Source organism: Barbus barbus (assembly GCF_936440315.1).
Source record: "Barbus barbus genome assembly, chromosome: 1".
NCBI lineage: Eukaryota > Metazoa > Chordata > Actinopteri > Cypriniformes > Cyprinidae > Barbus > Barbus barbus.
The window spans coordinates 1,152,794-1,208,367 of record NC_136729.1 but is presented as its reverse complement, the minus strand read 5'-3'; the positions used below and the strand labels follow the sequence as shown (position 1 = coordinate 1,208,367).

General features: G+C 41.7%; 3 protein-coding genes across 3 annotated transcripts; all 3 read right to left on the bottom strand.

The window, feature by feature from the left end:
- Positions 1 to 10,090: 10,090 nt before the first annotated feature.
- On the bottom strand, positions 10,091 to 28,591 carry LOC306872523 (uncharacterized protein). Its single transcript, XM_079421127.1, has 10 exons — positions 26,762 to 28,591; positions 25,221 to 25,282; positions 22,594 to 22,709; positions 21,163 to 22,400; positions 20,828 to 20,895; positions 16,970 to 17,151; positions 16,740 to 16,852; positions 16,588 to 16,652; positions 16,321 to 16,499; positions 10,091 to 10,604 (listed from the first exon to the last, which is right to left on the bottom strand). The coding sequence occupies exons 1-10, from the start codon at positions 27,914 to 27,916 to the stop codon at positions 10,513 to 10,515; spliced, it is 3,270 nt and encodes a 1,089-aa protein (XP_079277253.1). The 5' UTR covers positions 27,917 to 28,591; the 3' UTR covers positions 10,091 to 10,512.
- Positions 28,592 to 30,062: 1,471 nt separating this feature from the next.
- LOC306875179 (uncharacterized protein) lies at positions 30,063 to 41,244 on the bottom strand (the record flags this gene model as incomplete). The annotated part of the gene is made up of 4 exons (XM_079425625.1): positions 41,170 to 41,244; positions 37,055 to 37,118; positions 35,740 to 36,951; positions 30,063 to 30,202 (listed from the first exon to the last, which is right to left on the bottom strand). Exons 1-4 carry the CDS (start codon positions 41,176 to 41,178, stop codon positions 30,063 to 30,065), a joined length of 1,425 nt encoding a protein of 474 aa, XP_079281751.1. The 5' UTR covers positions 41,179 to 41,244.
- A 6,104-nt stretch (positions 41,245 to 47,348) lies between these two features.
- On the bottom strand, positions 47,349 to 54,588 carry LOC306874475 (uncharacterized protein). The gene is made up of 10 exons (XM_079424555.1): positions 53,678 to 54,588; positions 52,286 to 52,344; positions 51,391 to 51,506; positions 50,802 to 51,226; positions 50,448 to 50,512; positions 49,754 to 49,935; positions 49,539 to 49,651; positions 49,386 to 49,450; positions 49,119 to 49,297; positions 47,349 to 48,639 (listed from the first exon to the last, which is right to left on the bottom strand). The coding sequence occupies exons 1-10, from the start codon at positions 54,287 to 54,289 to the stop codon at positions 48,548 to 48,550; spliced, it is 1,908 nt and encodes a 635-aa protein (XP_079280681.1). The 5' UTR covers positions 54,290 to 54,588; the 3' UTR covers positions 47,349 to 48,547.
- Positions 54,589 to 55,574: the final 986 nt, after the last annotated feature.

Genomic DNA, 55,574 nt, shown 5'->3' with positions numbered 1-55,574 from the left:
CTTTGCTTCTTTTTCTGTTCATTTGTTTAAATCAATTGGTTGCAACGTCTCAGTCTCTGTTGTATATTCTTGCTGCACTGCAAGCGCTGAATTAAAGTAACAACACATTGTTTGCGGTAAATATGAACATGGGTTGAAATGTAGATATTACAAAAATGTAGTAATTACCCCATAAATGCAAATAATTAAAGTCTAATGTGTTTCACAGTCAACACATAGGCTATGGCTTTGTGGCTAGTTTTAATGGAAAAGAGCACTTTTAGATCAACAAGGCAATAATAGATGGCACTCGTGGAGGTAAGAAAACAAAGTTCTTTATGAACTGCAGGATTGCTTGTAATAAAGATTTAAATGCTAAAGAAAAGACAATAGAGCTGACTTTCTGTCATAGTTGTAATTTAGAATGTATGTGATAATGTAATAAAAGTAGTTTAAATGTTTTGTCACTTGCTTGAGCAACGTAATATATAAATCTAGAAGTAAATGCAAAAGTAAAAAATTATTATATTTTATAAATATTTATTATATTTATTGCATTTAAACACATCTATGAAAGATTGTATTACTGTACTGTGTAAAAAAGAATCACAATGCTGAAAAAAAAAACATTTTAAGTAAGGCTGGGCGATATGGCCAAAAAAGTTATCATGATTTTTTTTTTTTTAATTAAGCAAATTATCACAATATTTTTTTTTTGTATCAGTTGATATCAATAATTATCACCATAAATCTCAAATCTTTATTTCTTTCAAGTTAAAGCCAGAATTTTGCTCCAAAGTGAAAGTCGTAGAAACCAGACCATTAATTTTCCTTAACAAAATAAATATCTAACTAGAAAAATGTATTTCTTAATTGCTGCATGTTCTAATGAGTGATATTGTTTCAAATCAAGATACAGGTTTGAGTTGCCTGATAATATTAATAATAATAATATAACTTTTTCTCTTAGAAATGCACATTTGATAGTAGCTTGAGTTAGGATGCAGAGGTAAATTTTAGTTCGTTATCAAAATAAGTAACATCTGTAAAAATTGTAGCAACCTCAGTTTCATATGGTTACATTTATTCTGACCAAGTTTTTTTTTCCTTTTAATTAAAGCATATGTCTCCTTGTAACAGCACGACCAGGCTCTCCACCCACTCAACTTCCACGATCAGCCTCACCTGTGTTCTAAACCACTCACACCTGCACCTCGTCACCACCATCATCAAGAGCACTATAAAGACACTCACCACTATCGCTTCAGCGTCCGATCTCGTTAATTCAACGTAGACTCCGCTACGACGCACAACAAGTCTAACTTCTACCTACTTACCTCTTAGACTAACCTTCTGTTCTTCATCCCGTTCTCTCCCCTGTCTGCAGACGCATCTCTGTTGGTAAATTCCCTCATCCGACGCCGGCTCTCTTCACCAGTCTCGCTCCGGCAACCTGAGAAGCATAAGGACACTTTCAGTGCAATTGCCTGACTCTCATTCTTCAAGCCTCAAGATCTCTTGCTCACCTCTCGTCACGATCACCTGCACCTTTGCTGTGGAAATAAATTCACTGTGTTATCACTTACCTTTGTGTCCGACTGCTTCCATAACAGAAGATCGGACCTCACCGCTTCCACCATGAGCACTCCCGATCCATTTCAAGAGTTAGTGGACACCCTGAAGAGACTCCTTACCCAATCTGCACCCCCAGCGTCACCTCCCGCTCCACCGAATCCACCAGCCATCAATTCTTCTACGCCTGTGTTGTTCGCCAGTCCCATGGCCACTCCAGCGCCCTACTCTGGTAAACCGGAGGAATGCAATGGCTTCATTATGCAATGTTCACTCATAATCGATCTTCACCCTCAGATGTTTATAACCGAACACTCCAAGATCGCCTTTGTCGTCACATCCCTCACCGGTCCAGCGCTGAAGTGGGCAGAGACGATTATGAGCCAAGCCGGTCCCGCAACCCATTCATTTACCCAGTTTATCTCTCATTTTCGTGAAGTTTTTGGTCTGTCTCCAGGAGACTCCACCGTGGGCGAACAGCTGTATCGGTTGCGACAGGGCTCCTCAACTGTCCACGAGTACTCCCTCAAGTTTCGCACCCTCGCGGCGGCGAGCGGATGGAACGAGCCCTCACTCCTGACCACATTCCGCCAAGGTTTGAACCCCTCAGTGCGCTTACATCTTGCGGCATATGACGACAACTGCGGCCTTGAGAAGTTCATTCAAGCAGCGATACGATGCTCTAACAGGATGCAAGCCTGCTCTGCTGAAACCCACGATTCCATTTTCCCCAGCTCTCCTTCCTTCTCACAATCACCCAACAGAGATTCACCTGAACCTATGCTCACGGACTCGTTCCACCTCACTCCTTCTGAAAGGCGAAGGCGTTTGCAGCATGGATTATGTTTGTATTGTGGAGACAACACCCATCGCATCCAGGAATGCAACATCCGCCCTTCACGGCTGATGGTGAGTGGCATTAGACCCAACTTCCCGAAGATGAAGCCCCTTACCACTCGTGTCCAACTAATCATAGGTGCATTTTCCCTATCAGTTACCGCCCTCCTGGACTCCGGCTCCGCGGGGAATTTCATCTTGGGACCCCTCTGCAAACAGCTCCAGCTCCAGACCACCGCCACCGAAACCTCTTACCAGATCCAGACCATAACAGGTAAATCCCTGTCACCTCGTCTTGTCAATCGCTGTGTTGGTCCCTTACAGCTGCGAGTGGGGTTACTTCACCTAGAAGAGATTCACCTCCTCATCCTCGAAGAATCCCGTATTGACGTCATCTTGGGCCTCCCTTGGTTCGTCCGACATAACCCAGTCTTGTCATGGCACACTGGTGAGATATTAAAATGGGGCAATTGCTGTTTCCCGCGATGTTTCCCTCAACTGCCTCAACCCACGCCTAAGACCCCAACGTCTGTACCCCTCTATGCCACCACCATCGAGAGCCCTGTCGCCCTGCAGTCTGTGGATATCCCTGTTGAATACAGGCACTTCAGTGACGTCTTCTGCCCAAAGAGAGCCTCCCAACTACCTCCGCACCGGCCATGGGACTGTGCTATTGATCTGCTACCGGGTGAGTCAGTACCGCGGGGCAGGATTTATCCGCTATCTCTCCCAGAACAGAAGGCCATGGAGGAGTACATTGAGGAGGCTTTACAACAAGGTTACATCACTCCATCTACCTCCCCTGCTGCTTCTAGTTTTTTCTTCGTGGCCAAGAAGGATGGTGGCCTACGTCCGTGTATAGACTACCGAAAACTCAACAACATTACCATCAAATATCGGTACCCCCCCTTCCTCTTGTCCCTGCTGCCTTGGAACAACTCCGCGGCGCCACCATTTTCACCAAACTGGACCTCCGCAGCGCCTATAATCTCATTCGAATCCGAGAGGGGGACGAATGGAAAACTGCTTTTGTCACGCCCACTGGGCATTATGAATATAGGGTTATGCCCTATGGGCTCGTCAACGCCCCCTCTGTCTTCCAAGGGTTCATGAATGAGGTGCTCCGGGAGTACCTTCACCGATTTGTCATCGTCTATATTGACGACATTTTGATTTACTCTCGGAGCCAGGCCGAACATCGCCAACACGTTGCGGAGTTCCTACAACAACTCCGGAATTACCAGCTCTACCTCAAGGTGGAGAAGTGCACCTTTCATCAACGCAGCATTCAGTTTCTTGGATACCTCATAGATAGTGGTGGCGTCCGCATGGACGAGAGGAAGGTGGAAGCCATCACCTCTTGGCCACAACCCTGCACGATCAAAGAACTCCAGCGATTTCTAGGATTCTCAAATTTCTATCGCCGCTTCATCGCCCATTACAGCACCATTACTAGCCCTCTCACCGACCTGGTCAAAGGAGGAACCAAGACCCTAGCGTGGAACGCCAACGCTACAACAGCCTTCCTGAATTTAAAAAGGGCCTTCACTACCGCACCTCTCCTGGTCCATCCTGATCCGAAGCTGCCCTTCGTTGTGGAAGTTGATGCATCCACCACAGGTGTAGGTGCGGTTTTGTCTCAGCAGCAGGGGACGCCTCCCAAGCTCCATCCATGTGCCTTCTTCTCACGAAAACTCAGCCCGGCGGAAAGAAATTATGATATCGGGAACAGGGAGTTACTAGCCATCAAACTCGCCCTGGAGGAGTGGAGGCATTGGTTGGAGGGGGCCTTACATCCCTTTCTTGTGCTTACCGACCACAAAAATCTTCAATATTTACGTGACGCCAAACGGCTGAATCCTCGCCAAGCCAGATGGGCTTTGTTCTTTACCCGTTTTAACTTCAAGATCTCATATCATCCTGGATCCCGAAACTTGAAAGCAGATGCCTTATCACGAATCCATAACCCAGAGGAAGATACAGAAGGACCCGAGAGCATCTTACCAACGGAGGTGATGGTGAATCCCATTCAGTGGTCCTCTCCACCAGCTGCCTCAGACACTCCTCCTGCTAATCCGCCGGACTGTCCACCAGGGCTCCAATATGTACCCAGAACTCAACGAACCCCACTCATCTTCTCCTCTCACACTTCCCTCGGTACTGGCCACCCAGGGGCCAACGCGACTCTCTCGCTGCTACGAGATCGCTTCTGGTGGCCCAACATGGCCAGGGACATACGAAGGTTCGTTCGGGGCTGTCCGGACTGTGCCATCTCTAAAAGCTCCCGTCATCTTCCAGCCGGTAAACTCTTTCCACTTCCCACACCCAACCGACCGTGGTCACATCTAGGAGTGGACTTCATCACAGATCTGCCTACCTCCGATAAATTCACCTGCATCTTAGTCATTGTGGATCGTTTCTCGAAATTCTGCCGCCTGATCCCTCTTCCCGGCCTGCCCACAGCACTACAGACTGCTGAGTTGCTGTTTAACCATGTCTTCAGGTACTATGGCATCCCGGAAGACATTGTGTCTGATAGAGGACCTCAATTCATTTCACGAGTTTGGAAGGCCTTCACACTCCTAGGTGTGACCGTCAGTTTAACTTCAGGATACCATCCACAGTCCAATGGACAGACCGAACGCAAGATCCAAGAGATCGGCCGGTTCCTGAGAACCTTCTGCCATAGCCGCCAGAACTCTTGGAACCAGTTTCTGGGCTGGGCCGAGTACGCACAGAACTCCTTGCGCCAAGGCTCCACTGGACTCACACCATTCCAATGCGTACTCTGTTACCAGCCCCCTCTCTTTCCGTGGTCAGGAGTTCCGTCCGACGTCCCTGCAGTAGATCACTGGTTCCGAGAGAGCGAGAGAGTCTGGGACGCTGCGCACCACCAGTTACAGCAGGCAGTGCGCAGACAGAAGATAGCCAGTGATGCTCGCCGTTCTGTCGCTCCTACCTATCATCCTGGGCAAAAGGTATGGCTGTCCACCCGAGACATCCGTCTGCGCCTGCCTTGCCGGAAACTAAGTCCCAGATTCGTTGGCCCCTTTACCATCCTCGAGCAGATCAATCCTGTCACTTACAAACTTCAGCTACCACCACAGTATAAAATCCATCCCACATTTCACGTCTCACTACTAAAACCCTTCTCTCCTTCTGTTTCCCCAGAGCCTGGTCCGGTCGAGGAGCCCCCTCTCCCACTCATCATTGACGAAGGCGCCATCTACAGGGTTCGAGAGATCTTGCATTCCCGGCGCCGTGGTGGTAAATTAGAATATCTAGTCGACTGGGAGGGCTACAGTCCCGAAGAACGATCTTGGGTACTGAGAGAGGATGTACTCGATCCGACACTCTTAGACGACTTCCATGCCTCTCACCCAGAACTCCACGACGCCAGGGTCGGCCCTCAGGAGCGGGCCGTGGAGAGGGGGGTACTGTAACAGCACGACCAGGCTCTCCACCCACTCAACTTCCACGATCAGCCTCACCTGTGTTCTAAACCACTCACACCTGCACCTCGTCACCACCATCATCAAGAGCACTATAAAGACACTCACCACTATAGTTTCAGCGTCCGATCTCGTTAATTCAACGTAGACTCCGCTACAACGCACAACAAGTCTATGAGTATACCTTCTACCTACTTACCTCTTAGACTAACCTTCTGTTCTTCGTCCCGTTCTCTCCCCTGTCTGCAGACGCATCTCTGTTGGGAAATTCCCTCATCCGACGCCGGCTCTCTTCACCAGTCTCGCTCCGGCAACCTGAGAAGCATAAGGACACTTTCAGTGCAATTGCCTGACTCTCATTCTTCAAGCCTCAAGATCTCTTGCTCACCTCTCGTCACGATCACCTGCACCTTTGCTGTGGAAATAAATTCACTGTGTTATCACTTACCTTTGTGTCCGACTGCTTCCATAACACTCCTATAGTATTTAAATCATGATAAACACAGGTAGCCTATTTGTATGAAAAACAGTGGTCTAAAAACATTCAGTATAAATGCACACATGCTATAGCTTAATCTCAAATACATACACTAATTGTTAAGGGTGGGACGGTACATGTATGCATGAGGCCTTACAACGAATACAGGCAATTCAAAGCCCTTGGAAACAAAGCCCACTAAACAGTGACTACGTGCTGATTCTGAACGCGTCTCTCACATAGACTGACAAAGGAGTATATTTTAAAGGCTTGTGCACTCAACTGTTTTCGAAATTGGGTTTTGTGTTTGTGTATCCTACATTAGTACATTATTTTTTTTCCATCCCATAAATTTCCCTCACTGTCCGTAAGCATTGCTCAAGTGTTCATGGCATTCTCTAAAGCCATTTAATTGGAATGTTCTTCATTGCTTCAACTAGGAGTTTTCGTAGGATGTACCTTCTCTTCTCTTTTTTTCATTAAATCTGTTTTAATTCCCAAGATAGCTAAAAGATATTAAAGGGTCTCTGTGCAAATTAACCTGAAAACTTTTATTAATGAAACCAAATACATTTGTCCAGTAAGGAACTAGAATAGGACAGTCCCAAAAGATGTGTGTATGCATGGCTAATGGTTCTCCACACTCCCTCCAACAGGCACCAGATCCACTTGAATTAAATTTGGCTTTGATTTGGGGCATCCGGAAATAACGATTAGTCACCTTCCAATGGTATTCGCTCTAGATTCTACTACATGTTATTCTAAGTGTTTCCACATGTATTTCATGTCCAGTTCTCATCTGATATCACTACCTTGAGTTCCTTCTCCCATTTTAACTTAATTGGATTGGATTGGATTGGATTCAATTTATTGTCATTGCACATGTAGGTACAAGGCAACGAAATGCAATAGAGAAGAAGAAATACAGCATAACATGAGGAAGGAGAGGAGAAAAAAAAGTGTCCTCGCACTGCGTTCTTGGAAGAGAACACAGCGCGAGAACAGACAAAAAACCTCAGCATAAAGCACAATCAACACAGGAACATAACTTGCATAGTAATCCTAGTTCAGACGAAACAGCCATCCGGCCAGCAGCCATTCAGCGCAAACACACGGACCCGTTATCACCTGACAGGATGAAGCGACGAAGGCGTGGGATGGGGGTAGGAAGGTGTATGAGTGTGTGTATGTGTAAGTTCGTGTGAGTTCGTATGCCTTGAAATCCGTTTCGCCAGCACTCCAAACCAGTCGACTCAGTTCGCAGGTTGTGATGCGACATAGCAATTGCCATGGAAACGTCCTTGGACAGAGCACAAGCGCCCGACAATAACAAGGTGTTTTTGGGAGGAGGGAATGGAAGAAAGAGCGTCTCCCTGCAGTATTCACTGGAGAGTTGATACCAGAGCGGCCTTGCCAAGCCGATCTGTTGTGGGAAGCCGGAAAGAGATAAGATTGTTTTGTCTTAGTGCGAACAGCTGTCTTCCAGTTTCACAGCTAATTCTCATTGTCCATTCTGATCTCCATTTCCGTCGATTTTTCTTTCCAAAGCCGAGAGCTTAGCCGTGATTAAATCCATATTGCGGTTAATCGCCTCAGTCTCCGAGGCGACCGCTCTGCCCACAGACTCCATCATGACGGGCAGCCGTGAGAGGTTTTGGACAGCCAGTCCCGTCTCCTTAATTTTCTGATAATTTAGGGCAACGCCTAATCCAAATAGCAGAAACCCAGTTATCATTGTTCCGAATAAGAAGATGTCTTCAATGTCCTCCACGGAGAGAGCCGCTAGGCACACGACCCGCCATCTCTCCCATGCGTCCATCGTGTAGCCAGCAGCAAACGTCCCAGCGGGACATTCCGGTTCTCCAGATCCCGCTTTCCTAGTCGAGAAGATGGTGTCAATTGCATTTAGAGACCAGTTGATCAGATCCATAATTTCGGTTTTGCAAATAGTGCAGCGAGAGTCTCTTAAGAGGACAGGACAATACAAGAGAGCAAGCAGGGAAGTTCAGGAGGGAGGGAGGGAAGAAAAATGCGACCGCCTTCGAACAGAGCCAAACGAGAAAATGTAATGTGTCTTTCTTCATGTCCTACAGATCCCTGTATATACAGCTAATTATTCTAAGGATCTTGTTACCATTAATCAACAAGGTCTCAACTGCTGATGGGGTAGTTTTTAACATTTTCCAATTCGGATGTTTAGATACCTATAAAATCAATCCTAGAGAGAGCGAATTCAGTAGCAAGTTGTTCAAACAGTTGAAGTGTTTCTCCTTCAAATAGTTGGTGAACATATTGCAATTGCTTCAGGGCCCACACTTTGAAACCAGAATCCATTTGCAAGGGAGTAAAATTCTTTATCGGTGTTATGTCTGTTAACAACCTTTTTAACCTTTAACAACCTTATGTCTGTTAACAACCTTTTTAACTCTGTTAACAACCTTATGTCTGTTAACAACCTTTTAACAACCCCCCCCATTTTCCCATTTTCACAGTTTACATACTTTAATAATCTTTTCTTTATTAAATGGAAAAGCTGCTAGTGAGTAAGTATTTGAATTCAATTTTTCAGTTTAATCCCCTCAACACACCATGTCCCCACACACTACTCAACTGTGATGTTATCCAGTAGTTCTTAAAGCTCGGTAATGCCCAGCCTCCTTTAGACTTATAAGTAACTGCAATGTTTTGTCCCTGACTCTGGGATGCATCCCTTGTCAAATGAATATAGAGATCAGCAAATCTAGACGAGAGAACATGGATACCGGAGGGGACAATGGAAGGGTTTGGAAAAGGAATAAGAGCCGTGGTGATATATTCATTCTAACAGATTCTATTCTTCCAGATAAAGAAAAAAGTAATAAATTCCATCTCCTTAAATCTGAATAACTTTGTGTAATTCCCGTCATATAAGTTATTCAAAAAAGTTATTAAAATCAGAGGATATAACCACACCTAGATACTCAATCCCCCCTTTAGGCCATCTGAAAGAGAAGGAGGACTTTACCTGTATTGTGATAAGAGTATTCATATCTAGAGGTTCAGTTTTCCCAAAATTGATTTTATAACATGAATGTTTACCATATTGGTTTATACATTCCATTAGTGTGGTGACAAAGTGTACTGGATCAGAAATGTATGCAATTATGTAATCTGCGTATAATGACACTTAATGTATCTCTCTTATTCCCTAAAAATCAAGGTTGCTCCTAATTATCTCAGCTAATGGCTCTATACAAAGGGCAAAAAGAAGAGGAAACAGTGGGCATCCCTGTCTCGTTCCCCTAGCTCTACCTCTAGCCCTCATCTAGTATTTCAGCCACCAAATCCACGCCCACTGTTGTGTCCTTTTCAGACACGCCAATGTTAGTTTCCTCCATTTTGTTGTGTTTACCTAGTTTCATCCTTTTAATTAACTCATTCTTTCATTACATTATTCATGTTTCAACCATTTTATTGGTTCAGCCTTTATATATAGAGTCTGCCATCAAATAGCTGCTTCATAACACGACCATTTCGGAGGTGGCAAAACCATATGTACGAGTGTCAAAACGGTTATTTTATAAATGCACGGTAGATATGGCACGGTAGTTATGGTTCTGTCTATGGTACTTTAATATGTTTAGTAATCTAAATGAAGTACTTGATCTGAGGATGCCTGATTATAAGTTCATCTTTTTAATAGAAATCGGCTGAAATGGTGCAATGGAGTTTTTTTTTTTTTTACTTGTTTGTTTATCCCTTTTCTGAAGAGTCAATAATAGCATAGCATTTCAGCATACTTTAGATTTTGAAAACTTGTGTACTTTATTTATGCATTTAATAAAATGTCCTTACAAAATAGAACAGTTCTGGGAATCAATAATCCATTAACCAATATTAAAAACAACATAAAATCCATGAAAACATACAGGTACATCTTTGCCTATATTTATATTGCACTTTATACAATACACATTGTTTACATATAGATACAGGTACATAGAAATCCAGATCTGATTTGAAATCCATTATAGCTTAGATCTAATTTAAAGTGCTCAGAAGAGGATTAATTAAAATTTTACTTTCATTACTACTCATTAAGTAGCATCAGTAGCTTCATTTATACTTCATTTTAGTCCTTCATTTGATCAGACGTGAAAGGCAAGATTAAGACCTGTCTGATTCTGTTATATTGGCATGAGTGGTCAGTTACGGTCAGTTAAACCATGGAACCAGAAGTGACACCGCAACCAGGAACGAAGCAGTCAACACACTGATCCTGCTGCTGACTTCCCCTGATGAATAGTCTGCAGTACAAAGAGAAGAAAACAGACACAAATGATCATTCGCTGACCTTTTGAAATTTAGCCTAAAGCAAAAACACTGCAAGTTTGAACTCAAAAAAATCATTTGCATGTTTATATTAGCATTCTATCTCTGCATGAAAAATTTCAATGTCATTATTGTGAATAACTGTTATTCCTGTCTGATGTTATTAGTGATAACTGATAATCTTCTGAAATTTGTTTGTGAAAATACTGGGTTAAAAAAATAAAAGCGTGTAAAACAAGCTTGTGTAATTTTGTTGTACAATAACCTACACAATGCAAGGCAGTTTGACTTTGTTATTCAATTTAAATTTTTAATTGAATACAATTTTGAATTGAATCTATTGAAACAAATATAGGGTTACCATTTGTTTTTGATAGTCCAGTTTTGTCATTCTACTAACTACTTTGCAACTACATGTCATCTACTAGAATAACTACATGTCAACTTGTTCTACTAACCGTAAAGGGTTAGTTCATCCAAAACATGAAAATTCTGTCCTTAATTACTCACCCTCATGTCATTCCAAACCCATAAGACCTTTGTTCATCTTCAGAACATAAATGAAGCTATTTTTTATGAAATCCGAGAGCTCTCTGACCCTCCATAGACAGTAAGGCTCCTACCACAGTCAAGGCACAGAAACGTAAACCAGTCCATTTGACATCAAGGGTTAACCCGCAATTTTACGAAGGGCTTTCTCGTTGGGCTCGTAGAAAAAAAGGCTGATCTGGCTGGCGGGCATATAGAAGAGAAGAGAAAAAAAAAAACTATCTTCTCCCGTATCCGCCAGATCTGGCGCCTCGTCTCGCGTTTCGGAAGCGGTCTCTCCCCCCCCCCCCCGAGACGAGGGCTCAACGCTTCGTCTCTCTTCCTCCGAGGAGGTTGAAGAGACGAGCAATGACGAGGTTTCGCCGCCTCTCTCGCCCCAGTGTGAGGAGCCACAAGAGCCTTCAGTTTCCCCGATCTCCACCGAGGTGTTGAGATCGCGGGTGAAATCTTTGAAGGCAGAGGGTATGCGCACTCTCGAAATTCAGGTGGCTGCTGGGCGGGCGCAGCCTCCTCCGCATACCAACTCCTCGCACAACAGGTCCTGACGGGCGAGCCCCAGGACCGCGGAGAGCGACCCCTACTGGGGTGGAGCGGCTTGCACCGCGGCACACGGTGACCGTCTCCCCTCGGTGCCCTTCGGGGATTTGTCTGTCAACCCTGCAGTTCCAGGGCACAGCAGGTCCCAGCGAGTGTTTTTCTCAGAATTCCCCGCCGGTAGTGACTGCGGGCCTGAGAAACTCGCCTCAGTTGCCAGAGACCGCGTCTCCCTCCGAAGCTCCGCAGCGAGACAGCGGTCTGGCCATTTCTCTGACACCAGAGGTCAGTTTCGAGAGCCTGATGCCCTTAGTAGATCATTGGGCAGTGAGCTGCCGAATGCGTCTCTTTGGGCCCTGCCTGGCAGGGTCTGGTTCGTTCAGAGGTCCTGACGGGCGAGCCCCAGGACTGCGGAGGACGACCCCTACTGGGGTGGAGCGGCTTACACCGTGGCACACGGTGACCGTCTCCCCTCGGTGTCCTCCGGGGATTTGTCTGTCAACCCTGCAGTTCCAGGGCACAGCAGGTTCCAGCGAGTGCTTTTCTCAGAATTCCCCGCCGGTAGTGACTGCGGGCCTGAGAAACTCGCCTCAGCCGCTAGATTACGCGTCTCGTCCCGGTACGCCGTGTCGAGACAGCGGTCTGGCCGCTTCTCTAACACCAGAGGTCAGTCTCGAGTGACTGATTCCCTTAGTAGATCATCTAGCAGCCTGGCAGCAACTGCCAGAGGTGTCTCTTTGGGTCCTGCAGACAGTAGAGCGTGGTTATTCCATCCAGTTCGATGGGCCACCGCCACTATTCAACGGGGTTTGCGTGACTACGGTCCGCCCCGAGCAGGCTCTGGTTCTGGAACAGGAAGTCGATATTTTGCTGAGGTAGGAAGCCATGGAGTGGTTCCTCCTCATGAGACTCATTCTGGCTGCTATAGCCGGTACTTCATTGTTCCAAGGAAGGATGGGGGGCTGAGGCCCATACTGGTTTTGAGTTTCGGAACCTCTCAGCCAGAAAGCTGAAGTTCAAGATGCTCACAGTTAGGCAGATCGTGTTCCAAATCAGGTCCAAGGACTGATTTGTCACGACAGACCTCTAGGACGTTTGTCCCATGTACCCATCTTTCCCTCTCACAGGGAGTTCCTGAGGTTCGCTTTTGGGGGCAAAGCGTGTCAGTATCGGGTTCTTCCCTTCGGCCTAGCACTCTCACCCCGCACTTTCACCAAGTGTGTGGATGCGGCACTGGTCCCGTTGCGACTGCAGGGCATCCGCATACTCAATTTTATCAACGATTGGTTGATTCTCGCTCAATCAGAGCGGTTGGCGGTTTGGCATCGAGATGTCGTTCTCACCCACATGAAAGATCTGGGGTTAAGACTAAACGCCAAGAAGGGTGTGCTTTCTCCAGTTCAGAGAACCACTTATCTAGGCGTGGTGTGGGATTCGACCACGACGTAGGCGCGGTTATCCCCTGCTCGGATCGAGTCAATCCTCACGGCAGTCGAGAGATATTGTTATATTCCAGCCATTCACTGACAAGCAGTTTCAGAGACTGCTCGGGCTCATGGCAGCTGCGTCCAGTGTGATTCCTTCTGGCCTGCTGTACATGAGGCCCCTACAGTGGTGGCTCAAGACCAAGGGGGTCTCCCTGAGGGGAGACTCGCTTCGCATTGTCAAGGATCACGCCATTGTATGGAGAAACCGTGCCTTAGACTTGTGGAGGAAACCTTGGTTCTTGTCCTAGGGCCTGGTGCCGGGAGCTCCTTGTCGCCGTGTTTCCTTAGCGACGGACGTCTCCCTCACCGGTTCGGGTGCGGTCATGAGTGGCCACCCTGCCCGCGGTCTGTGGAGTGGTCACCACTTGACGTGGCATATCAACCAGCTAGAGATCCTAGCTGTGTTCCGTGCGCTCAAGCACTTCCTCCCGGACCTGAGAGATCACCACGTGCTGGTCCGCACCGACAGCACGGCAGTGGTCTCTTACATCAACCACCAAGGAGGTCTGCGGTCACGCCCCTTGTAGAAGCTGGTACACCAGACCCTTGTGTGGTCCCAGGGCCAGCTCCGATCTCTGAGAGCTGTGCACATGCCTGGGCATCTCTATGTAGGATTTCTCTCCTTGACGGCACCCCGTGGCCGGTACCGATCAGGAGAGATCTCCTCTCACAGGCCGAGGGCACCATTGTGCACCCTCGCCCGGAGCTATGGAAGCTGTGGGTTTGGCCTCTGAGCAGGCGCAACTCATAGCTTCCGGTCTATCGTCTGAGGTTGCCGAGACCCTCCTTCAATCCAGAGCGACCTCCACGAGGAAACTGTACGTTGAAGTGCGGAGACCGCCACCTTGACCCAGTCAACTGCCCAGTTAGTGCAGTTCTGGAGTTCCTGCAGGCCCGTTTCTCCGCAGGGTTAACCCACTCCACTACTAAGGTCTACGTGGCAGCTATTTGTCATACCACGCCCTTATCGGTGGCCAGTCAGTGGGCAGATACCGCCTAGTTACATGTTTCCTCCGGTGCGCGGAGGCTGAGGCCTCCTGTACGATCACGTCCCCACGTGGGACCTGGCTGCGGTTCCGAGGCTCGGTGTGAGCACCTTTGAGCATGTCGAGGAGATAACAGATAGACTCCTCACCTCCAAGACCGTCTTCTGGTTAGCCATCATTCTCTGAGGTGTGCCCGGTTCGGCGAAAGTCTTTCTCTAACCCTGAAAAATGGGGTACGTACCGAAGGTTCTAACGGTCGTACCACAGCCGGTCGTACTCCAGGCATCTGTCCTCCTCCCTTCGGCCAGGAGAAGCACAACCGTATGTGTCCAGTGTGAGCACTGGGCACGTACATCCACAGAGCTGCTCTGTGGAGGAAGTCGGAGCAACTGCTCGAGGGCCTTGGTCCGCCTAAGAGGGTAGGGCTTGGTAGTCCACTCTTAGTAAGTGATGATGGATGCTGTCAATTTTGCTTACGAGGCCTCTGGGCTTGCCCATCCGTTGGGAGTCAGAGCGCACTCAACCAGAGGTATGGCGGCCTCCTAGGCCTTTCTGGACAGGTGTACCGATCAGGGCATCTGCGACGCTGCTGGGTAGTCCACGCCCCTGACTTCGCCAGGTTACGACCTCGACATCCGAGCCACTACAGGCTCTTCTGTCCTCTGGCCTGACATCAGGCAGGGACTTGTCAGTCTGGCGGCGTTGGTATTGCGTTCCCATATGCGTTTTGACGCAGCTTGACGTTCCTGGAAGGGAACGACCTAGGTTACGTATGTAACCCAGGTTCCCTGAAGGGAACGAGAGCTGCGTCTCGAAGCCATACTTCCGGCATCCCTGCCAGCGCTTGCTTCATGACATGAAGCTGACGCGGGCTCTGCCTCACGTGCTTATATACCTCCTGGCCGTGACGTCACCCCGCCCGTGACGCCTCACCCTTCTATTGGACTTGTTGTAGACGATATTCAGAGCGTCGGTTGCGCTGATGGCGTTCCCATATGCGTTTTGACGCAGCTCTCGTTCCCTTCAGGGAACCTGGGTTACATACGTAACCTAGGTAGTTTTTTTATGACATGCTTACATGCTAAAATCTCAGTTTTTATCATTGATGCCCTATTCTGAAATTCAACAGATCTTGTATTTGAGAAAGTAGCCACAAAGATTACATTAGTCTGGGTTGTGAATGGAATTTTCTGCAGTTATTCCACAAAAATGGAACTGATCACAAATTTCAGCAAAACGCTTATAAAAGGGTTTCTGTGGATCTTAAAAAGTCTTAAATTTTACTTCGTAAAACTCACAGAAACCCTGGACAATTCCAGTAAACAAAGCAGTAGTGAACCGCGACTCTTGAACCTAGGCCCTCTCCCCCTACCCTCATCGTGGGAAATGCTTTCAGAAATACAAATAGAATACAGCGAAGCGAAAGTGACTGATATCATCATAATAAAACATAGGCCTAGAAAAAAATTAAGGACAGACACTTCATGACAAACAAGCAGTGTTTATAATAAATAATAATATTATTGGCACAGCACCCCAGCAAATGTCCTCACTTACATAATTTGCAGCTTACATCGTGACGTGATTAATAGTTAGTTGGGTCAATTAAAATTTTCATTTTTTTCCAATATAGATCCCACAGCGGGTGGAACTTGTCATAAAGTTAGTGATAACAAGGCCCACCCATTTAGAGGAAAGACATGATTGGTCAGTTTTTCTGTCACTTAAAAATTGCGCTCCCATTGATTGACTATTGCTTGGCCCGCTGTAATTTCATAGCTGGAACACCAATCACAGAGCCGTAAACGCTAGGTGGAAACATTCAAATATGGAAAAAATTTTGTTAATTTAACACATTAGGCAGATTTGAAGAGTTTATTTCCACAGAAATTGTATTTATTTTATTTAGATGATGATTGTTAAATTATGAATTGATTAAATAAAGTTTGAAATTGTGACTTTTTATTAAATTAATATTTAAAAGTTTGTCATTTTAAAGGATTTATTTTAAAATTGTAAATATTGTTTTACAATAGTTAAGGGCCCTAACGTTTCCCCTCTGAAACAAAGTCAAGAAATGACTTATCTGAGTGCAAAATATTTCACTGCAGTGGAAGATTGAAGGCATCACTCACCTGTTTCATTTATTATAATTGAAGAAGTGAAGATCTGGAAGGGTAATGTGTTGTTTCTGGTGGCTCGAACTATAGTGTTCACTATCTGGGTGCTATTGGGTAGAACAGCGTCCGCTCCAAATACAAGATCCATGCTGTTTCGGATCTTGGGCACACTCCTTAATTTTACACTGGCATCACTGGAGAGAGTTCAGAATTCATTCATCAGTGAAAACTGTGTTATGTTTAATCAGTAGCTGTATTCAAGAACACACAGCATATTCGTACCTGAAGCTTGCTATGGATATGGCGCTGAATGATGTCGGGTAATCAGCAAAGAAGAAAGGTTCAAGCTGCAAATCAAGAGGCGTTCAACAAAATTGGCTTTCTTTTGTAAAAGCATGTTTCCCAAAATTCATAAGTAGACTCATCACACTCACCCCTGTTTTTATCAGCGAAGCCCTGTTCTGAAATTCAGTAGAACTTTTATTGGAAAGAGCAGCGACAAAGGTTCCGTTGGTGAGGATTGTCAGTGGAATTACCTGAACTGATTCTACAAAGAAAAAAGGAATTGATAATTAAAGAAAAAGTAGCAGAGATTGCACAGAACTTTTCTAGGTAAGTTAACATTCTAAAATCTTAGAAATCTGGCATATCTAAATCAACTTACTAATGACAGTAATAGAGGTGGCATCAAGGGTGAGGTTGAAGCTTGAAGTTGGATCAGCAACTGCTTCTTTTAGAGTCTCCACAATGTCGGCATTGCTGGGGATTGGTTCAGTGGAAGTTTCACTAAACACTAACTCAACCTCCGCCTGTACGTTTGAGTCTGCCCGAGTTCTGGAAACAGCTCTGGAAACAAAAGGTACATTTTACAGTTTATAATTGCATCCATACATATGATCTCAGTTTTGGTTTGTGATGCAGAGATGGGAGAAAGCAGATTTAAAAAAATAAATAAATTAAAAATAAAAATGCTACTTGACATATAACCGTAAATGGTTAGGAAAGCTAAATAGACGTAAACTTCTATTAAGCCGAGCAAATCTTATCGGATTTTGTGCTGTTGACAGTAGTGAGTGTCAACAAATGACAACAAATAAAAAAAGATATTTGAAATGTTAAGTTTAAGATTTGAGAATTTAGCCCTTTTAGCCCAGGGAATGCGTAAACTTCAGGACCCCTGGGACATGGACCGCTCTCAGGGACAAGAATCTGCCCTGTGCCCAAAGAAGCAGCCGATGCGCATGCCTGTTCAGGGTGCGCGATCGGGAGCCCCCCTGGCGATTGATGTGAGACACCACCGCCATGTTGTCCGTCCTGACGATGACGTGAGAGTGCGCCAGGAATGGAAGAAAGTGAGTGAGAGCTAGGTGAACCGCTCTGAATTCCAGACCATTTATGTGCCAGGCCATTTTCTGTCTGGAGAAAATTGAGGTCCCGCCACACTAAGAGGGAGCGAAGACAGGCGTCTGACACTCTTAGTAGGCGGAGGGACGGCCAAGAGGGGTGAATACCAAGGGACTTCATCCACCAGAGGAATGGTCTCATATGGAGCAGCCCCAAGGGAAGAACCGGGGAAGCCGCTGCCATGAGGCCCAGGAGCCTGTGACACAGGCCCACTGACACGCGACGGCCTAGCCTGAAGCGGGCCGAGCACGACTGGATGCTTTCCACCCGAGCAGGGGCCAGACGGGCCTGCATCGAGGATGAGCCCAGACAGACCCCCAAAAATGTGGTCTGCTGGGCTGGAGTGAGCACGCTCTTCTGGCCATTCAGCCGGAGGCCAAGCGCACGAAGGTGGAGAAGGAGAGAGTCCCTGTGACGAATCACCTGCTCCCTGGAACTGGCTAGAACGAGCCAGTCGTCCAGGTAGTTAAGGATGTGGATGCCCTGGAGCCTCAGCGGGGCTAGAGCCGCATCCATACACTTGGTGAACGTCCTTGGGGCCACAGCTAGCCCAAAGGGAAGAACCTTGTATTGGTAAGCCTTTCCCCCAAAGGCGAACCTGAGGAACTTCCTGTGTCTCTGAACCACCTGGATGTGGAAGTAGGCATCCTTCAAGTCGACAGTGACGAACCAGTCCCCCCCTTGGACTTGGGAAAGAATGCTCTTGAGCGTCAGCATCCTGAAATTCCCTCTGTAGAGAGAGTAATTCAGCCTGCGCAGATCTAGTATAGGACGCAAACCCCCATCCTTCTTCGGGACTAGAAAGTAACGGCTGAAGAAGCCGTGGTTTAGGTCCGAAGAGGGGACCTCCTCTAATGCCCCTTTGAGCAGAAGCGAGGAGACTTCCTGTTGTAGGACAGAAGGCTCGTTGGCGCTGTTCACAGCAGTAAGAAGAACCCCGTTGAAACGGGGGGGGTTGCGTGCAAATTGGAGTGTGTAACCGAACTGGATCGTACGAAGAATCCAGGGCGACAATCCCGGCAGGTCCCTCCAGGCATGGAGGAAGGCCGACAGAGGTAGCGGAGTGGAACATATCAAGGGGGATACCAACGGGGTCCCTGCTTTGAACGTCCCCCTGAAGGGAGGGACATGTATCTGGCCGAAGCAGAGGAGAGCTCACAGCATCCTCGTGCACGGAGGCATGACCTAATGAGGCCATAAAGGCAAGGGCAGAAGATACTGGCGCGGGGGGAAAGCGCTGGGCGTCCCTTACCGCGTGTACAATGTCTGCAGCCTGCAGCAACTCTGAGGGGAGAAAACCTGAAGTGTCTCTTACCTTCAATGGTCGCCGAAGAGGGGAAGTAGCCTGCGCTACCGGCAAGGATGGCGCAGTTGGCGGAGGAGAGCATCTCAGAGACGAACAGAAATTTTTTAACGCTCACTCTACCGACTGGCTCCCTTCTGGGGGCCGGGCGCTCCCTAGAGGATGAGGCAGAGGCCGGTTCGCGTGCACGACGTGGCATGAACTGCTTAAACGCAGCTGACTGCGTTTTAGCAGCCCTGAACTTATCGACTACAGTGTTAACCGCGTCACCGAATAAGCCAGAGCTGGAGATCGGGGCATCAAGGAGGAAAGCGTTCTCCTTTTCCCTGATCTCCATCAGATTCAGCCACAGGTGGCGCTCAGCCGCCACCAATCCTGCCATACTGCGCTCAACCTCCCGCGCTGTATGCTTAGTAGCACGAAGGGCCAAGTCGGTAGCCCTGCGAAGCTCCTTAACAGCCTCGGGGGTCACACCATCCCCTTCATCCATCTCCTTCAGTACCTCCGCTTGGTAGGCCTGAAGGATGGCCATAGTGTGGAGAGCCGCACCTGCCTGTCCCGCTGCCATGTAGGACTTACCGATCAAAGCAGAGGTGGTTCTACACGGCTTGGACGGAAGGAGAGGGCGGGACTTCCACGAGGGGACAGAAGTCGGCGAGAGGTGTGCAGCGAGCGTGTCCTCGATCGCCGGGACTGCGGCGTACCCCTGCTCCACAGAACCAACGAGGTTGGTGAAGTCAGCGGCCGCCGCATTAGTGAGGCGGGAGGAGAAAGGCTGCTTCCAAGACCCGGAAATCTCGTGATGCAGGTCAGGGAAGAAAGGCAACTTTCTCCTCGCCGGGCGCGAACCAGAGCCACTAAGGAAACGCTCATCGAGCTTAGATGACTGGGACTCGCAAGGCTTGTCCGGCCAATCTAAGCTCAACTTCTCAGTGGCGTGCGCCAAAACGTCCACGAGTTCAGTATAGGCCGGAGAAGGCCACGCCTCCTGTCCGCTAGGCGGGAGAACGTCGAGTGACGCGGCTCCGAAGTCCTCAGAGTCGGAGGCCGCAGTATATAAAATATCCTCCAACCCGAAGGAAACGGCTTCCCGTGCCTCCGGGCGGGGTGCAAGACAACCGTGCGAAAACTGGACCGGAGAAATCGCCCAGGCGATGGAGGGAGAGAAAGTGAAAACTGCTCACTCTCCATAGCCTCGAGCTCCGCATCCGAACCCCAAGCCCCGGCTTCGCGGAGGGAGGAGGCCTCCGGAGCAGCGCGGCAGGGGAGAACGGCAGATTCTCGATCAAAAACCGCGAGTCTAGCACGCAAGGTTTTAAGTGTAAAATTCTCACAGTACTTGCAGTTAGAAATGCCAAAGATAGCGTCTCGCGCGTGGGCCAGGCCCACACATCTGACGCACTTACCGTGCTGGTCATCACTCGCGATGAGGTGAGAGCACGGCAGTTGGCACCGACTAAAGTCCATTCCACTCACCAGTAGGAGAATAACAATTCCACAGATGCGGTCGCTGAAGTGGAAAGAATCCCAGACTAAAACGTCGTCGAGAAAATGGGCCAGAAAAACCGCGAGAAGCGAACGCTTCTGAAGAGAGGAAAATCTGAGGGGTAAGATGGCGCAATCGCGGGTCTATGTCAATCACGTATGACGTAGGGGCGGCATCTCGCGCCATCAGCTAATAAATTGGCGTGATTCTATAAGGGCTTCAGAGTGAACCTATGAAAGAGAACATACACAAACTGTCTGACATTGAAGGCATGATGTGTAAATGAACAAAGAAATCATTTAAAGTAATGAATCAAAATTTAAACTTACATGAAAAAAGCAATCACGATGGTCCTGATGAAACGAGGCCCAAACCTTTTTTTATAGACTTCATCAAACTGTGAAAATAGTAAGTCAGGTTTAGGAATGTTTCCTAATATTTTATGAAACAATCGCATTTTTATAGTTTTTTTTTAAGAGTGCTTAAAAAAAGTTTTTTCCTTTCCAAAACTTTCAGGCAAATACAGAACTGCATTCAGAGTTTTTCTTTAGAATTTTAATATTATTATTAAAAAAACAAAACAAAACATTAAATAATCATGTGTATCTTTGCAAATGCTTCTGCTTCTGAAAATCACTGTATTGTTCTGCCACTTGAAACATACCATAGTCTCTACTTTTGTGGCTAAGCTTTTAAATTCCGGAGTTTGAGTGTTTGACAGTTCTGGAACAAACACCACTATAATGACAATCTGTATGGCAACAGTTGGCAGAGGACGTGCTGGTGCTTTTGTTGTGGTTGTTGTTGTTGTGGTGGTGGTGGTTTTGGTTGTTGTTGTTGTTGCTGCTGCTGCTGCTGTTGTTTTAGGTTTGGTTGTAGTTGTGGTAGGTGTGGTTGTAGTTGTAGTTGTAGTTGTGGTAGGGGTAGTTGTAGTTGTAGTTATACTGGTTGTTGTGGCTTTGGTTGCTGCTGCTGTTGTTGTATTAGGATTGGCAGTAGATGTTGTGGTTATTGTTGTTGCTGCTGCTGCTGCTGCTGCTGTTGTTGTATTAGTATTGGCTATTGTTGTTGTATTAGGATTGGCAGTAGATGTGGTGGTTGTTGTTGTTGCTGCTGCTGCTGTTGTATTAGTATTGGCTGTTGTTGTTGTATTAGGATTGGCAGTAGATGTGGTGGTTGTTGTTGTTGCTGCTGCTGCTGTTGTATTAGTATTGGCTGTTGTTGTTGTATTAGGATTGGCAGTAGATGTGGTGGTTGTTGTGGCTTTGGTTGCTGCTGCTGTTGTTGTATTAGTATTGGCTATTGTTGTTGTATTAGGATTGGCAGTAGATGTGGTGGTTGTTGTTGTTGCTGCTGCTGCTGTTGTATTAGTATTGGCTATTGTTGTTGTATTAGGATTGGCAGTAGATGTTGTGATTGTTGTGGCTTTGGTTGCTGCTGCTGTTGTTGTATTAGTATTGGCTATTGTTGTTGTATTAGGATTGGCAGTAGATGTGGTGGTTGTTGTTGTTGCTGCTGCTGCTGTTGTATTAGTATTGGCTGTTGTTGTTGTATTAGGATTGGCAGTAGATGTTGTGGTTGTTGCTGCTGCTGCTGTTGTATTAGTATGGGCTATTGTTGTTGTATTAGGATTGGCAGTAGATGCTGTGGTTGTTGTTGTTGCTGCTGCTGCTGCTGCTGTTGTATGAGTATTGGCTATTGTTGTTGTATTAGGATTGGCAGTAGATGTTGTGGTTGTTGTTGTAGCTGCTGCTGTTGTATTAGTATTGGCTATTGTTGTTTTATTAGGATTGGCAGTAGATGTTGTGGTTGTTGTTTTTGCTGCTGCTGCTGCTGTTGTATTAGGGGTGGTTGTAGCTGTACTGGTTGTTGTGGCTTCAGTAGTTGTGGTGAAGGCCCTTACTGTTGTATGAGTTTGGTTGTATTGTAGAATATGAAAAATAAAAATAACAGTTGAGAAAAATAACTCCAGCAAGATTTAAAAAAGCAGTGCAACAGCTTTAGTTATATAACAATACAGGCTAACACAGAAAACATTGTAAATAGTTGTGAATGACATACTGATGATGATGATGATGTTGTTTGTTTGACTTACTTGTTACACTGGTAATATTGAGAGTGGCATTAGCTTTTATAATAGTGTTTTTTATCTCCGCATCACTGGGTAAGGTTCCAAATTTCACATTCATTTCAGTGATGATTGACCCATTACTACGGAAGGGAAAGAAAAGAGAAAAAGTTATTGTCATTTTTTAAAATGCAAGGCTCGATACTGAAACCACTTAGGCTATAGCACATTTGGAAGAAGTGTTTATGCAGCTATTTTTGGTTTGCTGTAGTTTTCTTGGGGCATTAAAGTGTAAGTTCACCCAAAAATTTCAATTCTGTCATTAATTACTCACTCTCATGTCGTTCCAAACCTGTAAGACCTTCGTTCATCTTCGGAACACAAAGTAAGATATTTTTGATCAAATCTGTGAGCTCTCTGTCCCTCAGTAGACAGCAATGCAACGGCAATGTTCCCAGGTCTAGAAACATAGCTAGGACATCGATAAAATAGTCCATGTGACATCAGTGAGGAGGGAGGAGCCATGGAGGAGGGATGGCCGCCGACTCCATGGGGCCGACCAACGGCGGCAGAGCAGGTGGTGGAGGAACCCGAGGCGGAGACGGAGAGCCCACAAGCCAAAGGGATGCCGAGGATCCGGGGGGCCAGGGTGGAGCCGAGGGCTCAGGAGACCGAGGCGGAGACCCGGAGATCCGCGGCAGAGCCGGAGCGACTGAGGACCCAGGTGGAGCTGAAGGGAGGAAGGAGCCTAACGGAGCCGGTGGGACGGAGCGACGAGGCGCAGCCAGAGGAGAGGATTCCTGAGGCGATGGCAGGGCGATGCCTGACCAAGGCGGAGCCGGAGGGACGAGGGAGCCCGGTGGAGCTGGTGGATCGAGGGGTGACGGTGGAGGCGAGGGAGCTAGGAGCCGAGGTGGAGCCACTGGGTCTACGGCCGAGGCGGAGTCCGGGCCTTGCAGGCTGGAGGCGGAGGTGAGGGATACTCCAGCCCCGGCGACGCTGGAGGATGGCAGACCCACGGAGCTCGCACCGTACCGATATGGGGCTGAGGGCGAGCGGGGGGGCTGCCAGACGACAGCGGTGGAGGAGGCAGGAGAGGGTGGGAGGGTGTGCATTTTCGAGGAGCGGGCACAGGAGGGCATTTTTGAGGAGCAGGCACTGGAGGGCATTTTAGAGGAGCAGGCACTGGAGGAACGGACGCCCCTTCTCTGTCCAGCAGTCCCAGATTTGTCTTCAGCTCACCCTCAGCTGCGGTGCAGGGGGCGGAGCTCCACTCTGTGCTCTCACACCGTCCACGGCTTGCTACCCCATGATGGGCACTGACACCGGCTCTCGCAGCTGGTCTGACAGGTTGGGCTCAACTTCCGGGGGCGATCATCCGCTCAGTTGCTCGGCTAGGCGCTGGCTCGCAGATCGCGGCGGGAAATGGCTCTCCGTCATCGGTGGGCTCGGGCTGATGCTCCGCACCGCGTGGAGATGGTGGGCTGGGCTCTGGGTCTGGAGTGGATCTGGCGAGATCAACCTTTTGGGAGACTGACAGGGGCGATCCGTTTCTCGCCAGAGTCCACTCCACGAAGGCGGTGAATTCCGCTCGAGGACCTTCCTCGGACGACAGCGCTCTGCACGCGGTGTTGAGGCTTGCGTTATAGAACGAGCAGAGCACGTCGTCCGGGTAGCTGGTGAGTTCTGCGAGGGCCAGAAACAGTCTGGTATGGTCCTCGAGCGAACGCTCCCCCTGCTCCAGCAGGAGGAGGAGGAATTCGGGGCGTAGGAAGGGATCCATCAGGGAAACATAACGGGAAAAAAACACTGAGGAAAAAACGGAAAACAAAACGGAGAGTAGACACAGGGGTAACTGTTTTTGGTCAGATTTTCTGTCACACTGTGCCAGGGAGCACGGAACAAGGAAGCCAGGAGACAAGAAATTCACAAACGAATCTTTTAATCAGCAACTGGGAGTATGGGAGGCACAGGAAACAAGAGGAATGACGTTCAGATCCGACAAACACTAAATGAAAGGACTGGGGCTTATAAACAGAGGGTAATTGGGGAAGACGATGAGACACACCTGGAGCAAATTAACACAATCAGACTGAGGAGAAACTGGGTCACAGGGAAAACATTAGGAGCAAAAACACAACAAAACAGTCCAGGATCCTGACAGTAACATTAAGGTTGAACCACTGATGTCACATGGACTATTTTACTGATGTCCTTGCTATGTTTCTAGACCTGGGAACATGGCAGTTGCATTGCTATCTACAGAGGGACAGAGAGCTCTCAGATTCCATCAAAAATAACTTAAATTGTTTTCCGAAGATGAACGAAGATCTTACGGGTTTGGAACGACATTTAATGACAGAATTGAAATTTTTGGGTGAACTAATCTTTTAAGTCTTTTCAGATGCTGTGCATTAAATGCTTAATTAAAAACATTTGGTTTAAGATTATTATTTATATATTTGCCTTGGCACATCAGTAGAAAATTAACAATTTTAGATTTACAAATTCTTTTTTGCAATTTTTTTTTCATGTGACCCCAAATGAATGTTTGGACATCGAAAATTTTTATTTCTTAAATGTACAATTAAGTCTAGATTTTCCTGTAAACCGAAAATGAAATGTATTCATATTTAAAGGGAAGAAATGCTCACCGGAACCGAATAACTGCCAGTCCTTTGAAGGAGGGCAATGCATTTGTAAAGAATGGTATCAGCTGTGGAAAACAGGATGACAATGTCAGGTTCAATATTTAGTTATCAGTTATGAATTAACAACAGACAAAAAAAAAAAAAAAACAACAACATGAAAGAGACTTGATCATTAATTTTTCACATGATACGAAGTTACTTTTGCAATGGTTTCCATATTTTAGTGCATGATAACATTTACTGTAAAAGTTTTATCCTTTGTTCTTGTTCAACTGAATACCTTCACTTGGTCCATCATCCACACCTAAAGTATTTATATGCTTTTTGCACCCAGTTTCACCTTTGGTTCTGTTGTCATTATTATTTATTCACTCACTCACTTATTTTTTTAATTTGTATTTAATTATGTATTTTTAATTTGTTTGTAACTTGGCAACAGTTTGACATAATCTGGTAAATGTTTTAGCCATGAAGTCTGAGGGCACCTGAGCAGTTTCATCCTAAACAACAAATGCATGTAATATTGTAACAAAACATGTAATGTCATCAACACATGCCTTACCTGTACTTCAAAAGTTTCAAATCATCACCACTTAGTGTTAAAAAATGCATTACCTTTTTTGTATATATTAATACAATTTTTATTATCATATTGGTCCACCATATTGACTGTCAGCATTTATTTATTTTTTGCTACTTCTACAGGTCTTTTCCTGTCTTCAACCAATAATAATATTATATTAGCAGTTCTTTTAAAAAAGAGTTTTACATTTACTGGTATTATTCTGTATTCATATCATTATTTACCACTTAATAGTAAAAATAAATACTAAAATTTGGAATAATTGTTAAAATAGCAGCGTAATAATATTTACACCAGGGCACCAATAAAACAGAATGCTGTTTGCACTGGAGTAAAAAATAACGTACATTACTGTCTATGCCGGGTGCAGTCAAATTACACCAGTGTTAGGCAGTGTTAGTTACACATTACTGTAATAGTATTTCCTTCCCTGATAGCTAGTAGTGTAACTAATTACTGATAAAATGTAAGTAATATTACAGTTACCACCCAAAAAAATGGCTAGTTACTAGTTAAGTTTTTGTCACAATTGCCAATGATTTGAAATTAAAAAATTAAATCATCCCTATCAATTTTCATAATTGTTTTATGACGTCACAAATGTAGCAAGCTAGCTTAGTCTGAAGAAGGAGAAATTTAAATACAGCCATTATTTAAATTGTTTAGGGAGAAAACATCAACGTCACACGTAAATTGTGAAGTGGAACAAAGAATAGACGTAAATCTGTAACTTTAATGGATTCACAGGCTGCAATGCAATGGAAAAGAAATATCACTTGTAGTATAACTAATTACTTGCAGCTGGGAGTAATAAGTAAAGTCCTAATATTACTTTTGAAAGGAGTAACTAGTAATGAGTAATATATAAAAAGTTTTGAGTAACAAGCACTATGGTTTGCACTAATATCTATTTAACTTGCAGTGCAAACTGCATGCCTTAAATATTTACCATGCAACGTACCGTATCTTTGACTTTCTTTTCTCTGTTTTTATATGCTTCTGAAGATGAATTTGACAGATCAGCATCAAAAATTTCACTGCTGGAAAAACTAAAAAAAACTATCTGGATTGTATCTGGGGTTGTTGCTGTTTGAGCTTTGGTTGTGGTTGTTGGTTCAGCCGTAGATGTAAGTTGTGTTGTTGTTGTTGTTTCTGTAGAAGGGGCTGTAGTTGTAAACTCAGATGTAGTTGTAAGTGAGTTTGTTGTAACCAGGGTTGTAGACTGAATTGTATTTTTTGTATGTAGGTATCTTGTTGTTGTCTGCATTGTGGTGCTTTGTTCAGATGTACTTGCTTGTTCTGTTGTAGATGTTGAAACAGTTGTGGTTGTTGGTTCAGCTGTTTCTGTAGGAGGGGCTGTAGTTGTAAACTGAGATGTAGTTGTAGGTGAGTTTGTTCTAATCTCAGTTGTAGATTGAGCTGTACTTGTTGAAGATAGGGATGATGTTGCTGTCTGTGTTGTGGTGCTTTGTTCAGGTGTAGTTGATTGTTCAGTTGTAGATGTTGAAGCAGTTGTGGTTGTTGGTTCAGTTGTAGATGTTAAAACAGTTGTGGTTGTTGGTTCAGCCGTAGATGTAAGTTGTGTTGTTGTTGTTTCTGTAGGAGGGGCTGTAGTTGTAAACTGAGATGTAGTTGTAGGTGAGTTTGTTCTAATCTCAGTTGTAGATTGAGCTGTTCTTGTTGAAGGTAGGGATGATGTTGCTGTCTGTGTTGTGGTGCTTTGTTCAGGTGTAGTTGATTGTTCAGTTGTAGATGTTGAAGCAGTAGTGGTTGTTGGTTCAGTTGTAGATGTTGAAGCAGTTGTGGTTGTTGGTTCAGTTGTAGATGTTAAAGTAGTTGCGGTTGTTGGTTCAGCTGTAGATGTAAGTTGTGTTGTTGTTTCTGTAGAAAGGCTTGTAGTTGAGAGCAGAGTTTCAGTTGTGTTTGCTCTACCAGTCGTAGATTCAGTTGTTGCAGTTGTGGGTGAGTTTGTTGATTCAGGTGTTTGTGTCGGTTTGGCAGTGGTTGTAAACAGTCGTTGAGTTTCAGTTGTTGCTGAGCAGAATTGTATCAGCTGTTGTGTCACTTTTAAGCAGAATTGTGTCGTAGGTGTAGCTGATCTTGATGTAATAGTCATGTTTGTTGTAAACACAGTTGTAGATTGCGCTGTAGTTATTGTAGGTAGGGATGATGTTGCTGTATGCGTTGTGGTGCTTTGTTCAGATGACCTTGCTTGTTCAGTTGTAGATGTTGAAGCAGTTGTGGTTGTTGGTTCAGTTGTAGATGTAAGTTGGGTTGTTTCTGAAGAAAGGGCTGTAGTTGTAGGTTGGGATGTTGTTGCTGTCTGTGTTGTGGTGCTTTGTTCAGATGTAGTTGATTGTTCAGTTGTAGATGTAGAAGCAGCTGTGGTTGTTGGTTCAGTTGTAGATTTTAAAACAGTTGTGGTTGTTGGTTCAGCCGTAGATGTAAGTTGTGTTGTTGTTGTTTCTGTAGGAGGGGCTGTAGTTGTAAACTGAGATGTAGTTGTAAGTGAGTTTGTTCTAACCTCAGTTGTAGATTGAGCTGTACTTGTTGAAGGTAGGGATGATGCTGCTGTCTGCGTTGTGGTGCTTTGTTCAGATGTAGTTGATTGTTCAGTTGTAGATGTTAAAGCAGTTGTGGTTGTTGGTTCAGTTGTAGATGTAAGTTGGGTTGTTTCTGAAGAAAGAGCTGTAGTTGTAGGTTGGGTTGTTGTTGCTGTATGCACTGTGGTGCTTTGTTCAGATGTACTTGCTTGCTCAGTTGTAGATGTTGAAGCAGTTGTGGTTGTTGGTTCAGCTGTAGATGTGAGTTGTGTTGTTGTTTCTGTAGGAGGGGTTGTAGTTGTAACCGGAGATGTAGTTGTAGGTGAGTTTGTTGTAACCAGGGGTGTAGATTGAGCTGTACTTGTTGAAGGTAGGGATGTTGTTGCTGTCTGTGTTGTGGTGCTTTGTTCAGATGTAGTTGATTGTTCAGTTGTAGATGTTGAAGCAGTTGTGGTTGTTGGTTCAGTTGTAGATGTTAAAACAGTTGTGGTTGTTGGTTCAGCCGTAGATGTAAGTTGTGTTGTTGTTGTTTCTGTAGGAGGGGCTGTAGTTGTAAACTGAGATGTAGTTGTAAGTGAGTTTGTTCTAACCTCAGTTGTAGATTGAGCTGTGCTTGTTGTAGGTAGGAATGTTGTTGCTGTCTGCATTGTGGTGCTTTGTTCAGATGTAGTTGATTGTTCAGTTGTAGATGTAGAAGCAGTTGTGGTTGTTGGTTCAGTTGTAGATGTTAAAGCATTTGTGGTTGTTGGTTCAGCCGTAGATGTAAGTTGTGTTGTTGTTGTTTCTGTAGGAGGTGCTGTAGTTGTAAACTGAGATGTAGTTGTAGGCGAGTTTGTTGTAACAAGGGGTGTAGATTGAGCTGTACTTGTTGAAGGTAGGGATGTTGTTGCTGTCTGTGTTGTGGTGCTTTGTTCAGATGTAGTTGATTGTTCAGTTGTAGATGTTGAAGTAGTTGTGGTTGTTGGTTCAGTTGTAGATGTAAGTTGGGTTGTTTCTGAAGAAAGCGCTGTAGTTGTAGGTTGGGTTGTTGTTGCTGTCTGTGTTGTGGTGCTTTGTTCAGATGTAGTTGATTGTTCAGTTGTAGATGTTGAAGCAGTTGTGGTTGTTGGTTCAGCTGTAGATGTTAAAACAGTTGTGGTTGTTGGTTCAGCTGTAGATGTAAGTTGTGTTGTTGTTGTTTCTGTAAGAGGGGCTGTAGTTGTAAACTGAGATGTAGTTGTGGGTGAGTTTGATGTAATCTCAGTTGTAGATTGAATTGTACTTGTTGAAGTTAGGGATGATGTTGCTGTCTGCGTTGTGGTGCTTTGTTCAGATGTAGTTGATTGTTCAGTTGTAGATGTTAAAGCAGTTGTGGTTGTTGGTTCAGTTGTAGATGTAAGTTGGGTTGTTTCTGAAGAAAGAGCTGTAGTTGTAGGTTGGGTTGTTGTTGCTGTATGCGTTGTGGTGCTTTGTTCAGATGTACTTGCTTGCTCAGTTGTAGATGTTGAAGCAGTTGTGGTTGTTGGTTCAGCCGTAGATGTAAGTTGTGTTGTTGTTTCTGTAGGAGGGGCTGTAGTTGTAAACTGAATTGTAGTTGTAGGTGAGTTTGATGTAATCTCAGTTGTAGATCGAGCAATACTTGTTGAAGGTAGGGATGTTGTTGCTGTCTGCGTTGTGGTGCTTTGTTCAGATGTAGTTGATTGTTCAGCTGTAGATGTTAAAACAGTTGTGGTTGTTGGTTCAGCTGTAGATGTAAGTTGTGTTGTTGTTTCTGTAGGAGGGGTTGTAGTTGTAACCGGAGATGTAGTTGTAGGTGAGTTTGTTGTAACCAGGGGTGTAGATTGAGCTGTACTTGTTGAAGGTAGGGATGTTGTTGCTGTCTGTGTTGTGGTGCTTTGTTCAGATGTAGTTGATTGTTCAGTTGTAGATGTTGAAGTAGTTGTGGTTGTTTGTTCAATTGTAGATGTAAGTTGGGTTGTTTCTGAAGAAAGGGCTGTAGTTGTAGGTTGGGTTGTTGTTGCTGTCTGTGTTGTGGTGCTTTGTTCAGATGTAGTTGATTGTTCAGTTGTAGATGTTGAAGCAGTTGTGGTTGTTGGTTCAGCTGTAGATGTTAAAACAGTTGTGGTTGTTGGTTCAGCCGTAGATGTAAGTTGTGTTGTTGTTGTTTCTGTAAGAGGGGCTGTAGTTGTAAACTGAGATGTAGTTGTGGGTGAGTTTGATGTAATCTCAGTTGTAGATTGAATTGTACTTGTTGAAGCTAGGGATGATGTTGCTGTCTGCGTTGTGGTGCTTTGTTCAGATGTAGTTGATTGTTCAGTTGTAGATGTTAAAGCAGTTGTGGTTGTTGGTTCAGTTGTAGATGTAAGTTGGGTTGTTTCTGAAGAAAGAGCTGTAGTTGTAGGTTGGGTTGTTGTTGCTGTATGCGTTGTGGTGCTTTGTTCAGATGTACTTGCTTGCTCAGTTGTAGATGTTGAAGCAGTTGTGGTTGTTGGTTCAGCCGTAGATGTAAGTTGTGTTGTTGTTTCTGTAGAAGGGGCTGTAGTTGTAAACTGAATTGTAGTTGTAGGTGAGTTTGATGTAATCTCAGTTGTAGATCGAGCAATACTTGTTGAAGGTAGGGATGTTGTTGCTGTCTGCGTTGTGGTGCTTTGTTCAGATGTAGTTGTTTGTTCAGCTGTAGATGTAAGTTGTGCTGTTGTTTCTGTAGGAAGGGTTGTAGTTGTAACCGGAGATGTAGTTGTAGGTGAGTTTGTTGTAACCGGGGATGTATATTGAGCTGTACTTGTTGAAGGTAGGGATGTTGTTGCTGTCTGTGTTGTGGTGCTTTTTTCAGATGTAGTTGATTGTTCAGTTGTAGATGTTGAAGTAGATGTGGTTGTTGGTTCAGTTGTAGATGTAAGTTGGGTTGTTTCTGAAGAAAGGGCTGTAGTTGTAGGTTGGGTTGTTGTTGCTGTCTGTGTTGTGGTGCTTTGTTCAGATGTAGTTGATTGTTCAGTTGTAGATGTTGAAGCAGTTGTGGTTGTTGGTTCAGCCGTAGATGTAAGTTGTGTTGTTGTTGTTTCTGTAGGAGGGGCTGTAGTTGTAAACTGAGATGTACTTGTAGGTGAGTTTGTTGTAACCTCAGTTGTAGATTGAGCTGTACTTGTTGAAGGTAGGGATGATGTTGCTGTCTGTGTTGTGGTGCTTTGTTCAGATGTAGTTGATTGTTCAGTTGTAGATGTTGAAGTAGTTGTGGTTGTTGGTTCAGTTGTAGATGTATGTTGGGTTGTTTCTGAAGAAAGGGCTGTAGTTGTAGGTTGGGTTGTTGTTGCTGTCTGTGTTGTGGTGCTTTGTTCAGATGTAGTTGATTGTTCAGTTGTAGATGTTGAAGCAGTTGTGGTTGTTGGTTCAGCTGTAGATGTTAAAACAGTTGTGGTTGTTGGTTCAGCCGTAGATGTAAGTTGTGTTGTTGTTTCTGTAGGAGGGGCTGTAGTTGTAAACTGAGATGTACTTGTAGGTGAGTTTGTTGTAACCTCAGTTGTAGATTGAGCTGTACTTGTTGAAGGTAGGGATGATGTTGCTGTCTGCGTTGTGGTGCTTTGTTCAGATGTAGTTGATTGTTCAGTTGTAGATGTTAAAATAGTTGTGGTTGTTGGTTCAGTTGTAGATGTAAGTTGTGTTGTTGTTTCTGTAGGAGGGGCTGTAGTTGTAACCTGAGATGTAGTTGTAGGTGAGTTTGATGTAAACAGCGGTGTAGATTGAGCTGTACTTGTTTTAGGTAGGGATCTTGTTGCTGTCTGCGTTGTGGTGCTTTGTTCAGATGTAGTTGATTGTTCAGCTGTAGATGTTAAAACAGTTGTGGTTTTTGGTTCAGCTGTAGATGTAAGTTGGGTTGTTTCTGAAGAAAGAGCTGTAGTTGTAGGTAGGGTTGTTGTTGCTGTCTGTGTTGTGGTGCTTTGTTCAGATGTAGTTGATTGTTCAGTTGTAGATGTTAAAACAGTTGTGGTTGTTGGTTCAGCCATAGATGTAAGTTGTGTTGTTGTTGTTTCTGTAGGAGGGGCTGTAGTTGTAAACTGAGATGTAGTTGTAGGTGAGTTTGTTGTAACCTCAGTTGTAGATTGAGCTGTACTTGTTGAAGGTAGGGATGTTGTTGCTGTCTGTGTTGTGGTGCTTTGTTCAGATGTAGTTGATTGTTCAGTTGTAGATGTTGAAGCAGTTGTGGTTGTTGGTTCAGTTGTAGATGTTAAAACAGTTGTGATTGTTGGTTCAGCCGTAGATGTAAATTGTGTTGTTGTTGTTTCTGTAGGAGGGGCTGTAGTTGTAAACTGAGATGTAGTTGTAAGTGAGTTTGTTCTAACCTCAGTTGTAGATTGAGCTGTACTTGTTGAAGGTAGGGATGATGTTGCTGTCTGCGTTGTGGTGCTTTGTTCAGATGTAGTTGATTGTTCAGTTGTAGATGTTGAAGCAATTGTGGTTGTTGGTTCAGTTGTAGATGTTAAAACAGTTGTGGTTGTTGGTTCATTTGTAGATGTAAGTTGGGTTGTTTCTGAAGAAAGGGCTGTAGTTGTATGTTGAGTTGTTGTTGCTGTCTGTGTTGTGGTGCTTTGTTCAGATGTAGTTGATTGTTCAGTTGTAGATGTTGAAGCAGCTGTGGTTGTTGGTTCAGCTGTAGATGTTAAAACAGTTGTGGTTGTTGGTTCCGGCGTAGATGTAAGTTTTGTTGTTGTTGTTTCTGTAGGAGGGGCTGTAGTTGTAAACTGAGATGTAGTTGTAGGTGAGTTTGTTGTAATCTCAGTTGTAGATTGAGCTGTTCTTGTTGAAGGTAGGGATGATGTTGCTTTCTGCGTTGTGGTGCTTTGTTCAGATGTAGTTGATTGTTCACTTGTAGATGTTGAAGCAGTTGTGGTTGTTGGTTCAGTTGTAGATGTTAAAACAGTTGTGGTTGTTGGTTCAGCCGTAGATGTAAGTTGTGTTGTTGTTTCTGTAGGAGGGGCTGTAGTGGTAATCTGAGATGATGTTGTAGGTGAGTTTGTTCTAACCTCAGTTGTAGATTGAGCTGTACTTGTTGAAGGTAGGGATGTTGTTTCTGTCTGTGTTGTGGTGCTTTGTTCAGATGTAGTTGATTGTTCAGTTGTAGATGTTGAAACAGTTGTGGTTGTTGGTTCAGTTGTAGATGTAAGTTGGGTTGTTTCTGAAGAAAGAGCTGTAGTTGTAGGTAGGGATGTTGTTGCTGTCTGTGTTGTGGTGCTTTGTTCAGATGTAGTTGATTGTTCAGTTGTAGATGTTAAAACAGTTGTGGTTGTTGGTTCAGCCGTAGTTGTAAGTTGTGTTGTTGTTGTTTCTGTAGGAGGGGCTGTAGTTGTAAACTGAGATGTAGTTGTAGGTGAGTTTGTTGTAACCTCAGTTGTAGATTGAGCTGTACTTGTTGAAGGTAGGGATGTTGTTGCTGTCTGTGTTGTGGTGCTTTGTTCAGATGTAGTTGATTGTTCAGTTGTAGATGTTGAAGCAGTTGTGGTTGTTGGTTCAGTTGTAGATGTTAAAACATCTGTGGTTGTTGGTTCAGCCGTAGATGTAAGTTGTGTTGTTGTTGTTTCTGTAGGAGGGGCTGTAGTTGTAAACTGAGATGTAGTTGTAGGTGAGTTTGTTGTAATCTCAGTTGTAGATTGAGCTGTTCTTGTTGAAGGTAGGGATGATGTTGCTTTCTGCGTTGTGCTGCTTTGTTCAGATGTAGTTGATTGTTCAGTTGTAGATGTAGAAGCAGATGTTGTTGTTAGTTCAGTTGTAGATGTTGAAACAGTTGTGGTTGTTGGTTCAGTTGTAGATGTAAGTTGGGTTGTTTCTGAAGAAAGAGCTGTAGTTGTAGGTAGGGATGTTGTTGCTGTCTGTGTTGTGGTGCTTTGTTCAGATGTTGTTGATTGTTCAGTTGTAGATGTTGAAGCAGTTGTGGTTGTTGGTTCAGTTGTAGATGTTAAAACATCTGTGGTTGTTGGTTCAGCCGTAGATGTAAGTTGTGTTGTTGTTGTTTCTGTAGGAGGGGCTGTAGTTGTAAACCGGGATGTAGTTGTAGGTGAGTTTGTTGTAACCTCAGTTGTAGATTGAGCTGTACTTGTTGAAGGTAGGGATGTTGTTGCTGTCTGTGTTGTGGTGCTTTGTTCAGATGTAGTTGATTGTTCAGTTGTAGATGTTGAAGCAGTTGTGGTTGTTGGTTCAGTTGTAGATGTTAAAACATCTGTGGTTGTTGGTTCAGCCGTAGATGTAAGTTGTGTTGTTGTTGTTTCTGTAGGAGGGGCTGTAGTTGTAAACTGAGATGTAGTTGTAAGTGAGTTTGTTCTAACCTCAGTTGTAGATTGAGCTGTACTTGTTGAAGGTAGGAATGATGTTGCTGTCTGCATTGTGGTGCTTTGTTCAGATGTAGTTGATTGTTCAGTTGTAGATGTTGAAGCAATTGTGGTTGTTGGTTCAGTTGTAGATGTTAAAACAGTTGTGGTTGTTGGTTCAACCGTAGATGTAAGTTGTGTTGTTGTTGTTTCTGTAGGAGGGGCTGTAGTTGTAAACTGAGCTGTAGTTGTAGGTGAGTTTGTTGTAATCTCAGTTGTAGATTGAGCTGTTCTTGTTGAAGGTAGGGATGATGTTGCTTTCTGCGTTGTGGTGCTTTGTTCAGATGTAGTTGATTGTTCAGTTGTAGATGTAGAAGCAGATGTTGTTGTTAGTTCAGTTGTAGATGTTAAAACATCTGTGGTTGTTGGTTCAGCCGTAGATGTAAGTTGTGTTGTTGTTGTTTCTGTAGGAGGGGCTGTAGTTGTAAACTGAGATGTAGTTGTAGGTGAGTTTGTTGTAATCTCAGTTGTAGATTGAGCTGTTCTTGTTGAAGGTAGGGATGATGTTGCTTTCTGCGTTGTGGTGCTTTGTTCAGATGTAGTTGATTGTTCAGTTGTAGATGTAGAAGCAGATGTTGTTGTTAGTTCAGTTGTAGATGTTGAAACAGTTGTGGTTGTTGGTTCAGTTGTAGATGTAAGTTGGGTTGTTTCTGAAGAAAGAGCTGTAGTTGTAGGTAGGGATGTTGTTGCTGTCTGCGTTGTGGTGCTTTGTTCAGATGTAGTTGTAAGTGAGTTTGTTCTAACCTCAGTTGTAGATTGAGCTGTACTTGTTGAAGGTAGGGATGTTGTTGCTGTCTGTGTTGTGGTGCTTTGTTCAGATGTAGTTGATTGTTCAGTTGTAGATGTTGAAGCAGTTGTGGTTGTTGGTTCAGTTGTAGATGTTAAAACATCTGTGGTTGTTGGTTCAGCCGTAGATGTAAGTTGTGTTGTTGTTGTTTCTGTAGGAGGGGCTGTAGTTGTAAACTGAGATGTAGTTGTAGGTGAGTTTGTTGTAATCTCAGTTGTAGATTGAGCTGTTCTTGTTGAAGGTAGGGATGATGTTGCTGTCTGCGTTGTGGTGCTTTGTTCAGATGTAGTTGATTGTTCAGTTGTAGATGTAGAAGCAGATGTTGTTGTTAGTTCAGTTGTAGATGTTAAAACAGTTGTGGTTGTTGGTTCAGTTGTAGATGTAAGTTGTTTTGTTTCTGAAGAAAGGGCTGTAGTTGTAGGTTGGGTTGTTTTTGCTGTCTGTGTTGTGGTGCTTTGTTCAGATGTAGTTGATTGTTCAGTTGTAGATGTTGAAGCAGTTGTGGTTGTTGGTTCAGCTGTAGATGTTAAAACAGTTGTGGTTGTTGGTTCAGCCGTAGATGTAAGTTTTGTTGTTGTTGTTTCTATAGGAGGGGCTGTAGTTGTAAACTGAGATGTAGTTGTAGGTGAGTTTGTTCTAATCTCAGTTGTAGATTGAGCTGTTCTTGTTGAAGGTAGGGATGGTGTTGCTTTCTGCGTTGTGGTGCTTTGTTCAGATGTAGTTGATTGTTCAGTTGTAGATGTAGAAGCAGTTGTGGTTGTTGGTTCAGTTGTAGATGTTAAAACAGTTGTGGTTTTTGGTTCAGCCGTAGATGTAAGTTGTGTTGTTGTTGTTTCTGTAGGAGGGGCTGTAGTTGTAAACTGAGATGTAGTTGTACGTGAGTTTGTTGTAATCTCAGTTGTAGATTGAGCTGTACTTGTTGAAAGTAGGGATGATGTTGCTTTCTGCGTTGTGGTGCTTTGTTCAGATGTAGTTGATTGTTCATTTGTAGATTTTGAAGCAGTTGTGGTTGTTGGTTCAGTTGTAGATGTAAGTTGGTTTGTTGTTTCTGTAGGAGGGGCTGTAGTTGTAACCTGAGATGTAGTTGTAGTTGAGTTTGTTGTAACCAGCGGTGTAGATTGAACTGTGCTTGTTTTAGGTAGGGATTTTGTTGCTGTCTGCATTGTGGTGCTTTGTTCAGATGTAGTTGATTTTTCAGTTGTAGATGTTGAAGCAACTGTGGTTTCTGTTGTAGTTGTGTTTGCTCTACCAGTCGTAGATTCAGTTGTTGCAGTTGTAGGTGAGTTGGTTGATTCAGGTGTTTGTGTTGGTTTGGCAGTGGTTGTAAACAGAGTTTCAGTTGTTGTTGAGCAGTATTGTATGTGCTGTTGTGTCAGTTCTAAGCAGAATTGTGTCGTTTGTGCAGCTGAATATGATGTAACAGTCATAGATTTAGTTGTTGCAGTTGTAGGTGAGTTTGCTTGATCAGCTGATGCGCTACAAGACACTGTTGTCATAAAAACAAATCAAAGTACAGAGCAATTTTAGAGCAATTATCATATAAGTAATAAGAGAAAAAAAATAATTTGGATAGTCAGTAACTTACAGACCTAAACTTAACACTGCAATTATCAGTGTTTTTCTACTCATCTTGGTAGCTGTCAAATCGACCACCTATAAATAAATAATGCATAACATTAGGAAAGATGTAAGTAATGGCATCAGTTTTGGCAAGACAGTGAAGTGAGAAAAAACCTAGTAATATAACACCTTCTTTCCAGATGAAAATGTTTTCCTGTGCATCAAAGACAATTTGTCATTTTTGCACAGTCCACAATAATGAAGATGGATGTAGTTATTTACACATTTACATTTATTCATTTCATTTAGCTGACGCTTTTATCCAAAGCGACTTACAATTGCTATATATGTCAGAGGTTGCACGCCTCTGGAGCAACTAGGGGGTTAAGTGTCTTGCTCAGGGACACATTGGTGTCTCACAGTGGATTCGAACCCGGGTCTCTCACACCAAAGGCATGTGTCTTATCCACTGCGCCATCACCACCCCGTTATGGCGCAGTATAGTTATGATGAATAACAAAACACAAGGGAAGAATTGCCCTACCATTCAAACTTTTAAGATCAGTAAGTTTTTTTTTCAAAAAAGTTTATTTAATGTGTCTTATGCTCATCAAGAATTAATTTATTTAAAAACTAGCAACTAGCAAATTTTAGCAACATGAGTAGGATAGATGATATATCTCCATGGGCGAGAGCAGTTATGGCGCATTTCCACTGCATGGTACGGCTCGGCACGGCTCAGTACGGCACGGCATGGCTCGGCTCAGCTCAGTTTGCTTTTCCACTGCAGTTTAGTACCACTAAACTAGATGCCACTAGAGTGGGTGGGATTATGAACGCGTTGTTATATTTGCGCCACCTCTACTGCTGTGACTCCTGAAAAACGTTTTAATTCCGCGTCACTCCATCAAGCTCTCACTGGATCCACTCCTTGGCTGTCAATGAGAGGAACTTCTGTAGTTCAGCCATTTATTGGTTGTTAAAAGAAAGGTGCACTCAATCAAAATAGTCTCATTCGATCTTTTGCTTGCTGTGCTAATTTAAATCTAGCGGGTCTGTTGTGTTTCGAGTCGCAAATTCAGTGATGCAGAAAGTGATGATTTTCTCTGGCCAATCAGTGATCAGCAGAGTTTGCATGTCACGTTTGGGTAACGGTACGGTTCACTTGGAACCCTGGCCTAGGTGGTACTAAAAAAGTAGCAGGTACCAGGTACTGTACCCAGTGGAAAAACCCCCTAAATTGAACTGTACCGAACTGTATCGTGCCAAACCATGCCGTGGAAAAGCGCCACTAATGATCATGCATCTGCATAAGGAAGAGTTAAGGATGGAGGAGGGTAAGCACATGTCTGTGCGACAGACTAGGGCAAGTGTGAGTAGATTATCCTATATACTGTATCTTATTAATTGTAGTGGGAGGAGTTACGATCAGTTGAGCGTCAGCTGATGCTGCAGTCACTCTGTGGTCTGCCTGAACTACGCTTGAGCTCCATTCGTCGCTCAAACTAGATTTCAGAATTTTCAGAAGTCACTTCCAAATCAAGCCGCTAATACTGGTCGGTGTGGTGAATCGTGTGTTCAAAACACGACCATAATCTTGCATGGCCAACATCCTTTAAATCTGATTGAAAGCTTTTCTGAGTGAGTGTTTGTGATGAACTAGAAGACTGTTAAGCGAGGATCTGTGCAACAAATTAGCGTAGATGCTGTCTTGAGCTGAACTAGAAGCGAGTGTCTGTGCGACAGAACTGAACTGACTGCGTTTGTGTGTGCGACATACTAAAACTGTTTTAGTGTGTGTCTGTGTGACAGAACTCAAGGCTGACTATAGTGCATGTCATGCGACAGACTATGGCAAGTGTGAGTACGGATGATCTTATATATCTTATTAATTGTAGTGGAAGGAGTTACGATCAGCTGAACGTCAGCTGATGCAGCAGTCAGGCCATGGTCTGCCTGAACTATGCTTGAGCTCAAACTAGATTTAGACACAGAACGTCTTTACAACCACATCAAATGGGAGACTTTTCAGACACGCACTCCAACTTTGCCTCAGCGCCAGGCGCTAATGAGCACGGAAAAGGTACAGGTGATGAGGGAGCTTCAATAGAACAACAGTGAACTGTCGTCAGCCCATTTGTCAGTAAAAACAAATTTTCCTGTCCTGTCAGCTGTTACACTGTGTTCGTAGCACATGCTCTTCAATTACACCAGGGCCGGACTATCCATAGATGGGATTTGGCGAGTGCCCTGGGGCACCAACCAATAGGAGGGCACCAAGTGATCAAGATAATAACTAGACCTTTAAAATATTTTTCATGTTTTGTATATATTATTTTGAAGAGGTGCAGATGCATAGAAAATGAACAGCTAATGATACAATATATACAGAAAATTCTGAGTATCTGCCGATACCGATCCAATCCGATACCAGCGCAGTTTTCTTTTTTTTTTTTAATCGATGTAGAACTTCTATACTTCTCTGTGTTGACCTGATCGTCACTCCTTTGTGTGTTGAACACAATCTACTACATTTAACTTAATTTTAATGAAAAATAACAAAGTAACAAACTTAAACTAGGTTAGTGGATAATTCAGCAGCAAAAGATATTCTAGAACAGGGGTGCCCAACCCTGCTCCTGGAGATCTACCTTCCTGCAGACTTCAGCTCCAACCCTGATCAAACTCACCTGTCTGTAATTATCAAGTGCTCCTTCAGAGCCTAATTAGTTGGTTCAGTTTGATCAGGGTTGGAGCTGAACTCTGCAGGAAGGTAGATCTCCAGGAACAGGGTTGGGCACCTAGTTTAATAGTTTAATAGTTTAATAATTTAATAGTTTAATAGTTTAATTATTTAATAGTTTAATAGTTGGGCACCACTGCTCTAGAAAAATCATGGGTGCACAATAATTTGATAAAACCTGTGCTGAGGCAGCTAGTGTGCAACAACTGCATTAAAAAGCAGCCCGCACTGCATGAGCAAGCATTTAGCTGAAAATAAATAAATAATAATAATTATACATATATATATATATTTTTTTTCTATTTCTAGATAATGCCCCCCTCCAACCCTCAAATAATAATAATAATAATAAAATACCCTCTCAAAAAATACAAATCACCTATGAGGGGAATTCTCCACATTTTCAAAATGAAATTCAGGCCCTGAAAAAACATCTAAAAATCCTGATTGGAGTAGCACTATAAATAATTCTACATGATAAAAAGAAGGCTTTAAAAAGATCAGTATCGGTGATCGTATCGGCAGAAACACTGCTCTTTGTGATCGACGATCAGTTATCGGCCTCAAAAATCCCCAATATGCATGCATATTGAATAAAAGTTGTTTTTTGTTTTTTAGTTGTAGCTACTGATTCCAAACATTTGAACGGTAGTGCAGATCAAGACCGTAGAGTTCATTAGAAATGTAACTTTTCCAACATCAAGGGTTTAAATATGATGATACAACTTACATTCAGAAAAAATAAATATGCTCACAGTACATACATTTTATAATGGAAAACGTAATTCATTTATTACTGTACCCTATTGCATTTATCAGAATCAGAATCAGAATCAGAATGAGCTTTATTGGCAGGTATGTTTACACATACAAGGAATTTGTTGTAGTGACAGAAGCTCCACAGTGCAACAGAAAGACAGTAACAGGACAGGACACAGATAATAAAACAAAATAACAAGAAATAGCCAATAACCAATGTAGAAAGCAGCAAAAAAAAAAAAAAAACAATATATATAATATAGACAACTAACATTTATATATTTTTTTCATTTTTAACATCTGAATAAATTTATTAAGATCACTCCAACTGCATCTGTTTAACCACTACATAATACATTTATTTGTTTAGTGCGTCATACAATTGTTTCAATGCAGCTTTACTGAAATAAGCTGGAAAGTTATGAAATGACTTAAATTCCTGCCCTAAAGCAGTTCTACGGAAGACAATGGTCTTTATTCAGCTGATTTTAGTTCAGTGTTAAAAATAAATTAAGAATGTTTATTAAAATCATAAATTAAATTATTACAAGTAATGTCAGTTAAGAATAAAAGACTTCTAAATGGTTATGAGTATAAATCAGAAATTATAGCTACAGTAATACTTAAATAAGTCAAACTCACCCAATCCATTTTGTACCCGAGTGCAATTTCTTACACACAGGTGAAGTTGTAAGTCCTTTGATAAAAGCAAATAATTGCTGTCTTCAAATTTCACGTTTTTATTAGCTCTGTTTTGAGTCACATGACTACCCGCATATGGTGGTGGTGCATTTTTACTGCATTCCATCTTTAACCAAACTGGATATACCAAACAACAATGCCTTCCTCCCTAAACATGCAGTCTCGTGAAATACTGCCATTGAAAGCAAGTGATAATGGGGTGTTTTGGTCTTGATTAAAATGATGAAACCTATACAAGTCAAACTCATATTGTTGACTGCTATAACAGTGTATATTATTTTGATTGTTGAACATTTATTGTATCTTAATTGCAAAAAAAATGAAATACCTAATAGAATTATTTTTTCTATTTTTGTTTTACCTGTACACATTTATTTCGCGTTTAGAACACATTGGACTTTCATTGTCATTGGAAAATAAACACTAAATGCACATTGTGAGAGTTTTTAATGACATGAGGGTAAGTAAATGATGAAAGAAGTTTTATTGTTTGGTAAACTGTGCCTTTAATTATGGCACAACGAGCTGGTTGCAATAAGAAGACGAAACAAAAAGGGAAAAGTTGGGAAAAACAAATCCAAGATGATGAATAATCAAGTTTTAAAAAATCTAACTGAAATCACTGCTTTAACTGCGTTTCATTTACTGAGAGTTCATCAAGTCATGAGGTTTTGTTGTCAAGATCAGTAACTCCGATCTCAAAATTCAAAGTTGTTGTGCAGGTTTTCACAATGAATTGTTGCATATTATCAAGCCATGCCATCTGTTTCAGTTTTCCACAGATGATGGCTTTTTTTTTGCATTTAAGTTGTTATTATTATTATTATTATTAATATTATTTTCAAAGTAGCATATATATTAGAGTAAACAAGAAAATGTATCTAACTACTACCATCATCTCCCCCCAACCAACAGCACATCAGGGGCCTGTACCATGAAGCCGGATTAGCTGGCTAGCCAGGTTAGTTTCAGTTTAGTTCGCACCAATCCTGGGTTTTAGGTACAATGAAAGTAACTTGGCTTTTATCTGCGTTCATTGCCATAGTAATTTACACGCCACGGTTAATCTGCTCTGAGGCAGGTTATGTTCTGAGTTAGAGATCTCAAACTGAAATTGGACCAATCAGATTTGAGCAAAGTGACGCATGTCTGATACAAAAAGACCAAGATGTCCCTAACAGAACAAATACAGTTCTTCCACATAGACAAAGTGGCTGGTTTAGCATGATTGGTCCGTGCTGATGATAGTTCCAGATGTAGTATCTACAGTAAGGAATGTAACCTATGTTTGATGGAAAGGTCATGGAGAGGTTTCTATCGTTGAACTAAAAGTTTCTTTACGGCAGTAGAGTTTGCTAACCAAAATGTCCAGTCTTTCTCTTTTAGAGGAAATTGAGAGTTATCATTCAACAATTACATAACAGGATCTTTGGGAAAATGAGTCCCGGTGACAGAACATCAAGCACCAAATCCCAAAAATCTTGTACATCTAGATATTCCCAAAGCATTATATGCATCACCGTGCCCAGGTAAACTGGCCCACAAAAATTACAATAAGAGTGTGGTGATAAACCCATAACATGTCTTATGCGCAAGGTTAAATATGCCTGTGAATGATTTTAAAATGGATGAATTGATGATTAGGATTTGTGGATGCATGACAATGTATTATCCCACACTGTTTCCCATTCAATATTTATATTAAAGGGAGTCAATTCAGAGTACCATGGTCTTGCTTTTGGAAAAAGATCGGCTTTATGGTTTGAAAAACAAAATAAACTTTTTTGTTCCTTTGTCTGGCGCATTGTGAATCCATTTTACTATTGGATGAGTTTGAAGATCCGCACCCCAAGGTATATTATGTGTCTTTAATGCTGCATGTAGTTTAATAGACATAAAGTATTTTGAGAAATATTAAATCTGTTAAATAATTCTTTGTAATCTAACAATTTAACATTGGAATGCCTTTATAGCCCGAGATGCAAAAGGTTGTCCACCAGAAAGTAAATTCAAATTGCACCAAATAGGGTTATGAGTGTGCCATATAGTTTTAAAAGGAAATAAAGTTTCTGTCTTCTTAAATATTTGGAGAGTATATGATAGAATAGAACCATAGTATAATGAGCACTTCCTGTAAGAAAGGCCAGAAAATAAAAAGTGTTGTGGACAAATTGGCGAAATGAGTTCTTTTTCTATTTGTTTCCATGAAGACTGTGAATAATGATCAAACGATTTCACAACTGAGAGTAGAATAAAGGACCAATGGTGCCATTTAAAATTAAGGAAGCCCCATCCCTCTTTCGATTTTTTATTATTATTATTATTTATTATTATTATTTTTTTAAGTGTAGACCACTTAATGTGGGGACGCTTTCCATTCCATACAGAAAATAATAATTTTTTTTCCAATAATTTGCTGGTTGGGGGAGAGGAAGCATAGAACTTATCAAATTAATGAGGGACAAAATATTTGTTTTTATTGTCGACATTCGGGCAGATCCATCTCTGAATGTCAGCTTCAAGATTAAAATAAATTGTGACCCTGGACCACAAAACCAGTCTTAAGTCGCTGGGGTATATTTGTAGCAATAGCCAACAATACATTGTATGGGTCAAAATTATTTATTTTCTTTTATGCCAAAAATCATTAGGATATTAAGTAAAGATCATGTTCCATGAAGATATTTAGTAAATGTCTTACTGTAAATATATCAAAACTTCATTTTTGGTTAGTAATATGCATTGCTAAGAACTTCATTTGAACAACTTTAAAGGAGATTTTCTCAATATTTAGATTTTTTGCACCCTCAGATTCCAGATTTTCTAATAGTTGCATCTCAGCTAAATATTGTTCTATCATAACAAACCATACATCAATGGAAAGCTTATTTATTCAGCTTTAAGGTAGGTCTCAGCTCAATCCCTAGGCATTTAACTTGTGTTGATATCTGAGTATTATTATTATTATTATTGAAATTAGAACCACCAGAATTAAGAGGCATCAAAATAGATTTAGAATGATTGCTTTTAAATCTGGAAAGCTTGCCAAATTCATCCAAGACTTTAAGGGCATTAGGGAGTGAACGTTGTAGGTCAGATATAAATAATAAAGTATTATAGAGATAGAGTGGACTGATGAGCCTAAAGCTAAATCGGAGTGATAAGCTTACACTGTGAATGAACTGTGCCAATGGTTCTACTGATTGGTTGAGCATAAGTGGGCATCCCTGCCTTGTGCCTCTACAGATATTAAAGAAATCTGAAATAAATCCACTGGTAGATACTCTGGCCATGGGATTGGCATATAGGGTTTGTATCATTCTAATGAATTGATAACCAAAATTAAACTTTTTCAATGTATTGGTAACACTTTACAATAAGATGTCATTTATAAACATTAGTTAATGTATTAACTAACATGAACAGTTTCTCAATTAATATTGTCAAATTTCACTCTTCTTCTGTACCTTTGACCTGTGGGGTCCCTCAAGGCTCTACTCTAGCTCCCATGTTATTTTCTCTGTATATGATTCCTTTTGGATCTGTCTTTGAAAAGTATGGTATAAGTTATCATTGTTATGCAGATGACACATGAATATATCTTCCTCTGAAACCTAAGAATGGATTAGACCTGGTGGCCACCTGCCTCTTGGATGTTAAAGCATGGATGTCCTTAAATTTTTTAAGTCTGAATGAGAGTAAAACAGAGATTGGTGTTGTTGACCCCTTCTGATACACACTGTATACTAAATCTAAATCTTGGTGTTCTGTCACCTTATGTCAAAATATGTGAAAAATCTGGGTGTGGTGTTGGACAGTGCTTTAACGCTTGATCGACAAGTCAATCAAGTTTTGAAGTCAAGATTCTACCAGTTGCGAACCCTGGTAAAAAATGAAGTCCTTTCTTTCATTTACTAATTTTGAAAGAGTAATCAATGCTTTTATCACCACAAGGCTTGAGTATTGTAACTCTCTTTATTTTGGGATTAGTCAATCTTCCTTAAACCGTCTTCTGTTGTTTCAAAATGTGGCTGCCAGAGTCCTGACTGGAGCATCTATCCCCGTGACCATCTTATCCCTGCCCTTCATTGGTTTCCTGTGCACTACAGGATTAATTTCAAAGTGCTCTTATTGGTTTTTAAGTCTTTAAATTGTTTAGCACCCTCATACCTTTCTGATCTGTTGATAGACCACCAGCCTGTAAGAACTCCTAGGTCTGCCAACTTAAGGCTCTTAGTGTTTCCTAGAGCCAGACTCAAGTTGCCGCTCCGAGACTTTGGAATAGTCTACCTATGGAAATCAGAACTGCTCCTACACTATTAATTTTTAAATCTAGGTTAAAATAATTTTATTCGATCTGGCTTATTATACATGATTTGTATTTGTTTTGCCTTATGTCTTGTAGTTTTATTTGCAACCTTGTCTTTGTCTCAATTCTGTTAATGGTTATTTATTTTGTACAGCACATTGGTCAATGGTAGTTGTGTTTAGTAGTGCTTTATAAATAAATTGAAATTGAAATTCTGGTCAAATTAACTATTGGTTTCACTTTATTTTGATTGTCCCTTTAACACATTCTGTTGACAATAAGTAACATTGCACCTACATTTCTACTAACTCTCATTAGAGTGTTAGTAGTGTATTAGTAGACTGGTAGGCTTAGGGTTAGATTAAGTTGACGTATTTGCAAAGTTACTTACAGTCAGTGTCTGTTGGGAGACCGTCACAATACAGAGTTAGCAGATATGAAGCAAACAGTCTACTAATACTCTAATGAGTGTTTGTTGACATGTAGTTGCATCATTACTTAGTATCAATAGAATGTTCAAAAGGGATTAAAATGACGTGTCACCCAACTATTTAATTGGTCTATGTTGGGTTGAGTTTCTGAAGTATATAATTAAAAAAATAAACTAAATGCCTTGAATGTTTTATTGATGTCTGTGGGGTGTGAGCTGAGACTATATTATAGGTTTTGGTTGCCTGAATATTACTGTTTTTCATGTTTTGTTTTGTTTTTCAAAGTAAGGGCAAGGATTCTACTCTGTTTGCTTTGATCTATGTAGTATTTATGTTATGTAATATGCATTAAATATTCTGTTCTCTGTCAAAGCAAATCATTAAGAGCAGCCGTTTTAGTATAAAGTTTTTCTTTAGAAAATATATATCCTAATTATCTCTCTAATTCCCCACACTTGCTGAGGGTTTTTTTCTCAGAATTGCGAGATATAAACGGCATATTCAGATTCAGAATTGTGAGATATAAACTCTCAATTGTGAGAAATGAGGTCAGAATTGGCAGATTGGCAGACTTTTTACTCAGAATTGCGTGATATAAATGCAATTTTTTCGTTTTTTCTCCTCAGAACTGGACTTTATAACTCGCAGTTGAAAGAGTTTATATCCCGCAGTTCTGACTTTACAATTCACAATTGTTTGTTTATATCTCACAGTCCTGAGAAAAAAGTCTGAATTGCAAGATGTAAACTTGTAATTGTGAGATAAAAAGTCAGAATTACTTTTTTTTTCTTTTTTATTCAGTGACGGAAACCTGACTGAAATTCTTCATAGAGATAATTTTTTTGCAAGTACACTGTAAAAAGTGATAAGTTGACAACTTTAAAAAATTGAGGAAACCCATTGCCTTAAAATTATCAAGTAAATAATAATTAAAAAAATAAGTTAAGTCAACTTGACAATTCACCTAACTTATTTCTACTTAACAATTCAAAAGTTAGTTTTTCTCCATTTGCGCTCAAGATTTCGAGTTTCTTTCTTGAGAGAATGGGTATAACTGTTGTACCATGGTGCAGTACATTTCTCTCTAACCTTTTTTTTTTTTTAATAGAGAAAACTTAACTTGCCTTGCCTTTTTTATTTCAACTTGACACCACTGATAAGCTACTACTAAATATGATGTAGAACTTTAATTTAATTTTTTTTGTAAACGATTTGTATCACGAAAAGCGCTATGCAAATAAACTTGAATTGAATTGAATCTCAGATGAAACAGGAGAAACTGGACAGACGGGTGCTGGAGGAGCGATTATAATCTGATATGAAACTCAACTGATGGGGAAATATTTACAGCTGAAGAGAGAGAAGTAGTAATATGATTTAGTGACTGAAAATGAGAAAGATTGCTTTTATTTATCACCATTGAAATTCTATTTGTGTCACCAGCTTTTATTTAGTAATTTGACGCAACATTGAATGTTATCGAGAAAAGTGATAAATATTACATATACAGAATTGAAACATGTATTATATACATCAATACAGTCTGCTATCTAACAGTGCTTGTATATACTCACTGTGCTCTATGATCATTTCACTTTTGCCCTTGGTACCCATTATATTGTTTACCACATCCAGCGTGAACAATATCAACAAGCAATACATTTCTTACAAATTCACAGAAAATCCCTTTGAGTTTAGATTTAAATTAACATTGGAAATATTGGATAGCTATTTTGTTTCTAGAATTAATAATTTAGAAAATACTGGTATGATACAAGTACATGAAATTGTGTCTAACTGGTAAGAAGCATGTTGTTGTTGTTGTTGTACAGGTTTTCATGTTAATATGTAATGCTATCGGATGACCTCGTCTACGAGTTTTCCCCAGGCATTTCTGATGTCATATACTGTAGTCATTCTTCTTCTTTGTTTTACAGATTTCATAAGCATTGAAATACTTCATCCTTTCGCTCATTAAAGCCTGTTCCAGAATCAGCCAGCATAAAAAAAGACCTTTAACATTTTCCAATGCATGGATTACAGTCAGCACATGATAGTGTTTATTTTAAATATGCATAGTAATTATGTTTAATCTAAGTGAAGTAGTGAGTTATGAACTGAGAATAGCTTATTTTGGGTCAACATTTTAATGAAAATTAAATTAAATTGAAATTAAACTCTTGCTTGTTTTATCCCTTTTCCGAAGAATCAGTTATAGCATAGCATTTCAGCATATTTTAAACTTTGAAAACCTATGTACTGTATTTGCATATTTTAAAAACATGTCCTTACTAAATGGAAGGGTTGTGGTAATAAATATTCCATTAACTAAAATTTGAAAAACAACATAATTCTACAATGATGGGTTCTGAAGTAAATCTATGAAAACATTCAAATCCAGAACTGATATGGAATCCAATGTAGCTTAGATCTAGTTTGAAGTTTTCAGAATAGGATTATATAAAATATTACTTTCATTACTACTCATTAAGTAGCATCAGTAGCTTCATTTGAGTCCTTCACTTGAGCTGAAGGCAAGATTCAGACCTGTCTGAATCAGTTATTTTGGTCATTATGGTCAATTAAACCATGGAACCAGAAGTGACACCGCAACCAGGAACGAAGCAGTCAACACGCTGATCCTGCTGCTGACTTCCCCTGATGAATAGTCTGCATTACAAAGAGAAGAAAACAGAAATTATCATTTTTTGACCTTTTGGGATTTTGCCTACAGCACAAGTAATGTAACAGAGTACAGCTGCAGCACTTCGAGTTTGAACTCTTAAAATCTACGTTCACATTTAGAGTTCTCTCTCTGAGTGTTGAATTTGAAAAAGTATCCACAAATGTGACATTACATCTGGACTGTCACTGGAATTTTCTGCAGTGATTCTACAAAAATTGATTTTTTTTTTTTTTCTTTAAGTACCAAAAATTGTGCAAAATTTTCTATTTGTGCAGTAGAGCAAAACACAAACAAGTTATAATTTACTCTACCCTACATTGACATAACAGAGTTTCTGCAGATCTGGTGTTACATTCACCTTCATATAACCCTCGGAAATCCTGTATAATTGCAGTAATCAAAGTTAAAAAAAAAAAAAAAAAAATACTCATGTGAGTAGTGCAAGATTGAAGGCATCGCTCACCTGTTCCATTTATTATAATTGAAGAAGTGAAGATCTCGAAGGGTAATGTGTTGTTTCTGGCGGCTCGAACTATAGTGTTCACTATCTGGGTGCTATTGGGTAGAACAGCGTCCGCTCCAAATACAAGATCCATGCTGTTTCGGATCTTGGGCACACTCCTTAATTTTACACTGGCATCACTGGAGAGAGTTCAGAATTCATTCATCAGTGAAAACTGTGTTATGTTGAATCAGTAGCTGTATTCAAGAACACACAGCATATTCATACCTGAAGCTTGCTATGGATATGGTGCTGAATGATGTCGGGTAATCAGCCAGGAAGAAAGGTTCAAGCTGCAAAACAAAGAGGCGTTCAACAAAATTGGCTTTCTTTTGTAAAAGCATGTTTCCCAAAATTCATAAGTAGACTCATCACACTCACCCCTGTTTTTATCAGCGAAGCCCTGTTCTGAAATTCAGCAGAACTTTTATTGGAAAGAGCAGCGACAAAGGTTCCGTTGGTGAGGATTGTCAGCGGAATTATCTGAACTGATTCTACAAAACAGGAATTGATTTTTAAAGAAATTGAGCAGAACATTATAGTCATGTTAACAAAGTAAAATATTTGGAAATTGGTCATTGTCTAAATCAACTTACTAATGACAGTAATAGAGGTGGCATCAAGTGTGAGGTTGAAGCCTGCAGTTGAATTAACAGCTGCTTCTTTTAGAGTCTCCACAATGTCGGCATTGCTGGGGATCGGTTCAGTGGAAGTTTCACTAAACACTAACTCAACCTCCGCCTGTACGTTTGAGTCTGCCCGAGTTCTGGAAACAGCTCTGGAAACAAAAGTATGTTTTACAGTTAAAACTTACTTCCATAAGTATGTTAGTGTGGATCTAGATGGGAGAAAGCATATATATAGCTATATAATTTGTTATTTTTTTGAAGAGTTCATTTGCAAAAACAGATACAGTATCTCCGTTTTTCATGTTTTTTCATTGTGCATTCCAATTAATCTCAATTAAACTGCAGTTGGGTTATTTTTAGTAGGTAAAAAAAAATACAGCTAACTAACACAATAAAATCATGATAACATAACAAATCATGATTTTTGAAAATGTAAAAAAACTGAGTTATCTGTTTTTGCAAAGAAACTCATATCAAAGTTTGAGCCCTTGTAGCCCTGATCGGACATATTCTATTGCATTTATTGTTGCTTTGGATAAAAGTGTGCCAAATCCATTAATTTTATGACATGAAAAATTACACAAACTGTCTGACATTGGAAGCATGATGGAGCACAACTTAAAGTAATCATTTAAAATAATGAATCAAACTTTTAACTTACATGAAAGCAATCACGATGGTCCTGATGAAACGAGGCCCAAACACTTTTTTATAGATTTCATCAAACTGTGAAAATAAGTGAGTTTTAGGAATGTTTCGTAACATTTTATGGAAGTAGATAATGTTTTGTTGTTGTTTTTTAGTTTTTTTTTAAAGAGTATTACAATGAGACAAGAGTGGGAAAAAAAGTTCAGATTTTGTCCTTCCCAAACCTTTCAGGCAAAACTGAGTTCAGTATTTTGCTCTAGATTTTTGACTGTTATTTAAAATAAAATAAAAATCATTAAATAATTATTTGTATCTTTGCAAATGTTTCAATAAATATCACTGAATTGTTCTGCCATTTGAAACATACCATAGTCTCTACTTTTGTGGCTAGGACTTTAAATTCTGGAGATTTCTTGTCTTCCAGTGCTGGAACAAACACCTCTATAATGACAATCTGTATGGCAACAGTTGGCAGAGGACGTGCTGGTGCTGTTGTTGTGGTTGCTGTCGTTGTTGCTGTTGTGGTTGCTTTTGTTGTTGTAGTTGTGGTAGGTTTAGTTGTTGTTGTAGTTGTGGTTGCTTTTGTTGTTGTAGTTGTGGTAGGTTTAGTTGTTGTTGTGGTTGTGGTTGTTGCTGTTGTTGTTTTATTGGGTGTGGTTGTAGTTGTGGTAGGTTTAGTTGTTGTTGTGGTTGTGGTTGTTGCTGTTGTTGTTGTATTGGGTGTGGTTGTAGTTGTAGTTGTGGTGGTACTGGTTGTAGTGGGTTCGGTAGTTGTGGTGGTGTACTCCAATACTGTTGTGTGAGTTTAGTTGTATTGTAGAAATTGGAAAAATAAAAGTAACAGTTGAGAAAATTACTCCAGAAAAATTAAAATAAAACAGTTTAATAACAATATAGAGTAATACAGAAAGCATTTAGATTTGTTTTGCATTGATGACATTTCTTGTTTTACTTACTTCTAACATCTGTGATATTAAGAGTGATGTTAGCTTTCAAAACAGTGCTTTTTATGTCCTCGTTACTGGGTAAGATTCCAAATGTTGCATTCATTTCATTGATGATTGACCCCGAACTACAGAAGAGAAAGAGTCATAAAGAGCCAGAGAGAAAGAGTGGCATTATACATTAAGTCTGTCAGATGGTTTTTACAAAAACTCATGTACAGTACTATGCTAAAGTCTTAGGCATATTACATTTGTTTTAAGAAGGTTATTCGTTTTAAGATGGTTATTTGTGTATTTTGCCATAGTAAACCAGTAGAAAAATATAATTTTAGAATTACAAACATTCTGTCTGAAAAGTTTGGAATAATTGTTGAGATGTTTGTATAAACAATGAGTCCAACAACCGATGGTGTGGCCAACACAGACATCTGATCTCAACATCATCTGGGATTACATTAAGAGACAGAAGCAACTGACACTAAAGTCTAAATCAAGCGAAGAATTGTGGAAAATACTGTAAAAACAGGGTGTTTAAAAAAACAACACCATGAACTTCTATCATGTAACATCTATTATGCAAATCAAGTCCAAATGTGGTGTGACCGCCTTTTGTCTTGAAAACAGCTCTTTCCTACATGCACACAGTTTTCAAGGTAGTTTGTTCCAAGCATCCTGGAGAAGTTGCTAAAGGTCTTCTATTGGTTTAGGCTTTAGCCTCTGTTGCCTCTGTCTCTTCATGTGATCCAAATGGAATGTTTGGAATTCTAAAAATATTGTTTCTTACATGTATGCACAATAAACAAGAAAAATGTATAAATAGCTGTCTAGATTATCCTGTAAACCAAAGACTTTCTTTTTTTCCAAAAATGAAAAGTAATCTTATTAAAAGGGAAGAAATAATACTCACCGGAATCTAATAACTGTCAGTGCTTTGAAGGTGGGGAGTTTCTCAAAAAATGGTTTCAACTGTGGAAAACAGTTTGACAAGGTTTAATATTTAGTTATCAATTATACATTTTAACGACATACCAAAAATATACATCATGTACGAGATTTGATATCATCTCATTCATTCACATGCTATGAAGTTACTGTTCCAACTGTTTCCAAATTTTGGAAATTTTGGTATGGTTCAAAAACTGCACAGAAGAGAACGGGAAGGACCTGTAGCAGGTAGTGAGGGCATCTGAGCTTGTCATTGGTTTGTCACTACCCATACTCTGTGATATCTACACCTTTAAAAGAAGGGCAACTGCATCTGAAAGGATCCCACTCACCCTGGACATCATCTGTTCTCCCCCAACCCTCCGGGAGATGATTAATAAGTTCCAAAACACACAAATTGGAAAAATAGCTTCTTTCCACAGGGAAATAAATACTTAAATGCATAATCCCCCCAAGCCCACAGCCCCATACCTGAGACTGCAATAAAACCCTAACTCCCCCCCGCTTCCACAAACACACACTGTTACAGCACTATTACCTCACTCTCTATTAACTCTCTATTAACTACATACCCACTTGTTTTCTCTGTATTTCCTCAACTGTATACCTTAACTTACTTGGTCCTTCATCCACAAATGATGGAGGGAATATTTGCACCCATTTACACATTTTGTTTCTGTTATTATAATTATTTATTCAATTTTATTTATTTATTTATTTTTGTAACATGGCAACAGTTTGTCATAACCTGGTAAATGTTACAGCCATCATGTCTGAGCGTACCTGAGCATTTTCAACCTAACCATCGAACGCACTGAAGTGTTGTAATAATATATGTTATATATATTTTTTGCTACTTAGCCTACTTACTAATACTTTACACATAATGGTCCACCATAATGACTGTCTGCAATTTAGAATTTTAACAACTTTTTTTGTTACTGGTCTCTTCCTGTCTTCACCCAAAGCTCAGACAATCGCCCAACCATGCTGCACAGAGGTCTTTTTTTAATTTTTTTATTCAGAACTGTTCTTAAGTTGATGAGAGTGCCAATTGCCAAAAAGAATGCGTGGTTGTCTATCTGCAATTTGTGATGTATTAACATTTAGCAGTAAAATATTAAAGTAATTATTAAAATAGCAAAATATTAATATTTACACCAGGACACAAATCAAATAGAACATTGTTTCCACTGGAGTAAAAATACCATACATTACTGTCTATGTTGGGGTGCAATAAATATCTGCATTAGCGTGTAGAATGAAAATACAATACAATCAAATGTAAAGAATTTTTGTTTACTGTTAAACTGGAGGTGAAAAATGTACCTTGGATATTTTCTTCACAACATACCTGATTTATGACTCTCGTTTCTCTAGTTTTATATGCGTCTGTTTCTGGATTTTGCAGGTCAATCACAAAATCTTCATTACTTGTAAAGCTAAAAAGAACTGACTGGATTGTGTTTGGGGATGTTGTGGTTATTGTAGGTTGAATAGCTGGATCTGGACTTGTTTGTAGAGTTGTCATTGTTGTAACCTGTGTTGTGGTTGTTGTAGATTGAACTGTTGTATGTGGGGTTGTGGTTGTCTCTGGAGTTACAATTGTTGGAGCCTGTGTTGTCGTCATTGTAGAAGGTTCAGTTGTAGATGTTAAAACAGTTGTGGTTGTTGGTTCAGCCGTAGATGTAAGTTGTGTTGTTGTTGTTTCTGTAGGAGGGGCTGTAGTTGTAAACTGAGATGTAGTTGTAGGTGAGTTTGTTGTAACCTCAGTTGTAGATTGAGCTGTACTTGTTGAAGGTAGGGATGTTGTTGCTGTCTGTGTTGTGGTGCTTTGTTCAGATGTAGTTGATTGTTCAGTTGTAGATGTTGAAGCAGTTGTGGTTGTTGGTTCAGTTGTAGATGTAAGTTGGGTTGTTTCTGAAGAAAGGGCTGTAGTTGTAGGTTGGGATGTTGTTGTCTGCATTGTGGTGCTTTGTTCAGATGTAGTTGTTGAAGCAGTTGTGGTTGTTGGTTCAGTTGTAGATGTTAAAACATTTGTGGTTGTTGGTTCAGCCGTAGATGTAAGTTGTGTTGTTGTTGTTTCTGTAGGAGGGGCTGTAGTTGTAAACTGAGATGTAGTTGTAGGTGAGTTTGTTGTAACCTCACTTGTAGATTGAGCTGTACTTGTTGAAGGTAGGGATGTTGTTGCTGTCTGTGTTGTGGTGCTTTGTTCAGATGTAGTTGATTGTTCAGTTGTAGATGTTGAAGCAGTTGTGGTTGTTGGTTCAGCTGTAGATGTTAAAACATTTGTGGTTGTTGGTTCAGTTGTAGATGTAAGTTGTGTTGTTGTTGTTTCTGTAGGAGGGGCTGTAGTTGTAAACTGAGATGTAGTTGTAGGTGAGTTTGTTGTAACCTCAGTTGTAGATTGAGCTGTACTTGTTGAAGGTAGGGATGTTGTTGCTGTCTGTGTTGTGGTGCTTTGTTCAGATGTAGTTGATTGTTCAGTTGTAGATGTTGAAGCAGTTGTGGTTGTTGGTTCAGCCATAGATGTAAGTTGTGTTGTTGTTGTTTCTGTAGGAGGGGCTGTAGTTGTAAACTGAGATGTAGTTGTAGGTGAGTTTGTTGTAACCTCACTTGTAGATTGAGCTGTACTTGTTGAAGGTAGGGATGTTGTTGCTGTCTGTGTTGTGGTGCTCTGTTCAGATGTAGTTGATTGTTCAGTTGTAGATGTTGAAGCAGTTGTGGTTGTTGGTTCAGTTGTAGATGTTGAAGCAGTTTTGGTTGTTGGTTCAGTTGTAGATGTAAGTTGGGTTGGTTCTGAAGAAAGGGCTGTAGTTGTAGGTTGGGATGTTGTTGCTGTCTGTGTTGTGGCGCTTTGTTCAGATGTAGTTGATTGTTCAGTTGTAGATGTTAAAACAGTTGTGGTTTTTGGTTCAGTTGTAGATGTAAGTTGGGTTGTTTCTGAAGAAAGGGCTGTAGTTGAAGGTAGGGATGATGTTGCTGTCTGTGTTGTAGTGCTTTGTTCAGATGTAGTTGATTGTTCAGCTGTAGATGTTAAAACAGTTGTGGTTGTTGGTTCAGTTGTAGATGTAAGTTGGGTTGTTTCTGAAGAAAGGGCTGTAGTTGTAGGTTGGGATGTTGTTGCTGTCTGTGTTGTGGTGCTCTGTTCAGATGTAGTTGATTGTTCAGTTGTAGATGTTGAAGCAGTTGTGGTTGTTGGTTCAGTTGTAGATGTAAGTTGTGTTGTTGTTGTTGTTTCTGTAGGAGGG

Coding starts and splice junctions, on each gene's coding strand:
- LOC306872523 (XM_079421127.1), bottom strand. CDS start 27,916: ATGACTATTACATCAAGATCAGCTACACCTACGACACAATTCTGCTTA. Junction 22,710..25,220: donor CTGGCAGTTATTCGGTTCCG/GTGAGCATTTCT, acceptor TCCCTTCCGTAG/TAATGGGTCAATCATCACTG. Junction 16,653..16,739: donor CTTCGCTGATAAAAACAGGG/GTGAGTGTGATG, acceptor CTTGATTTGCAG/CTTGAACCTTTCTTCTTTGC.
- LOC306874475 (XM_079424555.1), bottom strand. CDS start 54,289: ATGCAGACAACAACATCCCAACCTACAACTACAGCCCTTTCTTCAGAA. Junction 52,345..53,677: donor AAACGAGAGTCATAAATCAG/GTATGTTGTGAA, acceptor TGTTTTCCACAG/TTGAAACCATTTTTTGAGAA. Junction 49,451..49,538: donor CTTCGCTGATAAAAACAGGG/GTGAGTGTGATG, acceptor TTTGTTTTGCAG/CTTGAACCTTTCTTCCTGGC.